Source organism: Coturnix japonica, unplaced genomic scaffold (assembly GCF_054131305.1).
Source record: "Coturnix japonica strain WE unplaced genomic scaffold, WE-NBRP24 Scf061, whole genome shotgun sequence".
NCBI classification, from domain to species: domain Eukaryota; kingdom Metazoa; phylum Chordata; class Aves; order Galliformes; family Phasianidae; genus Coturnix; species Coturnix japonica.
The window spans coordinates 644,129-704,290 of record NW_028188964.1 but is presented as its reverse complement, the minus strand read 5'-3'; the positions used below and the strand labels follow the sequence as shown (position 1 = coordinate 704,290).

General features: G+C 52.1%; 4 protein-coding genes, 3 long non-coding RNA genes and 2 pseudogenes across 9 annotated transcripts; 4 read left to right on the top strand and 5 right to left on the bottom strand.

Moving 5' to 3' along the window:
- The first annotated feature begins 2,159 nt into the window (after window positions 1–2,159).
- On the top strand, window positions 2,160–4,558 carry LOC146751845 (uncharacterized; annotated as a pseudogene).
- Window positions 4,559–7,267: 2,709 nt separating this feature from the next.
- On the top strand, window positions 7,268–9,666 carry LOC146751844 (uncharacterized; annotated as a pseudogene).
- A 6,665-nt stretch (window positions 9,667–16,331) lies between these two features.
- LOC146751843 (SUN domain-containing protein 2-like) lies at window positions 16,332–22,079 on the top strand. 3 transcript variants are annotated; one of them, XM_085533540.1, is made up of 9 exons: window positions 16,332–17,131; window positions 17,240–17,622; window positions 18,073–18,113; window positions 18,368–18,491; window positions 19,026–19,110; window positions 19,651–19,751; window positions 20,412–20,579; window positions 21,289–21,375; window positions 21,932–22,079. In XM_085533540.1, the coding sequence occupies exons 4-9, from the start codon at window positions 18,375–18,377 to the stop codon at window positions 22,037–22,039; spliced, it is 666 nt and encodes a 221-aa protein (XP_085389666.1). In that variant the 5' UTR covers window positions 16,332–17,131; window positions 17,240–17,622; window positions 18,073–18,113; window positions 18,368–18,374; the 3' UTR covers window positions 22,040–22,079. The 3 variants fall into 3 exon arrangements, with proteins under 3 accessions (XP_085389666.1, XP_085389667.1, XP_085389665.1); XM_085533541.1 differs by lacking the exon at window positions 16,332–17,131 and having other exon boundaries at window positions 17,145–17,622; XM_085533539.1 differs by lacking the exons at window positions 16,332–17,131; window positions 17,240–17,622 and having other exon boundaries at window positions 17,630–18,113.
- Window positions 22,080–22,790: 711 nt separating this feature from the next.
- Window positions 22,791–29,793, bottom strand: LOC146751842 (uncharacterized). The gene is made up of 5 exons (XM_085533553.1): window positions 29,570–29,793; window positions 26,643–26,752; window positions 25,356–25,469; window positions 25,123–25,272; window positions 22,791–24,359 (listed from the first exon to the last, which is right to left on the bottom strand). The coding sequence occupies exons 2-5, from the start codon at window positions 26,682–26,684 to the stop codon at window positions 24,249–24,251; spliced, it is 417 nt and encodes a 138-aa protein (XP_085389679.1). The 5' UTR covers window positions 26,685–26,752; window positions 29,570–29,793; the 3' UTR covers window positions 22,791–24,248.
- On the bottom strand, window positions 26,781–33,129 carry LOC146751841 (uncharacterized). Its single transcript, XM_085533584.1, has 5 exons — window positions 32,908–33,129; window positions 31,664–31,870; window positions 30,696–30,953; window positions 29,570–29,723; window positions 26,781–26,794 (listed from the first exon to the last, which is right to left on the bottom strand). Exons 1-5 carry the CDS (start codon window positions 33,112–33,114, stop codon window positions 26,781–26,783), a joined length of 840 nt encoding a protein of 279 aa, XP_085389710.1. The 5' UTR covers window positions 33,115–33,129.
- Window positions 33,130–42,780: 9,651 nt separating this feature from the next.
- On the bottom strand, window positions 42,781–46,732 carry LOC146751840 (zinc finger CCCH domain-containing protein 11A-like). The gene is made up of 7 exons (XM_085533583.1): window positions 46,713–46,732; window positions 46,385–46,458; window positions 45,403–45,864; window positions 44,770–44,843; window positions 43,998–44,142; window positions 43,147–43,319; window positions 42,781–42,978 (listed from the first exon to the last, which is right to left on the bottom strand). Exons 1-7 carry the CDS (start codon window positions 46,730–46,732, stop codon window positions 42,796–42,798), a joined length of 1,131 nt encoding a protein of 376 aa, XP_085389709.1. The 3' UTR covers window positions 42,781–42,795.
- A 6,261-nt stretch (window positions 46,733–52,993) lies between these two features.
- Window positions 52,994–53,700, bottom strand: LOC146751839 (uncharacterized). The gene is made up of 3 exons (XR_014941166.1): window positions 53,610–53,700; window positions 53,447–53,518; window positions 52,994–53,083 (listed from the first exon to the last, which is right to left on the bottom strand). It is a non-coding gene; the product is annotated as an uncharacterized LOC146751839 (long non-coding RNA).
- A 284-nt stretch (window positions 53,701–53,984) lies between these two features.
- Window positions 53,985–55,392, bottom strand: LOC146751838 (uncharacterized). Its single transcript, XR_014941165.1, has 3 exons — window positions 55,223–55,392; window positions 54,996–55,080; window positions 53,985–54,902 (listed from the first exon to the last, which is right to left on the bottom strand). It is a non-coding gene; the product is annotated as an uncharacterized LOC146751838 (long non-coding RNA).
- A 1,570-nt stretch (window positions 55,393–56,962) lies between these two features.
- On the top strand, window positions 56,963–59,258 carry LOC107313725 (uncharacterized). Its single transcript, XR_001555154.3, has 2 exons — window positions 56,963–57,250; window positions 58,909–59,258. It is a non-coding gene; the product is annotated as an uncharacterized LOC107313725 (long non-coding RNA).
- Window positions 59,259–60,162: the final 904 nt, after the last annotated feature.

Sequence of the window (60,162 nt, the reverse complement as noted above, 5' to 3'; positions counted from 1 at the left end):
GGGCTGCTGCAGAGCACGGCATCCTGCCTGAGGGCACCAAATCCCTCGGCTGGTTCCATGTCTCCAAAGGCCTCTGCTGCTCTTTGTGGCCGAGCAGCTGGGAGCAATTGCTTCACGTGCCCTGACTCAGGTTCACCCTCCGTTGTGCTCCAATCCTACCAGAGCACAGGGAGGGTTGGAAGGGCTCCCACCTTTGGCCTCAGTGTGTTCTTTATGGCACGGCCTGCCTAAGTGTGACCTCCATCATCTCTTGTCTTTGAGGGAGTGGATGAGGACGAAAGGGAAACTCCTGGGACTGTATGTTTATGACGTGGGTGGAGATATTGCGCAGACCTTCCATGTTCAGGTATGGCAAGTGCAAGGGGGGAGGCTGGGCTGCCTGCAAGTCATGGGAAGAAAGAGCTTTCCTGCCCACCCTCTGCTCTCCAACATGGCCGACTCCCGTGGGGTCCCTTTTGCAAGCCTTTGGAAGCACTTGTTGTGCCGGGGCTCTTCCCATGCCCATAACAAAGCCTCTCCTCTGCTACTGCTTCACTTGTATACTGAGACCTTGAAATAACTACAAACTACTTCACTTATATAATGAGACCTTGAAAGAAAAGATTCTTCTCTTGTTCTAAAGGCACAAACAACATTTGATTCCCACACTGATAAGATCAGTGATAACAAGAGAGGGGTCTGCATGCTAAACAACTATTGAATATGGATCAGAATTCCAGGAAATCATTGACTGTGTATTAGGTTTACCCATATCTATGGGGTGAACAGTGGGAGCTATGGGGCACTATGAGATCTATGGGATGCTTTGGGATCTATGGGGAGAACAGTGGGAGCTATGGGGCACTATGGGGCACTGGTCCCCCTCTGGCCCATAACGAAGCCTCTCCTCTTTGCATTGGCAGAAGAAGCCCCTTCAGTCCTACAAAAGGATTAAAATGGATGTACGCAGCAACTGGGGGAACGCGGAATACACCTGCGTGTACCGATTCGAAATCCACGGCAACCCCTAAAAACACCTAGAAACCCCTAAAAATCCCTAATAAACCCTAAAAACCCCTTAAAAAACCTAAAAACCATAAAAAACCCTAATAAGCCCTAAAAACCCCTAAACTCTGATGTCTACCAGAGGGTTTTAATTAGGGATTGATCATTCAATGAAGAGATGTCGATGACTTTCTGCCCGCCTCGAGGCTGGTTGGGGGGAGGGAGGAGCTGCGGGGATGAGTTGGGTGGGTGTTTGGGGGGGGGACTGGGGTGGGGACCAGGGCTAAGCCACAGGACAAGCAGGCCAACTTGGCCAAGTTCCCCAGGGCACAGCACATGCTGGATGAGGCAGAGGAACGTGCTGACACGGCTGAGTCCCAGGTAACAAGCTGCAGGCACGGAGCTGTGACATCAGCATCAAGGTGGGTTCCTACCCCACATCCCTGCCCTCCATCTTCTCACCTCCCTCCATCTCCTTTCCCAATAGAAAGGACTCAGTGAGGAACGAAAGCTGCAGATGCTCTGCCTTCCAGCCCCAACCTCTGATCTCACAACCCCTTTGGATCTCTCAACTCTCCTGCTTTCAGCCAATAAGAATTGTTGAGCGGCAGCAGCTGCATTTGTGGGACAGGGCTTAGTGTGGGTGGTGCTGTGGGGTTGGTGTGGGAGCCACGGGAGATGGAGGGTGGCCAAGAGTGTGAGTTGGCCGCTCAGGCCATCCCACAGTGCCGTGAACCTTGATCCATGGTGACTGAACATCATCGTAACTGGCTGTGGGGCACAGTTGGTTGCTACAGGACAGTATGTTCCCCTATGCACTTCTATGGGTCCCTGCAGGTACATGTGTGAGTGTGTCAGTATAGCTTCTCGGAGTCGGGTTGCTTGGGAATGCAGCCCAAAGCGGGTGGTAAACTCCATCTAAGGCTAAATACCGGCATGAGACCGATAGCCAACAAGTACCGTAGGGGAAATTTGAAAAGAACTTTGAAGAGAGAGTTCAAGAGGGCGTGAAACCGTTAAGAGGGCGACCTCAGGTCCCATATGGGTCTGTATTTGTTCCCCTTGGCTCCCCGTGGGTCTCTATTGCTCCCTGTCGTTCTTATGTGGCTCTATGACTCTCTATGATGTTCTTTTGGTTCTCTATGGTTCCTGTGGGTTACTGCCCCTGACAGACGGTGGGAGGGGCCGGGTGATAAGAAGGGCAGAAACAGCCCCATTTCTGTCCCTGGCTGTGTTGTGTAGAGCCCCATGGGGAACTGTGCAGCACTGCAGTCCCGCGAGGAGTGCAGAGCAGGCAAGTGGAGAGGTGCTTGTGTTCCTGGGAGGAGAGCAAGCCGTTCTCTGTGTCTGTGCGAGGAGTGAAGGAGCCAAAATGCCAGCCCAGCTGGGCAGGTGGGTGCAGCAGGCCCAGAATGTGGGGAGGGGAAGCCAGAATCACTGTGTGCTGCCGGGCTTTCTCCAGCCAGGCAGCCAAACTCCCTTTCCGTGGGCACAGCCCTGTTCCTGCTCTCGGGAGGGCCAGAACGGGGCCAGGCCGCTGCCCACCTTAGCACAGCAGAGCCCCTCACTCTCATGCGTCCCATGGGTGCTGTGGCACTGGCCAGCTCTTGCTAAAGGGCCCCCTGGGACTCACAACTCTGCTGGGCAGAGGAACCCGGTGGCAGCTGTCTGCTAAAAGGATCCCAGGAGACCGTGTCCCCACGCTGGGCTGTGATAACCACCATCTGATCTCTCCCTTAGGCAACGTGTCGCTCAAGAGAGGGGAAGAGGGACTCCCGTCCTGCTTCTAGCGGTCCTTTCTGGTGAGTGTTCCCCACCCAAAGCCATCCCAGCACAGCCAAGGAGCGGGACTGTCCCACACAGCATGTCCCCACTGGGTTGGGAGGAGGGAAATGGGCTGCAGGGCTCCGAGCACTCTGGCAAACTAATGGTCTCTCCTGACTGATATCTCCCACAGCTGGAGCCTTCCTCTGGATATTGGGAGCCTGGGGAAATGTCCTGCAGGTCAGTGCCACAGCGTGCGACAGAAGACAAAGCTCTGCCCTTGAGCCTCCATGGGGACAGGAGGAGTTTGGCCATGGGCCCATCGCTGCTGAGACTCTGTGGGCTCCTGAGCCAGGCTGGGGGCTGCCTTGGCAGCAGGACGGGCTTTGGTGTGGCAGCATCTTCCCAGTGCCCAGCACGGAGCTCAGGCTGAAGGCAACAGCACATGGGAAGAAGGAGCCTTTGGCTCGTCCGTGACACTGTGGCGTCTGGAGGGATGGGAAAGCAAGCGGAGAAGCAGCAGATGCTCTGCAGCACGTGGAGGGCTGAAGGGCCCAACTTTGGGCAGCGGTCCTCTGCAAAGTGCTGGGAAGCAGCAGGAAATTCTGCCAGCGGCTCCCTGGGAAGCTCCTTTGGAAGCTCTGGCCGTGCTCCTGGTGCTTCCTCCCATCAAATGCTTTTCTCTTCCAGGTGGTGTCAGCAGGACCTGTGCATGAGCTCCTGTCTCTGGGGTAAGAACACTTCCTTGCCATGCACCTGGCTCTGTAGCTTGGCCTCGGCTGGCTGTGTGCTCCATGCACGCCTTCACCTTGTGCCCAGGGCTCCAGCCTTTCCCATCTATATGGTGAAGGCAGCCCTTGGCAAAGCAAAGGAACAAAAGGGGCCGGGGGATAAGGAAGGGCACAACCCCCCGGAATCCTTCACCTCGTGGCACTGAAACTCTGACCTGCGGGGTGGACATTGCTGAACAAGACTTGCTTTGCTTTGCCTTCAGGAACTCACTGGTCTGGCCAGAACCAAACCTGAAAAGTACTCAGCTGTCAGTCAGGAAGGAGCTCATTGTAGAATCATTGTTTGATGTCCTGGAGGAGAATGGGATCTACGGTCTGAAGAGAGAGGTAATGATAATGCTCCCTCCTGTTTCCTTCCAGCCCTTTACAGGGACACCTCTGTGCTCTGGCCGCCTGCCCCACACCTGGCTCTCAGGCTCAGCCTCCCCTGTGTCTTGGAGCTACTTTGCTCCCCACACTGAGAGCTGATGCTGGTGCTGGCTGCACGGTAAAGCTGGGATCAGGGTGCTCTGTGCAGAGCCATGAATTCCCCCTGGCTGGGCCCCAGCCAGAAGCCTACTGGGCTTGGCTTGGAGGCTGGATGCGGCCCCTGCCAAGAGACTTGTGCTTCAGACTTCTTAGCTGGAAGGGCCATTCTCCAGACCAGCTGCAACTGGAGCTCTGCAGAGCCTGGCTGGCTCAGGGCACGATCTGACTGCCTGTCAAGGCTGTTCTACAGCAGACACAGGGCTGGCAATACTGGGATCAGGCAGAGCCCAAAGTCCATCTTTGCTGTGTCTCTGGAGTGCAGTTCTTGGGTAGGACTCCCTGCTCACACCCATCTCCTGTCTTTGTGCTCACTGTGCTCAACTTGGCCATTGCACAACTGCAAGCTCCTTGCCCAGCATCCAGCTCTGGCGACTCTTTGCCTCACCGCTGATGGACGCATCTCTCTCATTTCAGCCTGATATTTCTGTTGGAAACTGCTGGGCATTCCAAAGTTCGCAGGGCCATGTTGTCATCCAGCTGCCGGAGAACATCTGGCCCACAGCCTGTGGCCCTGTGGCACGTCTCCAAGGCGGTGTCTCCCTCTGGGGGTGTCAGCAGTGCCCCCGAGACTTTGCCATCTTGGTAAGTCTCTGCCTGCTGCTGCTTCTGGAGGCCCCCGAGGAAAAAGCTTTGCCATAGAGCCCCATAAGAGCCCATTGAAATCCTATAGAGCCCCAGAGACAACCAACAGAACACCATAACCAAAACATAAGACCCCATAGACCACCACAGACACCCCAAAAAGCCCTATAGAGCCCCCACAGACACCCCAGAGAGCCCCATAATGCTCCATAAGACCCCATAGAGCTGCACAAGAAGCTCATAGAGATCCAAAGAGCCTCATGGCGCATCATAGACACCCAACAGGGCCCCATAAGGGCCCTACAGACACCCAACAGAGCCCCATAACTGCCACATAGAGCCCTGTAAGACCCCATAGAGCCACACAAGAGCTCATAGAGCACCATAGAGCCACATGGTAGACACCCAACAGAGCCCCATACAACCCCATACAGTTGGGAGCTCCCAAATTTCAGTGGTGGGCTGCTGCAGAGCACGGCATCCTGCCTGAGGGCACCAAATCCCTCGGCTGGTTCCATGTCTCCAAAGGCCTCTGCTGCTCTTTGTGGCCGAGCAGCTGGGAGCAATTGCTTCACGTGCCCTGACTCAGGTTCACCCTCCGTTGTGCTCCAATCCTACCAGAGCACAGGGAGGGTTGGAAGGGCTCCCACCTTTGGCCTCAGTGTGTTCTTTATGGCACGGCCTGCCTAAGTGTGACCTCCATCATCTCTTGTCTTTGAGGGAGTGGATGAGGACGAAAGGGAAACTCCTGGGACTGTATGTTTATGACGTGGGTGGAGATATTGCGCAGACCTTCCATGTTCAGGTATGGCAAGTGCAAGGGGGGAGGCTGGGCTGCCTGCAAGTCATGGGAAGAAAGAGCTTTCCTGCCCACCCTCTGCTCTCCAACATGGCCGACTCCCGTGGGGTCCCTTTTGCAAGCCTTTGGAAGCACTTGTTGTGCCGGGGCTCTTCCCATGCCCATAACAAAGCCTCTCCTCTGCTACTGCTTCACTTGTATACTGAGACCTTGAAATAACTACAAACTACTTCACTTATATAATGAGACCTTGAAAGAAAAGATTCTTCTCTTGTTCTAAAGGCACAAACAACATTTGATTCCCACACTGATAAGATCAGTGATAACAAGAGAGGGGTCTGCATGCTAAACAACTATTGAATATGGATCAGAATTCCAGGAAATCATTGACTGTGTATTAGGTTTACCCATATCTATGGGGTGAACAGTGGGAGCTATGGGGCACTATGAGATCTATGGGATGCTTTGGGATCTATGGGGAGAACAGTGGGAGCTATGGGGCACTATGGGGCACTGGTCCCCCTCTGGCCCATAACGAAGCCTCTCCTCTTTGCATTGGCAGAAGAAGCCCCTTCAGTCCTACAAAAGGATTAAAATGGATGTACGCAGCAACTGGGGGAACGCGGAATACACCTGCGTGTACCGATTCGAAATCCACGGCAACCCCTAAAAACACCTAGAAACCCCTAAAAATCCCTAATAAACCCTAAAAACCCCTTAAAAAACCTAAAAACCATAAAAAACCCTAATAAGCCCTAAAAACCCCTAAACTCTGATGTCTACCAGAGGGTTTTAATTAGGGATTGATCATTCAATGAAGAGATGTCGATGACTTTCTGCCCGCCTCGAGGCTGGTTGGGGGGAGGGAGGAGCTGCGGGGATGAGTTGGGTGGGTGTTTGGGGGGGGGACTGGGGTGGGGACCAGGGCTAAGCCACAGGACAAGCAGGCCAACTTGGCCAAGTTCCCCAGGGCACAGCACATGCTGGATGAGGCAGAGGAACGTGCTGACACGGCTGAGTCCCAGGTAACAAGCTGCAGGCACGGAGCTGTGACATCAGCATCAAGGTGGGTTCCTACCCCACATCCCTGCCCTCCATCTTCTCACCTCCCTCCATCTCCTTTCCCAATAGAAAGGACTCAGTGAGGAACGAAAGCTGCAGATGCTCTGCCTTCCAGCCCCAACCTCTGATCTCACAACCCCTTTGGATCTCTCAACTCTCCTGCTTTCAGCCAATAAGAATTGTTGAGCGGCAGCAGCTGCATTTGTGGGACAGGGCTTAGTGTGGGTGGTGCTGTGGGGTTGGTGTGGGAGCCACGGGAGATGGAGGGTGGCCAAGAGTGTGAGTTGGCCGCTCAGGCCATCCCACAGTGCCGTGAACCTTGATCCATGGTGACTGAACATCATCGTAACTGGCTGTGGGGCACAGTTGGTTGCTACAGGACAGTATGTTCCCCTATGCACTTCTATGGGTCCCTGCAGGTACATGTGTGAGTGTGTCAGTATAGCTTCTCGGAGTCGGGTTGCTTGGGAATGCAGCCCAAAGCGGGTGGTAAACTCCATCTAAGGCTAAATACCGGCATGAGACCGATAGCCAACAAGTACCGTAGGGGAAATTTGAAAAGAACTTTGAAGAGAGAGTTCAAGAGGGCGTGAAACCGTTAAGAGGGCGACCTCAGGTCCCATATGGGTCTGTATTTGTTCCCCTTGGCTCCCCGTGGGTCTCTATTGCTCCCTGTCGTTCTTATGTGGCTCTATGACTCTCTATGATGTTCTTTTGGTTCTCTATGGTTCCTGTGGGTTACTGCCCCTGACAGACGGTGGGAGGGGCCGGGTGATAAGAAGGGCAGAAACAGCCCCATTTCTGTCCCTGGCTGTGTTGTGTAGAGCCCCATGGGGAACTGTGCAGCACTGCAGTCCCGCGAGGAGTGCAGAGCAGGCAAGTGGAGAGGTGCTTGTGTTCCTGGGAGGAGAGCAAGCCGTTCTCTGTGTCTGTGCGAGGAGTGAAGGAGCCAAAATGCCAGCCCAGCTGGGCAGGTGGGTGCAGCAGGCCCAGAATGTGGGGAGGGGAAGCCAGAATCACTGTGTGCTGCCGGGCTTTCTCCAGCCAGGCAGCCAAACTCCCTTTCCGTGGGCACAGCCCTGTTCCTGCTCTCGGGAGGGCCAGAACGGGGCCAGGCCGCTGCCCACCTTAGCACAGCAGAGCCCCTCACTCTCATGCGTCCCATGGGTGCTGTGGCACTGGCCAGCTCTTGCTAAAGGGCCCCCTGGGACTCACAACTCTGCTGGGCAGAGGAACCCGGTGGCAGCTGTCTGCTAAAAGGATCCCAGGAGACCGTGTCCCCACGCTGGGCTGTGATAACCACCATCTGATCTCTCCCTTAGGCAACGTGTCGCTCAAGAGAGGGGAAGAGGGACTCCCGTCCTGCTTCTAGCGGTCCTTTCTGGTGAGTGTTCCCCACCCAAAGCCATCCCAGCACAGCCAAGGAGCGGGACTGTCCCACACAGCATGTCCCCACTGGGTTGGGAGGAGGGAAATGGGCTGCAGGGCTCCGAGCACTCTGGCAAACTAATGGTCTCTCCTGACTGATATCTCCCACAGCTGGAGCCTTCCTCTGGATATTGGGAGCCTGGGGAAATGTCCTGCAGGTCAGTGCCACAGCGTGCGACAGAAGACAAAGCTCTGCCCTTGAGCCTCCATGGGGACAGGAGGAGTTTGGCCATGGGCCCATCGCTGCTGAGACTCTGTGGGCTCCTGAGCCAGGCTGGGGGCTGCCTTGGCAGCAGGACGGGCTTTGGTGTGGCAGCATCTTCCCAGTGCCCAGCACGGAGCTCAGGCTGAAGGCAACAGCACATGGGAAGAAGGAGCCTTTGGCTCGTCCGTGACACTGTGGCGTCTGGAGGGATGGGAAAGCAAGCGGAGAAGCAGCAGATGCTCTGCAGCACGTGGAGGGCTGAAGGGCCCAACTTTGGGCAGCGGTCCTCTGCAAAGTGCTGGGAAGCAGCAGGAAATTCTGCCAGCGGCTCCCTGGGAAGCTCCTTTGGAAGCTCTGGCCGTGCTCCTGGTGCTTCCTCCCATCAAATGCTTTTCTCTTCCAGGTGGTGTCAGCAGGACCTGTGCATGAGCTCCTGTCTCTGGGGTAAGAACACTTCCTTGCCATGCACCTGGCTCTGTAGCTTGGCCTCGGCTGGCTGTGTGCTCCATGCACGCCTTCACCTTGTGCCCAGGGCTCCAGCCTTTCCCATCTATATGGTGAAGGCAGCCCTTGGCAAAGCAAAGGAACAAAAGGGGCCGGGGGATAAGGAAGGGCACAACCCCCCGGAATCCTTCACCTCGTGGCACTGAAACTCTGACCTGCGGGGTGGACATTGCTGAACAAGACTTGCTTTGCTTTGCCTTCAGGAACTCACTGGTCTGGCCAGAACCAAACCTGAAAAGTACTCAGCTGTCAGTCAGGAAGGAGCTCATTGTAGAATCATTGTTTGATGTCCTGGAGGAGAATGGGATCTACGGTCTGAAGAGAGAGGTAATGATAATGCTCCCTCCTGTTTCCTTCCAGCCCTTTACAGGGACACCTCTGTGCTCTGGCCGCCTGCCCCACACCTGGCTCTCAGGCTCAGCCTCCCCTGTGTCTTGGAGCTACTTTGCTCCCCACACTGAGAGCTGATGCTGGTGCTGGCTGCACGGTAAAGCTGGGATCAGGGTGCTCTGTGCAGAGCCATGAATTCCCCCTGGCTGGGCCCCAGCCAGAAGCCTACTGGGCTTGGCTTGGAGGCTGGATGCGGCCCCTGCCAAGAGACTTGTGCTTCAGACTTCTTAGCTGGAAGGGCCATTCTCCAGACCAGCTGCAACTGGAGCTCTGCAGAGCCTGGCTGGCTCAGGGCACGATCTGACTGCCTGTCAAGGCTGTTCTACAGCAGACACAGGGCTGGCAATACTGGGATCAGGCAGAGCCCAAAGTCCATCTTTGCTGTGTCTCTGGAGTGCAGTTCTTGGGTAGGACTCCCTGCTCACACCCATCTCCTGTCTTTGTGCTCACTGTGCTCAACTTGGCCATTGCACAACTGCAAGCTCCTTGCCCAGCATCCAGCTCTGGCGACTCTTTGCCTCACCGCTGATGGACGCATCTCTCTCATTTCAGCCTGATATTTCTGTTGGAAACTGCTGGGCATTCCAAAGTTCGCAGGGCCATGTTGTCATCCAGCTGCCGGAGAACATCTGGCCCACAGCCTGTGGCCCTGTGGCACGTCTCCAAGGCGGTGTCTCCCTCTGGGGGTGTCAGCAGTGCCCCCGAGACTTTGCCATCTTGGTAAGTCTCTGCCTGCTGCTGCTTCTGGAGGCCCCCGAGGAAAAAGCTTTGCCATAGAGCCCCATAAGAGCCCATTGAAATCCTATAGAGCCCCAGAGACAACCAACAGAACACCATAACCAAAACATAAGACCCCATAGACCACCACAGACACCCCAAAAAGCCCTATAGAGCCCCCACAGACACCCCAGAGAGCCCCATAATGCTCCATAAGACCCCATAGAGCTGCACAAGAAGCTCATAGAGATCCAAAGAGCCTCATGGCGCATCATAGACACCCAACAGGGCCCCATAAGGGCCCTACAGACACCCAACAGAGCCCCATAACTGCCACATAGAGCCCTGTAAGACCCCATAGAGCCACACAAGAGCTCATAGAGCACCATAGAGCCACATGGTAGACACCCAACAGAGCCCCATACAACCCCATACAGTTGGGAGCTCCCAAATTTCAGTGGTGGGCTGCTGCAGAGCACGGCATCCTGCCTGAGGGCACCAAATCCCTCGGCTGGTTCCATGTCTCCAAAGGCCTCTGCTGCTCTTTGTGGCCGAGCAGCTGGGAGCAATTGCTTCACGTGCCCTGACTCAGGTTCACCCTCCGTTGTGCTCCAATCCTACCAGAGCACAGGGAGGGTTGGAAGGGCTCCCACCTTTGGCCTCAGTGTGTTCTTTATGGCACGGCCTGCCTAAGTGTGACCTCCATCATCTCTTGTCTTTGAGGGAGTGGATGAGGACGAAAGGGAAACTCCTGGGACTGTATGTTTATGACGTGGGTGGAGATATTGCGCAGACCTTCCATGTTCAGGTATGGCAAGTGCAAGGGGGGAGGCTGGGCTGCCTGCAAGTCATGGGAAGAAAGAGCTTTCCTGCCCACCCTCTGCTCTCCAACATGGCCGACTCCCGTGGGGTCCCTTTTGCAAGCCTTTGGAAGCACTTGTTGTGCCGGGGCTCTTCCCATGCCCATAACAAAGCCTCTCCTCTGCTACTGCTTCACTTGTATACTGAGACCTTGAAATAACTACAAACTACTTCACTTATATAATGAGACCTTGAAAGAAAAGATTCTTCTCTTGTTCTAAAGGCACAAACAACATTTGATTCCCACACTGATAAGATCAGTGATAACAAGAGAGGGGTCTGCATGCTAAACAACTATTGAATATGGATCAGAATTCCAGGAAATCATTGACTGTGTATTAGGTTTACCCATATCTATGGGGTGAACAGTGGGAGCTATGGGGCACTATGAGATCTATGGGATGCTTTGGGATCTATGGGGAGAACAGTGGGAGCTATGGGGCACTATGGGGCACTGGTCCCCCTCTGGCCCATAACGAAGCCTCTCCTCTTTGCATTGGCAGAAGAAGCCCCTTCAGTCCTACAAAAGGATTAAAATGGATGTACGCAGCAACTGGGGGAACGCGGAATACACCTGCGTGTACCGATTCGAAATCCACGGCAACCCCTAAAAACACCTAGAAACCCCTAAAAATCCCTAATAAACCCTAAAAACCCCTTAAAAAACCTAAAAACCATAAAAAACCCTAATAAGCCCTAAAAACCCCTAAACTCTGATGTCTACCAGAGGGTTTTAATTAGGGATTGATCATTCAATGAAGAGATGTCGATGACTTTCTGCCCGCCTCGAGGCTGGTTGGGGGGAGGGAGGAGCTGCGGGGATGAGTTGGGTGGGTGTTTGGGGGGGGGACTGGGGTGGGGACCAGGGCTAAGCCACAGGACAAGCAGGCCAACTTGGCCAAGTTCCCCAGGGCACAGCACATGCTGGATGAGGCAGAGGAACGTGCTGACACGGCTGAGTCCCAGGTAACAAGCTGCAGGCACGGAGCTGTGACATCAGCATCAAGGTGGGTTCCTACCCCACATCCCTGCCCTCCATCTTCTCACCTCCCTCCATCTCCTTTCCCAATAGAAAGGACTCAGTGAGGAACGAAAGCTGCAGATGCTCTGCCTTCCAGCCCCAACCTCTGATCTCACAACCCCTTTGGATCTCTCAACTCTCCTGCTTTCAGCCAATAAGAATTGTTGAGCGGCAGCAGCTGCATTTGTGGGACAGGGCTTAGTGTGGGTGGTGCTGTGGGGTTGGTGTGGGAGCCACGGGAGATGGAGGGTGGCCAAGAGTGTGAGTTGGCCGCTCAGGCCATCCCACAGTGCCGTGAACCTTGATCCATGGTGACTGAACATCATCGTAACTGGCTGTGGGGCACAGTTGGTTGCTACAGGACAGTATGTTCCCCTATGCACTTCTATGGGTCCCTGCAGGTACATGTGTGAGTGTGTCAGTATAGCTTCTCGGAGTCGGGTTGCTTGGGAATGCAGCCCAAAGCGGGTGGTAAACTCCATCTAAGGCTAAATACCGGCATGAGACCGATAGCCAACAAGTACCGTAGGGGAAATTTGAAAAGAACTTTGAAGAGAGAGTTCAAGAGGGCGTGAAACCGTTAAGAGGGCGACCTCAGGTCCCATATGGGTCTGTATTTGTTCCCCTTGGCTCCCCGTGGGTCTCTATTGCTCCCTGTCGTTCTTATGTGGCTCTATGACTCTCTATGATGTTCTTTTGGTTCTCTATGGTTCCTGTGGGTTACTGCCCCTGACAGACGGTGGGAGGGGCCGGGTGATAAGAAGGGCAGAAACAGCCCCATTTCTGTCCCTGGCTGTGTTGTGTAGAGCCCCATGGGGAACTGTGCAGCACTGCAGTCCCGCGAGGAGTGCAGAGCAGGCAAGTGGAGAGGTGCTTGTGTTCCTGGGAGGAGAGCAAGCCGTTCTCTGTGTCTGTGCGAGGAGTGAAGGAGCCAAAATGCCAGCCCAGCTGGGCAGGTGGGTGCAGCAGGCCCAGAATGTGGGGAGGGGAAGCCAGAATCACTGTGTGCTGCCGGGCTTTCTCCAGCCAGGCAGCCAAACTCCCTTTCCGTGGGCACAGCCCTGTTCCTGCTCTCGGGAGGGCCAGAACGGGGCCAGGCCGCTGCCCACCTTAGCACAGCAGAGCCCCTCACTCTCATGCGTCCCATGGGTGCTGTGGCACTGGCCAGCTCTTGCTAAAGGGCCCCCTGGGACTCACAACTCTGCTGGGCAGAGGAACCCGGTGGCAGCTGTCTGCTAAAAGGATCCCAGGAGACCGTGTCCCCACGCTGGGCTGTGATAACCACCATCTGATCTCTCCCTTAGGCAACGTGTCGCTCAAGAGAGGGGAAGAGGGACTCCCGTCCTGCTTCTAGCGGTCCTTTCTGGTGAGTGTTCCCCACCCAAAGCCATCCCAGCACAGCCAAGGAGCGGGACTGTCCCACACAGCATGTCCCCACTGGGTTGGGAGGAGGGAAATGGGCTGCAGGGCTCCGAGCACTCTGGCAAACTAATGGTCTCTCCTGACTGATATCTTCCACAGCTGGAGCCTTCCTCTGGATATTGGGAGCCTGGGGAAATGTCCTGCAGGTCAGTGCCACAGCGTGCGACAGAAGACAAAGCTCTGCCCTTGAGCCTCCATGGGGACAGGAGGAGTTTGGCCATGGGCCCATCGCTGCTGAGACTCTGTGGGCTCCTGAGCCAGGCTGGGGGCTGCCTTGGCAGCAGGACGGGCTTTGGTGTGGCAGCATCTTCCCAGTGCCCAGCACGGAGCTCAGGCTGAAGGCAACAGCACATGGGAAGAAGGAGCCTTTGGCTCGTCCGTGACACTGTGGCGTCTGGAGGGATGGGAAAGCAAGCGGAGAAGCAGCAGATGCTCTGCAGCACGTGGAGGGCTGAAGGGCCCAACTTTGGGCAGCGGTCCTCTGCAAAGTGCTGGGAAGCAGCAGGAAATTCTGCCAGCGGCTCCCTGGGAAGCTCCTTTGGAAGCTCTGGCCGTGCTCCTGGTGCTTCCTCCCATCAAATGCTTTTCTCTTCCAGGTGGTGTCAGCAGGACCTGTGCATGAGCTCCTGTCTCTGGGGTAAGAACACTTCCTTGCCATGCACCTGGCTCTGTAGCTTGGCCTCGGCTGGCTGTGTGCTCCATGCACGCCTTCACCTTGTGCCCAGGGCTCCAGCCTTTCCCATCTATATGGTGAAGGCAGCCCTTGGCAAAGCAAAGGAACAAAAGGGGCCGGGGGATAAGGAAGGGCACAACCCCCCGGAATCCTTCACCTCGTGGCACTGAAACTCTGACCTGCGGGGTGGACATTGCTGAACAAGACTTGCTTTGCTTTGCCTTCAGGAACTCACTGGTCTGGCCAGAACCAAACCTGAAAAGTACTCAGCTGTCAGTACGGAAGGAGCTCATTGTAGAATCATTGTTTGATGTCCTGGAGGAGAATGGGATCCACGGTCTGAAGAGAGAGGTAATGATAATGCTCCCTCCTGTTTCCTTCCAGCCCTTTACAGGGACACCTCTGTGCTCTGGCCGCCTGCCCCACACCTGGCTCTCAGGCTCAGCCTCCCCTGTGTCTTGGAGCTACTTTGCTCCCCACACTGAGAGCTGCTGCTGGTGCTGGCTGCACGGTAAAGCTGGGATCAGGGTGCTCTGTGCAGAGCCATGAGTTCCCCCTGGCTGGTCCTGATGAGCCCATGGAGGTGGATCCACCTCCTGATGAACCCATGGAGGTGGATCCGCCCGCAGCATAGCTGGCCTGGCACCACACCACCGTGCCAGGCCCTGCAGCAGTAACATCTCAGCTCCACCATTGCTGGTCCAGGCGCTGGGCTCCTTACCATCCGTGTGGCCCCCGCCCCCGGCATTAGTGCACTGTGCAGAGCCATGAGTTCCCCCTGGCTGGGCCACACCCATCTCCTGTCTTTGTGCTCACTGCTGTCTCTCCATTCCCTGTTTGTTGCCAGGAAATTCTGCAGCTGACACAGCATGCAATTGAGAAAGTCGTGGAAAACAGCTACTGGATGCCCAACTGGGTTCTGAAATCCCTGGGTATGTAGACAGCTTCACTACCCTCAGCTTTGCGCCTGGCACTCAGCTCAGTAACCCCTCCCAGCTCGGGGCTGCGTGCTGGGATAGGGGACAGGGCTCTGTCCCCACGGAAGGGGCCTCTCCTGTGCTCCTGCCTCCAGGCACAGCAGTGGGGCCGCCATTTGGGGTGGTTTACACGGGTTATGGGATGGAGTCGGGGGAGGGGGCGCTCACAGGGAATGTGAGCAGTGCCCCTCCCCTTATAACTCCCATCCCCAACTTTTCCTCACAGAGCGCAGCAGACACAGCGAAGGGGCTGCAGCAACATCAACTGCCGCAGCAGGGAGAGCGCGGGAAGCAAGCCAAGGAAATGGCAGCAGAAACATCTCATGGCGAGAGCAGCCTTTCCGAGGAGTCCTCCCACAACACATCTGGATCGCTGCCACCCAGAAGGGAAAAAGCGGGGTCTCCCACTGACAAGATGGCGGCAGCAGCATCTCGTGTGGAGCCCAGCGTGCCCGAGGAGCCGCCTGTCCTCACATCCACATCGCTGCCACCCAGCGACGAAGGAACGGGGTCTCCCACTGAGGAGATGGCAGCAGCAGGGGCTAACGGATCGTTGGTCAGCTGCTCATCCCGCCCGTGCCGGCCTCTCATTGGTCAGCGGGTGCGCCGCCGACGCGTGTCGCCGTCTCATTGGTCAGCGGCAGCGCCGCCGGCTCCGATTGGCTGAGGCTCCGCGCGCGGGAGCGGCCGCCATCTTGTGTGTCGGGGCCTCCCGGCTCTCCCTTCGTTGGGCTGAAGCCGCTGCCGCAGCCCGGGCCGCCCCGCACGGCAGCGCCGCTGCAGCCGCTGCGCGCCGGAGCTGTCCGGGCAGCACCGAGACGGAACCGCGGCACGACGGGAGCGGTGCTGAGGACGGCGGCGCCGGAGGTGTGCGGGAGAACGGGGCCGGGCCGGGGCCGGGGAGAGGAAGCTGAGGTGGGCTGTGGGTGTAGGGGGCAGTGGGGGAGGAGTGGGGGGGATGGGGGAGTTGAGGGGGCTGTGGGGTAACGTGTGGCCGTGGGGGGGCTGTAGGTCCTATGGGGCTGTAGGGAGGGCCTAGGGTAATGTGGGGCTGTGGGGGGCAGTGGGATGGATGTAGGGGTGAACAGTGGGGGAGATGGGGTTGTAGTGGGCTGTGTGGGGATCCCGAGGGATAGGAGGAAATGGGTGGCTGTGAGGGAATGTGGGGGGCACAGGGTTGGAGGGTGGACACGGAGTGGGGTCAAGGGACTCATCTGGCAGCCTCATTTCGGGGGGGGGCGCCCCCAGCACCCGCTGCCTCAAAGAGGCGCCCAGAGCCCCCTGCCCCCCCCGTGGCCTCTAAGATCTGGGGGGCGAAATGGGGGCAGCGCAGCAGCAAAGAGGTGGCGGCTGCGACCAACTCGACGGGGGGGGTCCCGCTGCCCCCCAAGTGTTTAGATAAGGCCACCAGAGCCCGGCAGAAAACACCGCGAGGAGCCCCCCAAGCTGCCAACCCCACCACAAAAGCCCGGAGCCAACAGCTGCCCCGCTGCCCTTCCTCCCCTCCCCCGGCCGCCAGCTCTAAGTGGGGCAGGAGAAGCTCGGGGGGTTGGAGAACGTGGGGAAGAGGCTCGCGGCCAAATGGGGGGTTAAGTGGGGCGAGGGGGGGGGCCCGAGGCAGAGGAGGAAGAAGAGGGGCAGGGAGGGGGGCAGAGCTGGGTGCTGGGCTAAGGAAGCCAAGCAGTGTCGGAAGGAGGCAGGGATGGGACAAAGACCCCCCCGGGACCCCCAGAGGGCGGCGTGGAGCAACGCCGGCTCCGCAGTGGACAGCAGTTGGGCTTCTCAGAGCCCCCCAGCACCCACAGCAGCTGGGCCTGGGCTGCAGGGCTCAGGAGGAAGGAGTGGGCAAGGAGGTGGTGTGGAAGGGGAGGGATGGGATCCAGCGAAGGGCTGCTATGGGGGTCCCCCCTGGGATCCTGAGGTGCTCCATCATTGGGAGCCCTGGAGGTGGTGCCATGGGGGTGATCCTTGTGATCTGGATCCCACAGTGCTGTGCCAAGGGGACCCTTGGGATCCAGCAGTGCGATGTGGAGCGGATCCCCAGCATGCAGTGATGTGACAACACTGGGACCCCCGGGGTCTCTAAGGGCTGCATGGAAGGGAGGTGCATTAGAAGGGGAAGGGGTGCACTGGAATCCAGAGGAGCTCAGCCCCGCGGTGACACGAGGCTGCCCAGGGCTGTTGGGACCCAGTGGATCATAGTGTGAGGCTGGGCCGGGATCTGGCAGCAGGTTGTGGAAGGAGCCACCTGCAGACATAGGAGATGCTCCAGGATCTGGTCCAGCAGCACGGCAGGATTCAACAGGATCTGATGAGAAAGAAAAGAGATGGGGGGTGAGATCCTCCATCCATACAAAGATCCCCTGGATTTCCCACCCACCAGCCCTCCATAAATCATTGGGACCTGATGGGGCGAAATCAAGGTAGACTACATCTACTGCTCTCCCCCCGTCCACCCAACCCTGGCTGGGCCACACCCATCTCCTGTCTTTGTGCTCACTGCTGTCTCTCCATTCCCTGTTTGTTGCCAGGAAATTCTGCAGCTGACACTGCATGCAATTGAGAGAGTCGTGGAAAACAGCTAAAAGGATCCCAGGAGACCGTGTCCCCACGCTGGGCTGTGATAACCACCATCTGATCTCTGCCTTAGGCAATGTGTCACGCAAGAGAGGGGAAGGGGGACTCCCGTCCTGCTTCTAGCGGTCCTTTCTTTTGAGTGTTCCCCACCCAAAGCCATCCCAGCACAGCCAAGGAGCGGGACTGTCCCACACGGCATGTCCCCACTGGGTTGGGAGGAGGGAAATGGGCTGCAGGGCTCCGAGCACTCTGGCAAACTAATGGTCTCTCCTGACTGATATCTCCCACAGCTGGAGCCTTCCTCTGGATATTGGGAGCCTGGGGAAATGTTCTGCAGGTCAGTGCCACAGCGTGCGGCAGAAGACAAAGCTCTGCCCTTCAGCCTCCGTGGGGACAGGAGGAGTTTGGCCACGGGCCCATCGCTGCTGAGACTCTGTGGGCTCCTGAGCCAGGCTGGGGGCTGCCTTGGCAGCAGGACGGGCTTTGGTGTGGCAGCATCTTCCCAGTGCCCAGCACGGAGCTCAGGCTGAAGGCAACAGCACATGGGAAGAAGGGGCCTTTGGCCCGTCCGTGACACTCTGGAGTCTGGAGGGATGGGAAAGCAAGCGGAGAAGCAGCAGATGCTCTGCAGCACGTGGAGGGCTGAAGGGCCCAACTTTGGGCAGCAGTCCTCTGCAAAGTGCTGGGAAGCAGCAGGAAATTCTGCCAGCTGCTCCCTGGGAAGCTCCTTTGGAAGCTCTGGCCGTGCTCCTGGTGCTTCCTCCCATCAAATGCTTTTCTCTTCCAGGTGGTGTCAGCAGGACCTGTGCATGAGCTCCTGTCTCTGGGGTAAGAACACTTCCTTGCCATGCACCTGGCTCTGTAGCTTGGCCTCGGCTGGCTGTGTGCTCCATGCACGCCTTCACTTTGTGCCCAGGGCTCCAGCCTTTCCCATCTATATGGTGAAGGCAGCCCTTGGCAAAGCAAAGGAACAAAAGGGGCTGGGGGATAAGGAAGGGCACAACCCCCTGGAATCCTTCACCTCGTGGCACTGAAACTCTGACCTGCGTTGCTGAACAAGACTTGCTTTGCTTTGCCTTCAGGAACTCAATGGTTGGGCCAGAATTACACCTGATAAGTTATGAGCTGTCAATCAGGAAGCATCTCATTGCACAATCAGTGTATGATGTCCTGGAGGAGAATGGGATCGACGAACTGACGAGACAGGTAATGGTACTGCTCCCTTCCAGCCCTTTACAGGGACAGCTGTGTGCTCTGGCCGCCTGCCCCACACCTGGCTCTGAGGCTCAGCCTCCCCTGTGTCTTGGAGCTACTTTGCTCCCCACACTGAGAGCTGCTGTTGGTGCTGGCTGCACGGTAAACCTGGGATCAGGGTGCTCTGTGCAGAGCCATGAATTCCCCCTGGCTGGGCCCCAGCCAGAAGCCTGCTGGGCTTGGCTTGGAGGCTGGATGCGGCCCCTGCCAAGAGACTTGTGCTTCAGACTTCTTAGCTGGAAGGGCCATTCTCCAGACCAGCTGCAACTGGAGCTCTGCAGAGCCTGGCTGGCTCAGGGCACGATCTGACTGCCTGTCAAGGCTGTTCTACAGCAGACACGGGGCTGGCAACACTGGGATCAGGCAGAGCCCAAAGTCCATCTTTGCTGTGTCTCTGGAGTGCAGTTCTTGGGTAGGACTCCCTGCTCACACCCATCTCCTGTCTTTGTGCTCACTGCTGTCTCTCCATTCCCTGTTTGTTGCCAGAAAATTTTTCTGTTGACACGGATTGAAATTGACAGCATCGTGCAAAACAGCTACTTGATGCCCAACTGGGCTCTGAAATCCCTGGGTATGTAGACAGCTTCACTACCCTCAGCTTTGCGCCTGGCACTCCCCAAAACCTGCCCAGCTCTGCTTCCTGTCACACTTATCTCCTAGAGCTTTAGGATGGCTGAGGTCTGAAGGGACCTTAAGACCATCCCAGTCCAACTCCCTGCCACTGACAGGACTGCCACCCTTTGCATCAAGGTGCTCAGGGCCCCATCCAACCTGGTCTCCAACGCCTCCGGGAATGGGGCATCCATGGCTCCTCTGGGCAGCACAATGCAGGGCCTCACCGCCCACTGGGGGTCAAGAATTTCCTCCTCACATCCCGTCTAAAGCCCCGATCTCTGAGAATTTAAAAACTCTTCAACTCTGCTCCCAGGGCTGACCGGCTCATTTCCCCAGGTGCTCAATCAGCGCATCAGGCCGGGACTCAGCAGTTCCCATACACAGCGGGACGGATTCTGCACCCCAGAGCCCCGCCAAGAGCTTTGGGGAATGAGCATTCACTCCTTCAGCTTGTCTCTGGGCTGTCCCAGTGCACGTCTGTCCATCTTTATTTCAGGTGCCACTGTTGATGCGGAGAGGACAACCAAGAGTTACGGTGGGAAAGGCCGGCTTTCTCCCCTCTTTTCCTCTGCAAAGTCCCCTGAGACCCTCTTGCAGGTATGGCAGGAGAAGTGCTGACAGTGGGCTTCCCGCCTTGCTTTCACCCCCCTCCCCCCGCAGACACCCCACAGAGCCCCATAAGGGCTCCCCCTCCATCCCCCAGCCCTTCCTTCCCAGGATCCGTCCCCCTACATCCTTTCCCCCTCCCCATCCTTTCCCCCTCCTCAACCTTCCTTCCATCCTTCTCCCCCCCATCCTTCTCCCCCCTTTCTTCCACATCCTTCCCCCCCATCCTCCCCATTCCTCCCTCCATCCTACCCCCCATCCTTCTCCCAGTCTTTCCTACCCCCAACACTTCCCCCCCATTCTCCCTCCCCACATCCTCACCCCATTCTGGCTGCACATCCATTTCCTTTGGCCCAGCTACTCTGCTCAGCCCACACTCTTCCCCACATCACTGACACCAGGGTTGGGAGGGTGCTGGGCTGACAGATGCTGGGGAGGGCTGCCGCGCCGGCTCTGGGCAAGCAGAGAAAGGCGGTTGACTCCAGAGCTGTTGTCCAAACCTTTGCATATTCCCCTCCTGTCCCTTGAGTAGCATTCCATTACGGGGAGCACGGCAGCCCACACAGAAGACAAATTCTGTGCTCCTTGCCCAGCATCCAGCTCTGGCGACTCTTTGCCTCACCGCTGATAGACGCATCTCTCTCATTTCAGCCTGATATTTCTGTTGGCAACTGCTGGGCTTTCCAAGGTTCGCAGGGCCACGTTGTCATCCAGCTGCCTCAGAACATCTGGCCCACAGCTTTCACCCTGTGGCATGTCTCCAAGGCGGTGTCTCCCTCTGGGGATGTCAGCAGTGCCCCCAGAGACTTTGCCATCTTGGTAAGTCTCTGCCTGCTGCTGCTTCTGGAGGCCCCCGAGGAAAAAGCTTTGCCATAGAGCCCCATAAGAGCCCATTGAACCCCTATAGAGCCACAGAGACAACCAACAGAACACCATAACCACAACATAAGACCCCATAGACCCCCAAAGAGCCCTATAGAGCCCCCACAGACACCCCATAGAGCCCCATAATGCTCCATAAGACCCCATAGAGCTGCACAAGAAGCTCATAGAGAACCAAAGAGCCTCATGGTGCCCCACAGACACCCAACAGGGCCCCATAAGGGCCCTACAGACACCCAACAGAGCCCCATAACTGCCACATAGAGCCCTGTAAGACCCCATAGAGCCACACAAGAGCTCATAGAGCACCATAGAGCCACACGGTAGACACCCAACAGAGCCCCATACGACCCCATACTGTTGGGAGCTCCCAAATTTCAGTGGTGGGCTGCTGCAGAGCACGGCATCCTGCCTGAGGGCACCAAATCCCTCGGCTGGTTCCATGTCTCCAAAGGCCTCTGCTGCTCTTTGTGGCCGAGCAGCTGGGAGCAATTGCTCCACGTGCCCTGACTCAGGTTCACCCTCCGTTGTGCTCCAATCCTACCAGAGCACAGGGAGGGTTGGAAGGGCTCCCACCTTTGGCCTCAGTGTGTTCTTTATGGCACGGCCTGCCTAAGTGTGACCGCCATCATCTCTTGTCTTTGAGGGAGTGGATGAGGACGAAAGGGAAACTCTCCTGGGACTGTATGTTTATGACGTGGGTGGAGATATTGCGCAGACCTTCCACGTTCAGGTATGGCAAGTGCAAGGGGGGAGGCCGGGCTGCCTGCAAGTCATGGGAAGAAAGAGCTTTCCTGCCCACCCTCTGCTCTCCAACATGGCCGACTCCCGTGGGGTCCCTTTTGCAAGCCTTTGGAAGCACTTGTTGTGCCGGGGCTCTTCCCATGCCCATAACAAAGCCTCTCCTCTGCTACTGCTTCACTTGTATACTGAGACCTTGAAATAACTACAAACTACTTCACTTATATAATGAGACCTTGAAAGAAAAGATTCTTCTCTTGTTCTAAAGGCACAAACAACATTTGATTCCCACACTGATAAGATCAGTGATAACAAGAGAGGGGTCTGCATGCTAAACAACTATTGAATATGGATCAGAATTCCAAGAAATCATTGACTGTGTATTAGTTTTACCCATATCTATGGGGTGAACAGTGGGAGCTATGGGGCACTATGAGATCTATGGGATGCTTTGGGATCTATGGGGAGAACAGTGGGAGCTATGGGGCACTATGGGGCACTGGTCCCCCTCCGGCCCATAACAAAGCCTTTCCTCTTTGCATTGGCAGGAGAAGCCCCTTCAGTCCTACAAAAGGATTAAAATGGATGTACGCAGCAACTGGGGGAACGCGGAATACACCTGCGTGTACCAATTGGAAATCCACGGCAACCCCTAAAAACACCTAAAAACCCTAATAAACCCTAAAAACCCCTAAACTCTGATGTCTACCAGAGGGTTTTAATTAGGGATTGATCATTCAATGAAGAGATGTCGATAACTTTCTGCCCGCCTCGAGGCTGGTTGGGGGGAGGGAGGAGCTGCGGGGATGAGTTGGGTGGGTGTTTGGTGGGGGGAACGGGGGAACCGGGGTGGGGACCGGGGCTAAGCCACAGGACAAGCAGGCCAACTTGGCCAAGTTCCCCAGGGCACAGCACATGCTGGATGAGGCAGAGGAACGTGCTGACACGGCTGAGTCCCAGGTAACAAGCTGCAGGCACGGAGCCGTGACATCAGCATCAAGGTGGGTTCCTACCCCACATCCCTGCCCTCCATCTTCTCACCTCCCTCCATCTCCTTTCCCAATAGAAAGGACTCAGTGAGGAACGAAAGCTGCAGATGCTCTGCCTTCCAGCCCCAACCTCTGATCTCACAACCCCTTTGGATCTCTCAACTCTCCTGCTTTCAGCCAATAAGAATTGTTGAGCGGCAGCAGCTGCATTTGTGGGACAGGGCTTAGTGTGGGTGGTGCTGTGGGGTTGGTGTGGGAGCCACGGGAGATGGAGGGTGGCCAAGAGTGTGAGTTGGCCACTCAGGCCATCCCACAGTGCCATGAACTGTGGTACTAAAGGGCTGGACTGGAAGCACTGAGGTTTTGAGGGCCTGATGCACAGAGGGAGGCCAAAAAAGAGACCACGTGTCCATGAGCATTTATGGCACAAAGGAAGGCTTAGAGCTGTAATGGAGAACACACCTGAAGGCACAGATGCCTGCAAGCTGTCCTAGAGGCATAGGGGGAGGCCTAAAGGCTTAGAGGTTGCCCAGGAGGCTTAGAGGCCTTAAGGTAAAACAGCCTGGAGGGAGGCCCAGAGCCTGGCCAAGAGGCCTTGCAGCTTAGTAGTCTTGAGGCCAAAGTGAGGCGTGGACTTCTTCCTTCTTCCACCCGGGCGGTAACGCCGGACAATCCACCCGCCCTTGTTTCTCCATCCCCGGTACCGGAACTGAAAAGAGCCGAAAACAGCCGAAAAAAGCCGAAAAATGCCGAAGTTCGGCTGGTGTTCGGAGCCGGTTCGGCTGCCGGAGGAGCCTTCTGAAGGGTATTCCGGCTTACTTCCGGGTTGGTCTGGCGACTTCCGGTCCGGTTCTGCTCTCTTCGGATGTATTCGGAAGCGCTCGGGTCGTTCTGAAGCGACTTCCGGTTTACTTTCGGTTTGCTCCGAGATCCACTTCGTCTCCGTTCGGAAGCGCTCGGGTCTTTTCGGAGCGAGTTCCGGTTTACTTCCGGGTTCCTTCGATTTCACCTTCGGAATTATTCGGAACCGCTCGGGTCGGGTTCGGAACCGCTCCCAGCGACTTCCGGTTGACTTCCGGGTTGCTACAGGCGGCTTCCGGTCGGGTTCGGAGCTGTTCGGAACCTTTCGGAAACGCTCGGGTCCATTTCGGGATCGCTACGAGCGATTTCCGGGTTTTTCGGGCTTCGGTTCCGTTCGGAAGCGCTCGGGTCAACTTCGGAAACATTCAGAAACTTTCGGGTCCAGTTCGGAGCCGTTCGGAGCCGTTCGGGGTCGCTACGAGCGACTTCCGGGTTTCTTCAGGCTTCGGAACCATTCGGATCCTTTCGGAAGCTCTCGGGTTCACTTCGGAGGAGCTCGGAAACGCTCGGAGCCCTTCGGGTCCACTTCGGAGCCATTCGGGATCGCTACGAGCAATTTCCGTGTCTCTTCGGGCTTCGGACCCTTTCGGAACCATTCGGAACCGTTCGGAAGCGCTCCGGTCGACTTCGGAGACGCTCGGAAACACTCGGGTCCAGTTCGGAGCCATTCGGGGTCGCTACGATCGACTTTAGTGTTTCTTCAGTCTTCGGAACCGTTCGGAACCTTTCGGAAGCGCTCGGATCGACTTCAGAACCACTCGGGTGCACTCGGATGCGCTCGGAGCCCCTCGGGTCAAGTTCGGAGCCGCTCCGCTCGACTTCCGGGTTTCTTCGGGCTTCGGAAACCTTCGGAGCCGTTCGGAAGCGTTCGGAACCCGGAAGTCCCTTTATGCCTCTCTAAACCCGGAAGTCTCTTCTACCCCGTCCAACTCTATGGCCCTGGAGGACCGTCTCAATACAATCAATGCGTTGCCATCTGTTTAATGAGTTACAAGCGTTAATTAATGAGCTTTAATTAATCCCGGAGCAACATCCGGGTCTTTTCTAGATCCGTACTGAAGAGGCGAGCCAAGATGGCGGCCGGGAGAGACCGGAAGTAGCGATTGAGGCGCTGGGTTTGGAGTTCCTATAGGTGCCAAATAGTGAGCTATTAAAATGAATGGAGGCTCTGAGCTGCCAAACAGTCTTCCATAGGAATGAATGGAGGCCCATAGGTGCCAAATAGGGATCCATTCGAATGAATGGAGGGCCAGGGATGCCAAATAGTTACCCCATAGAGCCCCATAGAGACCCCATAAACCCCATAGAGACCCCATAGCACACCATAGAGCCCTATAGCCCCCCATAGACCCCCATAGAGACCCATAGACCCCTACAGACCCCCCATAGAGCCCCACAGACCCCAAAAGACCCCCATAGAGCTCCATAGAACACCATAGAACCCCATAGAGCCCCATAGACCCCCATAGAACGCCATAGAGCCCCATAGACACCCCATAAACCCCCACAGACCCCCATAGGACCCCATAGAGCCCCACAGAGCCCCATATAGACCCCATAGAGCCCCATAGAGACCCATAGACCCCCATAGACCCCCATAGACACCATAGCTGCCAAATAGTGACCCATAGACCCCTATAGACCCCCCATAGAGCCCCATAGACCCCCATAGACCCCTATAGACCCCATAAGGCTCCATAGAGCCCCATAGAACCCAATAGGACCCCATAGAGCCCCCATAGGACCCCATAGAACCCCATAGGACCCAATTGGATCCAATAGGACCCCATATAGACCCCATAGCCCCCCGTAGAGCCCCACAGAGCCCCATAGACCCCTATAGACCCCATAGCCCCCCATAGAACCCCATATAGACCCCATAGACCCACCATATTCCCGGTGCTATAACCCAGCACCAATAGGATCCCTTCGGGGCACCCGCTCTTCAAGTAATGCTGGCTCCCCATAGGGAAGAATAGGACGTCCCCCACTTCCACCTCGAAGCTCAGGCTCTCCCCATTCTCCAACACCAGGCCGGCCTGCGTTTGCATATTCATGATCTCATTAAGCCTCATTTGCATCCCACCCCCCTATATCCCCTATATACAATATAGGGCCTTACCTTGCCACAGCCTTGGAGGACGTAAGCCAGCTCGTTAGCGTTAAGATGATAATGGGGTTGGCCAAGTTCGTTAGGGAAGATCCTTAGGGTGGCTATGGTGAGAGGATCGGGGTGCTGCAATGGGTTATATATAGGATCACATAGGGTTATATAGGTTTATATGGGGGTCTATGGGGGGTCTATGGGGTCCTATGGGGGTCTATGGGGCTCTATGGGGCTCTATGGGAATCTATGGGGTGGCTATGGGGTCCTATGGGGCTCTATAGGAGTCAATGGATCACTATTTGGCAGCTATGGAGCTCTATGGGGTTCTATGGGGCTCTATGGGGCTCTATGGGGGTCCTATGGGGGGTCTATGGGGGTCGTAGGGGTCCTATGGGGTCCAATGGATCACTATTTGGCAGCTATGGGGGCTAATGGATCACTATTTGACAGCTATGGGGCTCTATGGGGTTCTATGGGGGGTTATGGGGTCTATGGGGCTCTATGGGGTCCTATGGGGCTCTATGGGGTCTAATGGGTCTGTATTTGGCAGGTATGGGGCCGTATGGGATCCTATGACGGTTCTATGGGGTTCTATGGGGGGTTATGGGGTCCTATGGGACTCTATGGGGTCCTATGGGGCTCTATGGGGTCTAATGGGTGTGTATTTGGCAGCTATGGGGCTCTATGGGGTCCAGTGGAGGGTTATGGGGTCCTATGGGGCTCTATAGGGTCCTATGGGGTGGCTATGGGGGTCTATGGGGTCCTATGGGGCTCCATGGGTCACTATTTGGCAGCTATGGGGCTCTATGGGGGTCCTATGGGGGGTCTATGGGGTCTAATGGATCCCTATGGGGCTCTATGGGGCTCTATGGGGGTCTATAGGGTCCTATGCGGTGGCTATGGGACTCTATGGGGTCCTATGGGGGGTTATGGGGCTCTATGGGGTTCTATGGGGTTCTATGGGGCTCTATGGGGGTCTATGGGGCTCTATGGAGGTCTAAGGATGACTATTTGGCAGCTATGGGGCTCTATGTAATCCAATGAATCACTATTTGGCAACTACGCTTTCCAATATAACTTAAAGACTCACTATTTGGCAACTCTGGTTTCCTATGTAATCTAATGGATCACTATTTGGCAAGTATGGTTTCCTATGTCTTTTAACGGCTCACTATTTGGCAACGATGGGCTCCTATGTATGCCAATGGCTCCTTATTTGGCAACACCGGTTTCCTATGTAATGTTATGGCACACTATTTGGCAACCGACCCCTCCAAGGTCCTGGCAGCTTAAAGGCGTTACCTGAAGGAGCGACTGGATGTAAATGAGATTCATTGTTTCCATCCAGGTCCTGGCAGGTCGATACGGAGCCCAATGGAAAACTCCGCCATTAAATGGTGCCGGAGGGGAACCTAAGGGGGATAGAAAGGTCCTGGAAGGTTAAAGGAAAGGTCCTGGAAAAGGAATATGGGATTATACGGGGGTATTTAGGTCCTGGAAGGGGAAGAATGGGGTCTAATGGGGTCTTATGGCGTCTATGGGGTCTTATGGGGTCTATTAAGGTCCTGGAAGGGTAATAATGGGGTTCTATGGGGTCTTTAATGTCCTGGAAGGGTAATAGTGGGGTTTAATGGGGTCTTATGGGGTCTATGGGGTCTTACGGGGTCTATTAAGGTCCTGGAAGGGTAATAATGGGGTCTTATGGGGTTATTAAGGTACTGGAAGGGGAATAATGGGGTCTATGGGGTCTTATGGGGTCTATTAAGGTCCTAAAAGGGAGATAAAGGGGGTCAATGGGGTCTAATGGGGTCTATGGGGTCTTATGGGGTCTTTAAGGTCCTGGAAGGGTAATAATGGGGTCTATGGGGTCTTATGGGGTTTATAGGATCTTATAGGGTCCTATGGGGTCTTATGGGGTCTATTAAGGTCCTGGAAGGGTAATAATCGGGTCAATGGGGTCTTATGGGGTCTATTAAGGTCCTGGAAGGGTAAAATGGGGGTTAATGGGGGTTATTAAGGTCCTGGAAGGGTAATTATGGGGTCTTATGGGGTCTTTAAGGTCCTGGAAGGGTAATAATGGGGGTTAATGGGGGTCATTAACCTTAATGGATCACAATTTGGCACCTATCTATCCCGATGGATCACTATTTGTCAGCTATATATTCCAATGGCTCCTATAGCTTCCAATTGCTCACTATTTGGCAACCCCGACGGTTCCCTATTGAGCCCCTATGTCTTCGAATAGATCACTATTTGGCAACCCATCTATTCCAATAGTTAATGGGGTCTTATGGGGTCTAATGGGATCTAATGGGGTCTATGGGGTCATATGGGGTCTATTAAGGTCCTGAAAGGGGAATAATGGGGTCTAAAGGGGTCTTATGGGGTCTATGGGGTCTTATGGGGTTGAGAAGGTCCTGGAAGGGGAATAATTGGGTCTAATGGGATCTAATGGGGTCTATGGGGTCTTATGGGGTCTATTAAGGTCCTGGAAGGGGAATAATGGGGTCTATGGGGTCTATGGGTCTTATGGGGTCTATAAGGTCCTAGAAGGGGAATAATGGGGGTCAATGGGGTCTTATGGGGTCTATGGGGTCTTATGGGGTTGAGAAGGTCCTAGAAGGGGAATAATGGGGTCTATGTGGTCTTATGGGGTCTTATGGGGTTGAGAAGGTCCTGGAAGGGGAATAATGGGGTCTAATGGGATCTAATGGGGTCTAATGGGGTCTTATGGAGTCTATTAACGTCCTGGAAGGGGAATAATGGGGTCTAATGGGGTCTAATGGGATCTAATGAGGTCTAATGGGGTCTTATGAGGTCTATTAAGGTCCTGGAAGGGTAATAATGGGGTCTAATGGGGTCTTATGGGGTCTTATGGGTCCTGGAAGGGGAATAATGGGGTCTAATGGGGTCTAATGGGATCTAATGGGGTCTTATGGGGTCTTTAAGGTCCTGGAAGGGGAGTAATGGGGTCTATGGGGTCTTATGGGGTCTTATGGGGTTGAGAAGATTCTGGAAGGGGAACAATGGGATCTATGGGGTCTTATGGGGTCTTTAAGGTCCTGGAAGGGGAATAATGGGTCTAATGGGATCTAATGGGGTCTAAGGGGTCTTATGTGGTCTATGGGGTCTTATGGGGTTGAGAAGGTCCTAAAAGGGGAATAATGGGGTCTATGTGGTCTTATGGGGTCTATGGGGTCTTATGGGGTTGAGAAGGTCCTGGAAGGGGAATAATGGGGTCTAATGGGGTCTAATGGGATCTAATGGGGTCTTATGGGGTCTTTAAGGTCCTGGAAGGGGAGTAATGGGGTCTATGGGGTCTTATGGGGTCTTATGGGGTTGAGAAGGTTCTGGAAGAGGAGTAATGGGATCTATGGGGTCTTATGGGGTCTTTAAGGTCCTGGAAGGGGAATAATGGGGTCTTATGGGGTTATTAAGATCCTGGAAGGGTAATAATGGGGTCTATGGCTCTTATGGGGTCTTTAAGGTCCTGGAAGGGGAATAATGGGGTTTAATGGGGTCTATGGGGTCTTATTGGGTCTTTAAGGTCCTGGAAGGGTAATAATGGGGTCTATGGGGTCTTATGGGGTCTATGGGGTCATATGGGGTCTTATGGGTTCTATGGGGTCTTATGGGGTCTATGGGGTCTTATGGGGTCTATGGGGTCTTATGGGGTCTAATGGGTTCTATGGGGTCTTATGGGGTCTATGGGGTCTATGGGGTCTATGGGGTCTTATGGGGTCTATGGGGTCTATGGGGTCTTATGGGGTCTATGGGGTCTTATGGGGTCTTATGGGGTCTTATGGGGTCTTATGGGGTCTTATGGGGTCTTATGGGGTCTATGGGGTGTTATGGGGTCTAATGGGGTCTATGGGGTCTTATGGGGTCTAATGGGTTCTATGGGGTCTTATGGGGTCTACGGGGTCTATGGGGTCGATGGGGTCTTATGGGGTCTTATGGGGTCTGTTGGGTCTTATGGGGTCTATGGGGTCTTATGGGGTCTAATGGGGTCTATGGGGTCTTATGGGGTCTAATGGGGTCTATGGGGTCTTATGGGGTCTTATGGGGTCTATGGGGTCTATGTGGTCTTATGGGGTCTATGGGGTCTTATGGGGTCTTATAGGGTCTATTGGGTCTTATGGGGTCTTATGGGGTCTTATGGGGTCTAATGGGGTCTATTGGGTCTTATGGGGTCTTATAGGGTCCTATGGGGTCTATGAGGTCCTTACCTTTGAGGTCATATAAATACCGCCATATTTGCTCGTTATCTGCCTGGGTGTAATTAACATCCCGCACTAATTGACTTAAATTAATGGGGTGGTTCAAGCTTTGTAGGATCGGGACCTTCTGGAAGCTTCCAATCCAATCCTGAACGCTACGAAGCTGCCAGGACCCAAAAAAACCCTGTTATTAACCTTCCAGGACCCAAATCCCCCATAGAACCCAATGGGACGACCCTATTACCTCCCTTTTCCTCTTTCAGGACCCAAAACCCCATAGAACCCAATGGGAAGACCCTATTACTTCCCTTTTACCCTTCCAGGACCCAAATCCCCCATAGAACCCAATGGGATGACCCTATTACTTCCCTTTTACCCTTCCAGGACCCAAATGCCCCATAGAACCCAATGGGAAGACCCTATTACCAACTTTTACCCTTCCAGGACCCAAAACCCCATAGAACCCAATGGGACGACCCTATTACCTCCCTTTTCCCCTTCCAGGACCCAAATCCCCATAGAACCCAATGGGAAGACCCTATTACCTCCCTTTTCCCCTTCCAGGATCCAAATCCCATATAAAACCCTATATCTCCTCAACAGAACCCCATAGAAACACCCAACCACCTCCATTTTAACCTTCCAGGACCCAAGTTCCTTCTTATTCCCCTTCCAGAACCCAAATCCCCCATAGAACCCAATGGGACGACCCCAAATCCCCATTATTAACCTTCCAGGACCCAAATCCCATATAAAACCCTATATCTCCCCCATAGAATCCAATGGGAAGACCCAAAATCCCCATTATTAACCTTCCAGGACCCAAGTTCCTTCTTATCCCCCTTCCAGGACCCAAATCCCCCATAGAACCCAATGGGACAACCCCAAATCCCCATTATTAACCTTCCAGGACCCAAATCCCATATAAAACCCTATATCTCCTCAATGGAACCTCATAGAAACACCCAACCATCCCATATAAAACCCTATATCTCCTCAAAGGAACGTGATAGAGAGACGCAACCACCACCATTTTAACCGGCCGGGTCCCCTCTTTCACCTCAATCCCTTCAATCCCTTCTAGGACCTTCCAAAAAACCCCCAAAAAACCCATTTTCCACCCCCCACCCCATACCTGTAAAGCCTCAATTAAGACCTCATTTGGGGTCCCATTAACGGCCTCATCCACCTCCAATGTCTTCAGCTCCTCGTGGGTCCCATAAAAGAGAACGAGGACAAGTTCTTTTGGGGTCCGGCTTTTATTTCCTTCCCCCCCGTCCTCCGTGTTTTGGATCCAATGAAGAACGTTCCGGGGGAAGAAAAGGACCTGGCCGACTTCGGCTCGGTAGGTGGTGACGTTGGTTGGGGTGACGATGCCGATCCAGGCCGTGCCCTATAGATTATAGGGGAAATCCTATTAGATTTAGAGTAGACCCGCGAGGTTAAGGGGTTATAAGGTGGGGAAAGAAGGGATGGATAAGGCGAAAGAGGAATCGAAAGTATAGGGTCAAAAGCGGAAGAGAGAAAGAGGAAGTGGGAGGAAAAGCAAGATCCATGTTGTGCCCTATAGAATATAGGGTAAATCCTATAGGATTTTAGGGTAGACCCATGAGGTAAAGGGTTATAAGGTGGGGGAGGAAGGACTGGATGAAGCCAAGGAGGAAGAAGTATAGGATTAAAGGTGGAAGAGAGAAAGAGGAAGTGGAAGTAAAACCAAAGGCCACCCCCAATTAACATGGGCCGCCCCTATATATAACATGGCCAAATTCTATAGGATTTTAGGGTAGACCCGCGAGGTAAGGGGATTATAATATGGGGGAAGAACGTTTGGATGAGGCCAAGGATGAAGAGGAAGTATAGGATTAAAGGTGGAAAAGAGAAAGAGGAAGTGGAAGTAAAACCAAAGGCTACCCCCAATTAACATGGGCCGCTCCTATATAACATGGCCAAATCCTATAGGGTTTTAGGGTAGACCCGCGAGGTAAATGGATTACAAGGTAGGGGAATAAGGGTTAAATGAAGCCATAGAGGAAAAGGATGTATATTCTTAAAGATGGAAGAGAGAAAGAGGAAGTGGAAGCAAAACCAAAGGCTGCGGCCTACCTGCACCACGTAGCCATGGACGTTGGCATTAAAATGCCAGTGGGGGACCCGGAGCGCTCCAGGTTTGATCCTGATTAAAGCCAGGCTCATTTTGGCTTGATGCTCGTGGAGGCTTTGAGCGAAGACGCGAGCTTCTCGATCCGGATAACGCTTGGGATCCAGCCGGTACGTCGCCCATTGGATTTCACCTCCGGGGTAGCGTTGTGGCTGGAAAGCAAATGGGCTTATTCCTTTTCCTCTTCCCCCTCCCCTTCCCCTTCCCATAGGAAAGGAAGAAGGTACCCCATAGGACCCTATAGGACCCCATAAGCCCCATAGGACCCCATAAGACCCCATAGGACCCCATAAACCCCATAGGAATCAATAGGAAGCAATAGGACCCCATAAGACTCCTTAGGACCCCATAGAATCCCATAAGACCCCAGAAGACACCATAGCATGCCATAAGACCCCATAGGACCCCATAGGAACCAATAGGACACCATAGCACACCGTAAGACCCCATAAGACCCCATAGGACCCTGTAGGACCCCATAAGCCCATAAGTCCATTTCCTCTCCCCTCCCGCTTCCTCTTCCCCTTCCATTTCCTCTCCCCTCTATACCCCCCCCACTTCCTCTTCCCCTCCCCTTCCTCCCTTCCCCCTCTTACTTCCTCTCCTCTCCCCTCCCACTTCTTCCCCACTTACTCCCCACTTCCCCCCCCCACTTCCTTTTCCCTCCCACTTTGTCTTTTCCTTCCTCTTCCTCTTCCTCTTCCTTCTTCCCTTCCCCCTCTTATTCCCCTCCCTCTTCCCATTCCCTTCCTCTTCCTCCCCACTTCCTCTTCCCCTTCCCCTCCCACTTCCTTTTCCTCCCTCCCTTCCTCTTCCTCCTTACCACTTCCACTTCCTCCTCCCTTCTTCCCCCACTTCCTCTCCCCCCTATATCCCCCCTACTTCCTCTTCCCCCCTTATTTCCTCCCTGTATCCCCCCCACTTCCTTTTCCCCCCTTATTTCCCCCCTGTATCCCCCCTACTTCCTCTTCCTTCCTTATTTCCCCCCTATATCCCTCCACTTCCTCTTCCCCCCTTATTTCCCCCCTATATCCCCTCCTACTTCCTCTTCCCCCCCTTATTTCCCCTCTATATCCCCCCCACTTCCTCTTCCCCCCCTATCTCCCCCCTATATCCCCCCTACTTCCTCTTCCCCCCTTATTTCCCCCCCACTTCCTCCCCCCACCCCATATCCCCCCCATCCACTTACCTCCGACATCCCCATCCTATACACGAACCAGAGCCGTCCTTCGTCCCCCTCCACCTCATTAACCACCTCGTTTACACGCAGCTTGTTAATCGCCTTCCTATAGATGACGCTCAAGCTTCCCAGCCCCACGGCGGTTGTAATGGAGCCGGCCAACAGGCAGAGGCCGAACAGCTTCCATAGGGATCTCCTGCCCCACTCGGGCGCCATCTTGGATATGGGGGGGAGGGGAGAAAGGGGGGGTTACATAGGCCGAACCGGGCCAAAGTGGGCCAAGTTAGGCCTAGTTAGGCCTAATTGGGCCTAGTTAGGCCTAGTTAGGCCCTGCTAGGCCAAGGTAGGCCATGCTAGGCCTAGTTAGGCCTAGTTAGGCCAAGGTAAGCAAAGGTAGGCCATGCTAGGCCTAGTTAGGCCGAGTTAGGCCTAGTTAGGCCAAGCTAGGCCAAGGTAGGCCATGCTAGGCCCAAGATGGCCGTGCTAGGCCAATCCAATCCAATCCAATCCAATCCAATCCAATCCAATCCAATCCAATCCAATCCAGGCCAATCCAGGCCTAGGTAGGCCATGATAGGCCCAAGATGGCCGTGCTAGGCCAATCCAATCCAATCCAATCCAGGCCTAGGTAGGCCAAGGTAGGCCCAAGATGGCCGTGCTAGGCCAATCCAATCCAATCCAGGCCAAGGTAGGCCAAGTTAGGCCCAAGATGGCCGTGCTAGGCCAATCCAATCCAATCCAATCCAATCCAATCCAATCCAATTCAGGCCAAGGTAGGCCAAGTTAGGCCCAAGATGGCCGTGCTAGGCCAATCCAATCCAATCCAATCCAATCCAATCCAATCCAATCCAATTCAGGCCAAGGTAGGCCAAGTTAGGCCCAAGATGGCTGTGCTAGGCCAATCCAATCCAATCCAATCCAATCCAATCCAGGCCAAGGTTGGCCCAAGATGGCCGTGCTAGGCCAATCCAATCCAATCCAAGCCAAGGTTGGCCATGACAGGCCTAGGTAGGCCTAGGTAGGCCTCGCTAGGATTCACTAGGCCTTACTAGGTCTCACTAGTAAGACCCCATAGAAACCCATATGACCTCATAGAACCCATAAGTCCCTATAAGACCCCATAGGACCCCATAAGACCCCATAGGATCCCATAAGACCCCATAAGAACCCATAGGACCCCATAGGACCCCATGGAGACCCCATAGGACCCAATAGACCCCATAAGACCCCATAGGACCCCATAGAACCCCATAGGACCCTGTAGACCCCATAAGACCCCATAGAGACCCCATAAGACCCCATAGGACCCCATAGGAACCCATAAGAACCCTTAGTATCTAATGAGACCCCATAGAACCCCATAGGAATCAATAGGACCCCATAGAGACCCCATAGAGACCCCATAAGACCCAATAGGAATCAATAGGACCCCTTTAGAAACCATAAGACCCCATAGAACCCACTAGGACCCCATAGAACCCCATAAGATCCCATAGGACCCCATTGACCCCATAGAGACCCCATAGAGACCCCATAAGACCCTATAGAACCCCATAGGACCCCATAAGACCCTATAGAACTCCGTAGGACCCCATAAAACCCTATTAGACCCCATAAACCCCATATGACCCCATAGAACCCCATAGAGGTTCTATGGGGTCTCTATGGGGAGATTCCATAGAGACCCCATAGACCCCATAGGACCCCATAAGTCCCCATAGAGACCCCATAGGACCCCATAGGAACTCTATAGAGTTGTCACTAGGCCTCACTAGGCCTCGCTAGGCCTCACCCCAATCCTTACCTCTTTATGGCGTCCATCTTTTCTCTTCCGGGACCCGACGGGTTCCTCGGGTCCCATCTCGAAGGCTTCATTGTCCATCTTAGCTCTAATGAGGTTAATTAGGGCTTAATTGGGTTAATTAAGGGTTTAATTGGGTTAATTAAGGGCTGAATGGGGGTGTTAGAGGCCTAGTTAAGCTATGGGGCTTGGAGGAGGCTCCTATCCCCCCTTCCCATTCAACTCTATGGCCTTGGAGGACTTAATATCCCCTCAGCCTACAACTCTATGATACTGGAGGAGCCTCCTATCCCCCCCGGCCCTCCAACTCTATGGCCTTGGAGGACCACGTAAGACCCCATAGGAAACAATAGGACCCCATAGGAATTAATAGGACCCCATAGGACCCTATAGGACACCATAAGACCCCATAAGACCCCATAGAGACCACATAGGACCCCATAGGAACCAATACGACTCCATAAGACCCCATTGAGAGCCCATAAGACCCCATAGGACCCCATTAGACCCTATAGGAAGCAATAAGACCCCTTAAGACCCCATGGGACCCCATAGGACCCCATAAGACCCCATAAACCCCATAAGACCCCATAGGACCCCATAGGAACCAATACGACCCCATAGGACCCCATAAGACCCCATAAGGCCCCATAAGACCCATAGACCCCATAAGACCCCATAAGACCCCATAAGACCCCATAAGACCCCATAAGACCCCATAAAACCCCATAGGAAGCAATATGACCCCATAGGAATCAATAGGAAGCAATAGGACCCCATAAGACCCCATAAGACCCCATAAGACCCCATAAAACCCCATAGGAAGCAATATGACCCCATAGGAATCAATAGGAAGCAATAGGACCCCATAAGACCCCATAAGACCCCATAGACCCCATAGAACCTATAAGACCCTGTAAGACCCCATAAGACCCCATAGCACCCCATAGAACCCCATATGACCCCATAGAACCCATAGGACCCCATAAGACCCCATTGACCCCATAAGACCCCATACAGACCCCATAAGACCCCATAGGACCCCATAGGATCGTATAAGACTCCATAGGAATCAATACAACTCCATAAGACCCCATAGATTCTATAGAACCTCATAAGACCCCATAAGACCCTATAGACCCCATAAGACCCCATAGAGACCCCATAAGACCCCATAGGACCCCATAGGAACCAATATGACCCCATAGAGACCATAGACACCATAGACCCCATAGAGACCACATAGGAATCAATAGGACCCCATAGAAATCAATAGGAACCATTAGGACCCCATAAGATGCTATAGGACCCCATAGGACCCCATAAGACCCCATAGAGACCCCATAAGACCCCATAGGACCCCATAAGACCCCATAGACCCCATAAAACCCCATAAGACCCCATAACACCCCATAGACCCCATAGGACCCCATAAGACCCCACAGACCCCATAGACTCCATAGACCCCATAGACCCCATAAAACCCCATAGGAACCCATAGGACCCCATAAGACCCCATAAGACCCCATAGGACCCCATAGAGACCCTATAAGACCCCATAGGAACCAATTGGAATCTATAGGATCTCATAGGAACCAATGAGACCCCATAGGCACCATAAGACCCCATAGAACCCCATAGACCCCATAAGAACCCATAGAGACCCCATAGGACCCCATAGAGACCCCATAAGACCCCATAGGACTTCATAGAGACCCCATAGGACCCCATAAGACCCCATAGACCCCATGAAACACCATAGGATCCCCTAGGACCCCATAAGACCCCATAAGACCCCATAGAACCCCATAAGTCCCCATAGAGACCCCATAAGACCCCATAGGACCCCATAAGACCCCATAGACCCCATAAAACCCCATAAGACCCCATAACACCCCATAGACCCCATAGGACCCCATAAGACCCCACAGACCCCATAGACTCCATAGACCCCATAGACCCCATAAAACCCCATAGGAACCCATAGGACCCCATAAGACCCCATAAGACCCCATAGGACCCCATAGAGACCCTATAAGACCCCATAGGAACCAATTGGAATCTGTAGGATCTCATAGGAACCAATGAGACCCCATAGGCACCATAAGACCCCATGAACCCCATAGACCCCATAAGAACCCATAGAGACCCCATAGGACCCCATAGAGACCCCATAAGACCCCATAGGACTTCATAGAGACCCCATAGGACCCCATAAGACCCCATAGACCCCATGAAACACCATAGGATCCCCTAGGACCCCATAAGACCCCATAAGACCCCATAGAACCCCATAAGTCCCCATAGAGACCCCATAAGACCCCATAGGACACCATAAGACCCCATAAGACCCCATAGGACCCCATAGAGACCCCTTAAGACCACATAGGAACCAATAGGAATCTATAGGATCTCATAGGAACCAATGAGACCCCATAGACACCATAAGACTCCATAGGACCCCATAGGACACCATAAAACCCCATAAGACCCCATAGAGACCCCATAAGACCCCATAGAGACCCCATAGACCCCATAAGACCCCATAGGACCCCATAGGACCCTATAAGACCCCATAGGACCCCATAGGAACCATAAGACCACGTAGGACCCCATAGGAATTAATAAGACCCCATAGAACCCCATAAGACCCTATAGGACCCCATAGAAACCCATAAGACCCCATAGAGAGCCCATAGAGACCCCATAAGACCCCATAGGACCCCATAAGACCCCATACACCCCATAAAACCCTATAAGACCCCATAGACCCCATAGTCTCACCCTATATCCTCCTATAGGATGAAGCCGTTAGTGCTGTGTAACTATTGCCTCAGCCGTATGCAAATGAGGGCTGGAGGAGAGCTCTGATTGGTTGAAAGACCAGGAAAAGCTTCGTTTGATTGGTTAATAAGGGGAATTTGGGGCTCCTTCCTTCCCCTTATGGGGTTCTATGGGGTCCTATGGGATCTTATGGGGTCCTATGGGGTCTTATAGGGTCCTATGGGGTCATATGGGGTTTATGGGGTCTAATGGGGTCCTATGGGGTTTATATGGGGTCCTATGGGGTATTATGGGGTCCTATGGGGTTCTATGGGGTCCTATGGGGTTCTATGGGGTCTTATAGGGTCCTATTCATTCCTATGGGGTCTTATAGGGTCCTATGGGGTTGTATGGGGACTTATGAGGTTCTATGGGATCTTATGGGGTTCTATGGGGTCTTATGGTGTCTAATAGGGTTCTATTGATTCCTATGGGGTCCTATGGGGTCTTATGGGGTTCTATGGGGTTCTATGGTGTCTTATGGGGTCTTATGGGGTCCTATGGGATCTTATGGGGTTCTATGGGGTCTTATAGGGACTTATGGGTTCTATGGGGTCCTATGGGGTTTATGGGGTTTTTGGGGGTCCTATTGATTCCTATGGGGTCCTATGGGGTCTATGGAGTCCTATGGGGTCTTATGGCATCCTATTGGGTTTATTGGGATCCCATTGGGTTCTGTTGGGGTCTTATGGGGTCCTATTGGTTCCTATGGGGTTCTATTGGGTTCTATTGGGTTCTATGGGATCCTCTTGAATCCTATGGGGTCCTATGGGGTCTTATGGGGTCTTATTGGTTCCTATTGGGTCTTATAGGGTTCTATGGGGTTCTACGGATTCCTATGGGTTCTATGGGGTCTTATGGGGTCTCTTATGGGGTTCTATGGGGTCCTATTGATTCCTATGGGGTCTTATGGGATCCTATGGGTTTCTATGGGGTCTTATGGGGTCTTATGAGGTCCTATTGGTTCTTATGGGGTCTTATGGTTTCTAATTATCCTATTGATTTCTATGGGGTTTATGGAGTCCTATGGGGTCTTATGGAGTTCTATTGGGTTCTATGGGGTCCTATTGGTTCCTATGGGGTCTCTGGTGTCTTATGGGGTCCTATTGATTCCTTTGGGGTCCTATGGGATCTTATGGGGTCTTATGGGGTCAATGGAGTCTTATAGGGTCTTTTTGATTCCTATGGAGTCCTATTGGTTTCTATGGGGTCTTATGAGGTCTTACGGGTTCTTATGGGGTCTTATGGCTTCTAATGGGGTCCTATTGATTCCTATGGGGTCTTATGGGGTCCTATTTGTTCCTATGGGGTCTTATAGGGTCTTATGGGGTCTGTGGGGTCCTATGGATCCTATGGGGTCCTATGGGGTATTATAGGGACTTATGGGGTCTTATGGGGTTTTACGGGATCTTATTGGGTTCTATGGGGTCCTATTGATTCCTATGGGGTCTTATGGGGTCCTATTGTTTCCTATGGGGTCCTATGGGGTCTTGTAGGGACTTATGGTTTCTATGGGGTTTATGGGGTCCTATTCATTCCTATAGGGTCTTTTAGGGTCCTATGGGGTTCTATGGGGACTTATGAGGTTCTATGGGGTCCTATGGGGTCTCTATGGGGTTCTATGGGGTCTTACGGGGTCTTATAGGGACTTATGGGTTCTATGGGGTATCATGGAGTCTTATAGGGTCTTATTGGTTCCTATGGGATTCTATGGGGTCGTATTGATTCCTATGGGGTTCTATGGGGTCTTATGGGGTCCTATTGGTTTCTATGGGGTTCTATGGGGTCCTATTGATTCCTATGGGGTCTTGTGGGGTCCTATTGGTTCCTATGGGGTCTTATAGGGTCTTATGGGGTCTGTGGGGTCCTATGGAGTCTATGGGGTCCTATGGGGTCTTATAGGGACTTATGAGTTCTGTGGAGTCCTATGTGATTCTTATGGGGTCCTATTGATTTTTATGGGGTCCTATGGGGTCTATAGGGTCTTATAGGCTCCATCCCCCCCATATACCCCATACCCCCCCCAATAACACCAGACCCTGTCGCTCTTCCGCCATCTTTATTCTCATCCAACCGCATCCATCATCTCCCCCTCCCCCCCACCCCCGGCCACACATCGACCCTCGTTAATCCCATAATTAACCCCTTAATTAACCTCTTAATTAATGCCTTAATTAACCCCCCCCCACCCCCCCATATTAACCCCATCGGAACGAAGGAAGAACAAGACGCCGACCAATCGGGCACCAGCTTCGTTAACGTGTGCGCATTAATTATTTATGCAAGTGAAGGGGGTGTGGCTTTGTCAAACCCCACCACGCCCAATCAACTAACATTGAGACCTCATTAGCATATGATTATATATTCATGAGCCATTGGCCTGATTTGCATAGCCCCGCCCCCTTTCCAGGTCCCTGTTATTAAGTGGTAATGAGGCCTCGATTAATGGATTAATTAATTAATGGCAGGTCATTAATTAATTAATCATCAATTAACTAATTAGGGGGGGGCGGAAGTCGCTCCGTCGTCGATATGGACCTGGAAAGAGAAAAGATGGAGTTAATTAGGGTTAATTAGCCTAATAATTAATAATCGATTAATAATTAATTAATCATCCTAATCAATAGCCGGAATAATTAATTAATAGACTGAATAATTAATAGCCCTAATGATGGCATTAATAGCCCTAATAATTAATAGCCCTAATAATGGCATTAATAGCTCTAATAATTAATTAATAGCCCTCATAATTAATTAATAGTCCTCATAATGGTATTAATAGCCCTAATAATGGCATTAATAGCCCTAATAATTAATTAATTAATAGCCCTAATAATTAATAGCTCTAATAATTATTAGCCCTAATAATCCCTATTAATCCCTATTAATTCTATTAATCCATATTAATCCATATTAATCCCCTAATAAACCCTATTAATCCCTTATAATCCCCATTAATCCCCCATTAAACCCCATTAAACCCTCATTAAACCCCATTAACCCCCATTAAACCCTATTAACCTCATTAACCCCATTAACCCCATTAAATCCCATTAACCCCCATTAAACCCCATTAAACTCCCATTAAACCACATTAACGTCCATTAACCCCCATTAACCCCCATCAATCCCCATTAACCCCCTAAGAAACCCTATTAATCCCTATTAACTCCTATTAATCCACATTAAACCCCTATTAAACGTTATTAATCCCTATTAATCCCCTATTAATCCCTATTAATCCTCTATTAATCCTCTAATAATCCTATTAAATTACTAATAAATCCCTATTAATCCACATTACACCCCTATTAATTCCGTTTAATTCCTATTAATCCCCATTAAACCCCTATTAAACCTTATTAATCCTTATTAATCCCTATTAATCCCCTATTGATCCCTATTAATCCTCTATTAATCCTCTAATAATCCTATTAAATTACTAATAAATCCCTATTAATCCACATTAAACCCCTATTAATCCCTATTAATTCTTATTAAATCCCTAATAAACCCCCTTATACCCGCATTAAACCTCATTAATCTCCAATAAATCCCCTATTAATCCCAAATAAATCCCTATTAATCCCCATTACAACCTATTAATCCCCTATTAATCCCTATTAATCCCTAATAAATCTCTATTAATCCCCATTAACCTCTATTAATTCCCTATTAATCCCTATTATTCCCTATTAATTTTCTATTAATCCCCATAAAACCCCTATTAATCCCTATTAATCTCTAATAAATCCTTATTAATCTCCATTAAAACCCCATTAACCCCTATTAATCCCATGTTAACTCACTTATAACCCCTATTGACGCCTATTAATCCCTATTAATCCCTAATAAATCCCTATTAAACTCGTATTAAGCCCCATTAATCCCCTATTAACCCACTAATAACCCTTAATAACCCCTATTAATTCCCATTAAACCCCCATTAACCTCCATTAAACCCCATTAAACCCCCATTAATTCCTAATAAATTACTATTAAACCCCTATTAATCCCTATTAATCTCTAATAAATTCCCATTACACCCCTAATAATCCCTATTAAACCCCTATTAATCCCTATTAACCTCTATTAACCCCTATTAATCCCTATTAACTGCTATTGATCCCTAATAAATCCCTATTAATCCCTAGTAAACCCAATTAAACCCCATTAACTCACCTTTAATCACCCCCCAAGCCCCCATATTAAGGGGGGAGGTCACATCTGCCCCAGATGAGCCCCCCCGTCCCCCATGGCCGAATGGGACCCAACGCAGCCACCCCTGGTGGTACACGCTTTGTCTTGCAGGAGAAGCAGCTCATTGCCCAGCTGGAAGAGCAGCTGAAGACAGAGGAGATCGAGGTAGTGTGGTGGGTTGAGGGAAGGGGTGGGGGGCTGCCCACCCCCATGTTGTGGACCTGGAGCTCATGTTTTTGTCTTCCAGGTGCTGCACAGGGAGAAACAGCGCCTGCGAGAGGAGCGGGAGGAGCTGGAGCTGGAGGGTGCCTGGTGAGTGGGACCCACCCATGGGACCCTGCACCCCACGCCTGCACACGGGGGTCTCTGACACACCTGGGGCAGCAATGGGACTGCAGTGCTGCTGGAGATGGGGCTCTGTTTACTGCACAGTGTGGCAGAGCAGCCCCATCCCAGCCCCGGGGGGTGGGCACACAGTGCTGGGGAGCCCCCCGTGGTGATAGACTCCAACCAAGCCTTGTTCAACACAGGCAACAGCATCAGATGGAGCTGGAGGTGGAGTGTGAGCCTGGGGCTGTGCTGCCGGAGCTGGTGGAGGCACAGCTGGTAAGGGGCAGAACACACAGCACCCTCACCCCATCCAACAGGGGTCTCCCCATCCAACAGTGGTCTCCCCATGCAATGGGGTCTCCTTGAGGACAGGGCTCCTTCCAGCACTGTTGTGCTGCTGGGCTCCCGAGTCCTGCATGATCCCCCTGCTGTGCAGCAGACCCTGACCTCCATCTCTGCCCCATCTTCACCTACAGAAGAAGGAGCGGGCGAGGAGACGTGGGTTCTCCTTCTGGATGGACGTCCTTCTGGGCTGTCACAGAACTGCTTTGTCCTCTTGCTGCTGAAAGGAGCCAACCAGGAGCAGGGAATGGATGCACAGGACCTCAACTCTGACCCGCAGGAAAACTCAGGACAATGGAATGCAGTCTGCCAATCTTTTACCAGTTCAGCTGTGCTTTAAGACTCATTATTGTGAAGCCTTTTAAAATATTTATTTTTATATATATATATATACTATAAGACTACTCCGTTATACTGTCAATCATCTCGGAAAGTTCAAGATGGAGTTCATCCACATCCTTCTCCAGCTCCAAGTCATATTGTCCTTCCATTTCCTCTAAGAATTCCGAGATGAACATTTCAAGGTCATCTTCTTCTACAGCCTTGGTGAGCAGGCTGACCTCCGGCAGGGCTGGAGCAGCAGTCTGGAAAGAAGGAAGACAAAGTCAATGATTGCTCAGGAGATCCTTCCTCTGCAGCACTTCTCCTTCAGCACTGCTGACCCTTAACCCAACATGGGGGCCAAGAGGCTCCTATAGGAAGTTAACAGTAAGCCTGACCAGGACAGCACTGACACTTCCTCCCCTCCTTACCAAAGCTGCTATTTTAGCCTTTTTAGCTGGAGGCTCCTCTTCTTCAGTGCTTCTCCGAGGATTCACAGCTGCCACAGCAGAGGGAGAGATCTCAGCAGCCTTCCGCTTCCTTGCTCGCTTCGTGGGGCTGCTGGCTTTGCCATCCCAAGGCTTCACACAAACGTTGCCCTTGGCTACAGGAAGAAGAGAGAGCTGGTACAATTGTGCCTTGAGAGGAGTCCAGGTTGTCCTGTCATTCCCACAGCTCTTCTCCACAGTTAAATACATCCGGCCAGCAAAATTACATTGCTCTTTCCACAAATCTCAGCAATATCTTCCACAGTAAGTGCTGCATACCAACAGTCCGACCAAAGGAACAAAGAAACTGCACAGCTACACCATATTATAACCCAGACAAGGGAAACAGCCATACAGCAGGAGAAAGCAATACATGGTCCCTCTAGAGAAAGGAAAAAGCAGGAGCTACAGACAAGAGTGTGCAACCAGACGCTGTGCAAGCCACAACAGACCCACAACATACATCCAGGGGTTTATCACACAGGTGAGTCTGCAGCTCAGTGCCACTGTCTGTCCCTCGTTCTCAAGCTGAAGTCTGGCTGGAAGGAACACAAGTGAACTAAGAAAATAAGCATTTCCCTAGGCACGCACCCACCATGAGCACTCAGGTCCCTTTACTTCCGAGGACCACCTCACACTCAACACTCATTCATAGTTCTCTGCTCCTGAGGTTGGGCTGATGGTTTCCCTGGCAATGCTGGTGCCCACCGTGCTGAGATTTCACTTAGGCCTTTGCAAGCTGATAAGCTGACCATGAAGGGTGGATTCAGGACTGCTAAGCTCTGCACTTTTACCTTGGACTGTTTCTTTAGCAGCAGCCGGCACAGCAGCCACTTCCTTCTTCAGCTTCTCCGGTTGTCTCAGCTGCAGCTTCTCCTTTATTGTCCCCTCAAGGCTCTTTGCTTGAGCTCTAGAATTTGGTGTACTCTGATCCCAGGGCTAAAAAGAAATAAAGTAAGTGCAAAATCAGAACAAACACCAGGGGGAGTGTATGAAGGAAATCAGATTGGAGATATTGCAAAAACGGCTGCACCTGGAACAGTACATTCCTGTCACTTGGGTCACTGACCCTTTCATAAATGCCTGCATATAACAAGATCCATGCTTTGCTGTGAAAACACTGTTTCAAATGTGTGCAATTAACAAAGCAAGGTCGTTTAAATCAGCGCAGTACTGGAGTTGTTACCTACCACATTCTATCTGAGCAACAGAAAGTCATTCCTGTTCCCCTACACAACATCCACCCACAGTCTGATTTCCCTGAACACGAAGCCGTCGTGGCCTTTTTGTATCCAGTGCCCCCCACGTTAACCTCACAAGTTGTACCTGGTGCCAGCAGGGTTACTGCCTCACTGCCAGATACAATCAGATCAATTCTGAGTTTGAGGAGTGCAAAGCTGTCTGGGAAAGCCATTGAAAGTATCAGGATTGTGAAACATGGCTGCAGCTCTTCACCAAAGGCAGGAAGGTAGGAATGCACTCATGATGGTGGCACATGGTGAGCAGTGAGACATGAGAACATGTGAAGAAATTGTGTCAATGTGTCCATCTTCAGAAGGGACTCACCTCTGCGGGTGCAGAGACAGCTTTGGGAGCAGCCCTGCTCCATTCCGCAGTCTTTTCCTCTTCTCTTCCAGGTGCTTTAAAACAAGGAAAATGAAAATCATTTGGTCAACAGCAAGCATAGAAAGAAACCTGAGTGCCAGTGTTTCCTCCATGTGCTTATTTCCTCACATTCAATAACAAAGCACAGACAGAGGCGACATCACGCAGTCCATACAGTATCCAAGCTCTTCCCTCCTTCACATGCTGTCTCATCACAAAGCCTTTCACCTCCCCAATGAATAACTCACCCCCCCTGACCTTTCTGACAGAGGTTGGCCCCCATGTTGAGGAGTCAATCCTTGCTTTACAAACACATTTACATATCGAACTAAGCAACACACGCCAAAGATGAAGGCAACCTTGGCATCAACACACAGAACATGCCACACCAAAAACATGGCAGAAAGAAAATACAGGAGAAACTGAATTACAAAACCTCACAGCGAATGAATTTTCCAGAATGAAGCAGGCAGACACCACGGATTCAATGGAAAAACACATGGATGGACATCCTGGCACTTCCTGCCTTTGCATGTTGTAAGAAACAGCCCAGGCAATTCTAAGCAAACTCCATTTGCTTGACAGGGGAAGCACTTCGGCAGAGCAGACAGTGAAGCACCTCCTTACCTGCTGGCTTTGCGATCTGCTGCATCCGCAGGGCTTTCTCCTGCTTGATTTCTTCCAAGGTTTTAATATGAACTTCTTCCAATCGCTTGATTTTACGCCGTGGCTCTTCCAGTTTCACTTTACCCGGCCCAGGTGGAGGGAAAATTCTCTTGTTCTTGCATTTACCCTCAGCTCTCTTGTCAGTAAGAAGCTCTTCTACTTTTTGCTTCTCTTCCTCCAGTCCTTTGTGTTTCCTTTCAGCCAGGGCTTCCGAGTAGCTTTTGATGTGAACTGCAGGGGAAGGCCTCACCCTGGAGCTGGGATCCTCCACCTTACAGCACCCTTCTGCCTGGGGGGCAGCTGGGGTTTCTCCTCGCTGATTCGCTCTCTCAAGACGGATCTCTTCCAGAGTTTTGACATGGATCTCCCCTGCTGGCTTGGCACCCTTCTCTGCCATCATCAAGAAAGGAGAAGCATAATGATTAAATGAGAGTCCAACGAGAGCTTAAGTTTGCAGATTTGTCATAATATTACAGAATATGAGTGTTCCCAACAGCGCATCACAGGACAGCTTCACTCTGCAGTTTTCTCTCCAAAGCCACCTGTCCTATATTTTGAAAACCAGTCCGATTTTTCCCTTTCAAATTAACATTTAGGGCTCTGTGGAAGTGGTCTAAATTCATGAGAAGGAAAAAGGGGAAAGCAGGTGTAATACCTAGTTATTATCTATCTGAGCACAAGTATGTCCCTGTCTCTCCTTCAGAGACTTCATGCCTTGAACTACAGAACGGAACAAACCAGGGATGCTGCATAAATGCCAGCTCTGTGCTCACGTTTCAAAACGGGGCAGGGAAAGGAACTTCAAATCCCAGTGATGAAGACTTCAGCAAGCACGCAAAGAGAACGCTCCCAGGAAAGAACAAGCAGAAAGCCTAGAGAATCTGTGCAGCAAACACCAATGACCATTTACCTCTCCTTGGTGCTCTGTCAATCTTGATCTTCTTCCCCAGCCTTTCTGCAAGGCTGCGTTTCAGCGGAAGGCCACTGACATCAGCTACAGAGAGAAAACAACAACATTCCTAAGATAATTCCTTTGGAGAAAGATTTTTACAACAGTCAACCACAAACTGTGGTTTCTCCAAGTGTATGTTCTCAAATTCACCTTTCAGCTGCTACACTTGTGTGCCACATGGAGTCATCACAGACCCACGACACACTTTCCTCCCTCCTGCTTCAGCAGCGCCCTCCCATTTGCGTGGAGGCAGCCAAACAGCAGCTCACAAGCAGCCCTTACCTACAGAGGATTCCTGTTTTCCATGTTTATCAGCAATATTCAATTGAATCACGGGCTTCTCCCCTAAAACAAAGAAAAACAAAGTGCTTATTTGACAGAAACCAACAGAATTACTGACCTGTGAGCCCATTTCCCACCCAAAACAAATACACCCAAAAGACACCACTTTGACAGCCCTGACAGAAAATAATATTGCAACTGTAATGCACTCAGGGTAAGTCCCAATTGTAATTTATCCATTCCACTTAGGAGCCACCAAATGGAAACAAAGGTACTCCTCATTACCCTGCTTTGCAGACAGCGTCACAGTTCTGACCAGTGTCCGCACATTCTCCTTCTTAGGCACAGGAACAGTCTGAGATTGGAGCAGATGAGCAGGAGCTCCTGAAGGCCCTTCTGATCCAAGTGAACAAACAGACAGTGTTTACAACAAGAAAAAGAAAAGCCACTGCCAACAACAAAAGCAAACCTGACAGAACCGTCACAAAGACCAAAGCGCATTTGTTACTCACTACTGTCCAATGTGCAACAACCACTGCACAGCTCTATTCCCCAACACAGTGCCAGCTATCTGACTATTATCAGAAGGATAACAAAGTAGGGCATATGAACTCACCACTTTGTTGTTTGGTTTTATCCTTTTGTTTCTTCAGTTTGATCTCTTCAAGTGTTTTTATTCCAAAATTCAGACTGTCATCTGGGAACACAGAGCAGTGAATGAGACTGAAGGACAGAGGCACACGCTGAAGACCACAGCTCTGCAAACTGCCTCCTGCTCAGAAGCATGCAGAACAAACCCTGTCAGCTCTCCCCACAGCTAAGAGCACCATGGACCTGATGTCTGTCTGCTGCCCTCCTTTCATCCTTCTGGATATTAAAAGTAGGCTTTATCCCTTACTTTATCCCATCCACATGACATTAGATTCCTCTATCAGCAAATGTGGCTTTCACCACTGGTTGGAAAGATGCACATACAGGCACTTAAACTCCATGCTGTGGCCTCGTCGTGCTCTAATGCTCTAAACAAAGGAGTTTACCTTCCTAATCTGAAAGGCACATGAAGTTACGAGGTAGGAACAAGATCATGGAAATAGCCGAGTCCATTCAGCAACCCTATGTTCTGTTGTGTTTGTACAATAAATTGCTTTGGAGTTAATTGGCAAGTGCTTCTGATTAATCCTGGAATACCTTGTTTGGTATCAGCATTAGATTTCCTAATGGAAATGATCCGCAATCCATGATGGTTTTCTTTAGCTGGTTGCTGGACAGGTGTTTTTATTTCTTCTCCCTCCTTAGAAAGCTGGTCTGTACAAGGAAAGAAAAAATCAGCCTCTTCAGGTACGCGGTAGGAATTCAATCAGATTTCCCACATTTATGTAGCTCATACAATGACACTTCGGCCCACAGTTAATATTCTTAAGTACAAATGTAAGTGACTACAGATGGGTTCTTTATTTAAACTGCTACACTTACCTGGTAAACCCATAGAAGCAGCCTAAGTGAATAGAGTAACTACTAGAGAACCGGGAAATCAACCACACTCACCATCACCTTTGTCATCATCTGCAGAATTGATGACAACGGGAGGATGTGTCGGGCTTGGGACATTCTCTGAGTTTTCCACTTCCATCACTTCCACCGACTGTGGAGAGGGATCGGACTGCACGGAAAGCTTGCTCTGCTGCACTGTTATCTGAGCTGCCCTCGGATCGTCACCTGCAGACTCTGGTGGACTTGGCAGCGTAGCTACAGGAAGAAAAGGATCAATTTAAAACTTTGATCCTAACCTTACAACCACTGCACAAAGATGGCAGGCAAGGCTGAAAACCCACACAGACAAATGCTGAGTCACCAGTTGCCCATCCAACTGGCTACTGGGTGAACAAGGAAATCCCCCCCTACACAACATTCACCCAGTAAAAGCTTAAATTCAGGAAAACAATCTGCAAGGCAAAGGCCACAGGAGCAAAAAGAAGCTGAGCATGCAAGAAAAAACTGAAATATCAGAAGCACACAAAGTTAAGCTGTGCTCCTATCTATCATCTTCCCAGCTTTCTTCTCTTCATTCTATCAGTCTCTCAGGAGCAGTTGTTTCAAAACATTGCCCTCCTCAACACTGGTCAAACTCTAGTAACATCACCCTGACTCAGCACGGAGCCCCTGGGCTGCACGGCTGCAAGCCCTCCAATGGAGCCCCTCCTTCAACACCACGAGTGACAGCAGTGAGTAACCCCAACACATTTGTCTGACCGCTGCAGGTCTTCAAGCTCACCCACCTGGACAACCTCAGCAAAGACAGCGATCTTCCAAGCCTTGCAGTTCACTTCTCCTGTAGGCCGAACCAACACTGAATCTGTCAATTAAGAATAACGGGGTAGGAAGAATTTTCCTCCTCACTTTGCCAATGTCAAATTCTGTAAGTTGGAATTTCTGGTCTTCAAGGTTTCTTCACCTATGAAGAAAACACTAAAACCTTCCCCTGTCTTTGTTACCTGGACAGCAAAAGCATGCCAGTGCGTATCAATACACAAATCCACACACATGTGCCTGAATACGGTAACTCAGCACTGCATGGAGCTGCAGCACGTTCTGCTCAGCCACAACAAGGGTTTGGGTTGTTGTTTTTTTTTCTTTTCTGATGTAAAAATCAAATATTTTGGTATTTTAGGTTTGTTTTGTTGGTTTTGGTTTTTCTTAAGGTATCAAATGCAGTAAAACCTACAACCAGGACAGACAGAAGATCAAATTCAAGTGATTCGGAACTCTTTCATTAAAGTGCTGCACTTTTCTGTGCTAAGCATTTCCTACAGTCAGTAAGGAAAGGCTGGAACCTTTTACTCACACAAACACTAGTGAATTTTCCAAAAAAAAATGTTTTTTTTCAGGGAATTTTCCCAAATCTAAACTAAAGAGAGGAGAAGTCGGGCTCTCAAGTTAGTTGCTGGACTGACTGCATGACAAAGGGAACAAAAAGAGCAGTTAAGGACAAAGTTTCCTTCCCTCCTCCAATACTGATAGAAATGCTGCCTTTTTACCTTTAGTACCTTCACAACAGATTGGCAGATTCCTACGATCCTAAAGACCTCAATGCTGCTCAGCACAGACACCGGGCACCAACTGTCACTGGACTCTGCACCGTGGAACACGCACACAGCTCAGCACTTCTGTTCTCCTCACAATTGGAAGGGTTCTAGAATCGGGAGCATGAAGCGGACTAGAAATACCTCACATCCCTCTGCTCCTTACGAGCCCTTCCATTTTAAAACAAGATAACCCCAGACACATCTGTTAGCACAGCAGCCCAAATGCTAACCAGAGCACACAGTGTGTAACGCCGAAAGTACCAGTTTAATGCCATGCCACAAACCCTATTTAATGGTGCAGGTGACCGCCCCTATCAGATACCCGTGACCTCCCTGACTCCAGCCCTGGTGCACGCAGGCACCACCTGCCCAATACCCAACATCTCCCCCCTCTTTATCATCTCCAGCCCCTGTAAAGGTTCCCCCACGTACTCCCTGTTACTCCAAAGGTGATTCGCACATTTAAGGCTATTCCGCAAATGAATCAAACATTAAACATATGCAAAAAACAATTAAGCTGTCATAATAACAGACCAAAGTGATGCAGCTGTAGTGCCTACAATCCTGAAAGCACACAACAGCAATCTGCCTAACAATTGTGAAATGCTGTATGGCAACACTTAGTCAACTTGTAGAGAACAGTGCATTCAAGTTCAAGATAACAGCACAGTACACAATGGAGTTACAACTTTTCCAAGTTCAATGTAACACTATTGTACAGAATCTTCGTGGCAATCCAGTTCTGTCCAGTGTGCATTATAATGTCACACTCCATAACCAGATAAGAAGACAAAACCATACTGGCTGTGCAGAATCGTTCTGAATGTCCACCACTGGGGGATTACCCAGGAACCCGGCAGCCCGCTCGACCCCGCTCCCGCACAGCCCCCACCCCCAGCAACATCCCCCCAAACACTGACAAACTGTGACACCCCACACAATGAACAAACGTTTACAAACTTCTTACAATGGGACCCCAAAGGGGCCCATCAGCCCCCGCCGGGCCCCCCCCGTGCCCCCATGAGGTGCCCCCCACCCAACGCTCCCCCGGTGCCAGCCCCACCCCACAGCAGCACCACCGACCCCACACGGCAGCAGCCCCAGACGCCGCCGCCCCACAGGGCAGACGAGGCGGCTCCAATGGGGGGGATAAAGGGGGGGGTCGGGGGATAAAGGAGGTGGGGGACGGGGCTGGGGGGGGGAATGGAGCACGGACGGCAACGGGAGCACGGCCCTATAGGGGAGCACGGCCCTATAGGGGCGCATGGACGGCTGTGGGAGCATGGCCCTATAAGGGATCACAGCCCTATATGGGATCAGGGCCCTATATGGGATCAGGGCCCTATAGAGGAGCACGGCCCCATAAGGGAGCATGGCCCTATAGGGGAGCACGGCCCTATATGGGATCAGAGCCCCCTATGGGATCAGGGCCCTATAAGGGATCACGGCCCTATATGGGAGCCGTGGTGCGACTCCATGGGGCTGCCGGCCCTGCTGAGGGCTCTGCTGCGGGAACGGAACCATAGGACCGGACTGAACGGAACGGACCGATCCGGGACGGGACAGAACGGAACGGACCAAACTGGGACAGGACAGAACGGAACGGACCGAGCCGGGACGGGACAGAACCGAGCGGACCAAACCGGGACGGCAGGTATGGGAATGGGGGGGGAGGGGGGGCAACGGCAGGGGGGGGCAATGTGACCGGGGGGTCACCTGGGGTCAGTGTCACTGGGGTCGCCATCATGGGGGTGTCACCATATTGGGGGGGTTCACCATTACTGGGGTCACTGTCATGGGGGGGGGTCAACATAATGGGGGTCACCTGGGGTCATTGCCACTGGGGTCATCATATTAGGGGGGTGTCCCCATCCCTGGTCGCCATTTGCCATGTTCCACCATGTCTGTGTGTGTCCCCAGGTGTGTCGGTGTCACCACGGCTCAGCACAGCGTCAGCAGGACCTCCCTTATCAGCAGGACCCCCCCCCATGCCCCCATCCCCCCTTATCACCATGTCCCCCCCTACCACCACCAAGGCCCTCCTTCTCACTATCACGACCCACTATCGCACCACCACAGCGCCCCCTGTCGGCCCGCCCCCCCTTATCAGCCCGCCCCCGTTTCCCGTCCCCGTTCTGCCCGTTCTGCCGCCGTAACGGGGAGTCCCGCGCGGTGTGGAGCAGCCACGCTCTGAAGGACGCGCGTGGCCGCGTGCTGTGCCCCATCCTGCGGCGCTACGTGTGTCCGCAGTGCGGCGCCACGCGGGACAACGCGCACACCAGGAGGTTCTGCCCGCTCACCCCGGCGTCATATCGCTCTGTGTATGCACCGAGAGCACGGGGACACGGGGACGGCGGTGACTGATAGCAGGTAATGGGGTATGGGGTTATAGGGGCTATTAGGTGATGGGCTTGTGGGTTATCGGGTTATTTATGGGGTTGTGGGGGTTATGGGGTTATTTACGGGGTTATGGGGTTGGCTATGGGGTTATGGGGTTATAGGGGTATGGGGTTATTGGGGTTTGGGGTTGTGGGGTTATAAGGGGTTATGGGCTATAGGGGTTATGGGGTTGGCCCCCACATATTGTACTGTGTGTGTCGGGGCAGTTGTGGTGGTGATGATGTTAATTAAGGCCGTAATTACTAATTACTATTACTAATAACGCACTCTGTGTCATCCCCAGGCTGTGCTGAGCGCAACGTGGGACAGAAGGCAGCAGCTGGGCACCAACTGTGCACCATCATTAGTGCACTATCACTTGTGCACCATCATTTGTACACCATCAGCTTTGCACCACCACTTGTGCACCATCATCTTTACACCATCACTTTACACCTTCAGTTGTGCATCATCACTTGTGCACCATACCTTTGCACCATCACTTTGCACCACTACTTTGTACCATCATTTGTACACCATCACTTGTGCACCATCACTTTGCAGCATCCCTTTGCACCTTCAGTTGTGCACCACCACTTTGCACCATCATTTGTGCACCGTCAGCTTTACACCACCACTTTGCACCAGGAGCAGAGCTCAGCAGCCGTTCCCTGTTGTGTTGTTGTGTTATTGTGTAGTTGTGTTGTTCCAGCCCTGCTCACACTCGTGTGTTTATTGCACCATTATGGGCTTTTTTCCCCCAATAAAGCCCCACTCACAGCTGCAGCTTCATCCTGGCTCGTCCCCCTCCATCTTCCTCCTCCTCCTCCTGCTGTTGTTCACCCCCCGGCTCCGCTCATGACGCAGCCGCAGCAGCGACTCCAGGGCACGATGGGCGCTCATCACACGGCGGCTGTAGGATAATGGGACCCCATAGGGGATAATGAGACCCCATAGAGACCAATGAGACCCCATAGGGGGCAATGAGAGTCCCCATAAGGGACAGTGAGACCCCATAGGGGATAGTGAGACCCCTATAGGGCACGATGGGCGCTCATCACACGGCGGCTGCAGGGACAATGAGACCCCATAGGGGACAGTGAGACCCCATAGAGACCAATGAGACCCCATAGGGGATAATGAGAGCCCATAGGGGATAGTGAGACCCCACAGGGGACAGTGAGACCCCACAGGGGACAGTGAGACCCCATAGGGGACAGTGAGACCCCATAAGTGCCAATGGGACCCTAACCCTAACCCCCCCCCCAGCACTCACTTGAGGTTGGACAGCTCGAGGATCAGCCCCCCCAGCACCGCAGACGCATCCTCACGTGGTGCCACCTCATTCCTGGGGGTCAAAGGGGGTGAAAATGGCACCAATCCGGGGCTTTTTAAGCCCAAAATGAGCTCTGGGTTCTAGTGGGGGGAGGGGGTTTGACCTGGGGGTGCAGCTGGGTGAGGCCAGGTGCCCATCGGCGTCCACAGGGCACAGAGGGGCTGCAGGCTGGGAGGGGGTGGGGGGCTGGGGGAAAAATGGGGTGAAATGGGGGCAACTGGGGCAACAGGGGATGAACTGGGGGGAACTGGGATGAACTGGGGTGAATGGGGGTGAATGGGGGGGGATTGGGGGATATGAGAGTGACTTGGGGGGGGGACTGGAGTGATGTGGGGTGAATTGGGGTGAATGGGGGAGAATTGGGGGGATTGGGGGGGTCTGAGAGTGACTGGGGGGGAACTGGGATGAATTAGGGTGAATGGGAGAGAACAGGGGGGGGTTGGGGGGTTCTGAGGGTGACTTGGGGGGAACTGAGATGATTTGGGGTGAATGGGGGCAAATTGAGGGGGACTGGGGGATATGAGAGTGACTTGGGGGGGGACTGGGATGAATTGGGGTGAATGGGGGGAAACTGGGGAGGATTGGGGGATCTGAGGGTGACTTGGGGTGGGACTGGGATGAATTTGGGTGATTTGGGGGTGAATTGGGGGGGATTGGGGGGATCTAAGAGTGACTTGGGGGGGGAATTGGTGTGATTTGGGATGATTTGGGGGTGAATGGGGGGAACTGGGGTGAACTGGGGCACCAAGGGCTGAACTGGGGGGAACTGGGATGAAATGGGGTGAACTGGGGGGATCTGAGGGTGACTTGGGGGGGGAACTGGGATGATGTGGGGTGAAATGGGGGTGAATGGGGGGGGACTGGGGGATATGAGAGTGACCTGAGGGGGAACTGGGATGAATTTGTGTGATTTGGGGGTGAATGGCGGAGAACTGGGGTTAACTGGGGTAAGTTGGAGTGATTTGGGGTGAACTGGGGTAAATTGGGGCAATCTAGAGTGGAATGGGGGGTAAACTGGGGTGAACTGGAGCTCTATGGGGTGAAGTGGGACAATGTGGGGTGCAGTGGGGTGCTATGGGGCTGTTCCCTATTGGTTCTCATAGTACTCTGGCATTACCTGCAGCAGCTCGGTGTCCCCCCCTGGCACCCCACTGTGCTCCGGTGCTGAGATGTGGGGCAGCCCCACAGTGCCAGCCCCATAGCGCTCCTCATGCTCTGCCCCACAAGTGGGCTCCGCTTTGGCTGCCCACTCCCCCTCCAATGGCTCTTTGGTGGCCTCAATGCATTCTGTGCCCCCATCGGTGTCACTATGGGGCTGTGGGGTGCTATGGGGCTGTAGGTCCCCCATCTCAGGGCTGTTCTGGTCCTCCTGCTGCTCGCAGCCATCCATCCCATCCTGGAACAAACCCCCCCATAACCTGTGTGCTCCCTGCCCCATAGCCATGGGGAGCTGTGAGGTGACGCTGGGGGGGCAGAGGCCCTGTCCTACCTGTGCCAATGGGGCTGCTGTGGGGCTGAGCTCCTCCATCACGCTGAGCTGTGGGGCGGCTGCTGGGCCTCCGTTATCAGAGCGGCTGTAACCAAACAGACCCCAAACCCCATCAGCTGGGGGGCACCGGGACCCATTGCTGGCCCCAGGCCCCATTCCTACCCCCAAGCCCCATTTCCACCTCCAGCCCCCCCTCTGCCCCCCACCCTCCCATTTCCCCCCATTACCTCTCTGTTCCATCTCCATGCACTGAGTCCATCCCTCCGCCATTGTCCAGAGCGTCGCCTCCAATCATGGCCCCCATACTGATGTCCTCCATATTGGTGTCCCCCCCATTTATGTCTCCCCCATTGCTGTCCCCCATATTGCTGTCTCCCCCCTTGGTGTCCCCCATATTAGTGTCCCCTCCACTTACATACCCCTCATTGCTGCCCCCTCTATTGGTGTCCCCCCCATTTCTGTCCCTCTCCTTGATGTCCCCTCCATTGATGTCCCCCTCATTGGTGTCCCCCATATTGCTGCCTTCTCCATTGGTCTCCTCTTCCTCGGTGCCCCTCATATTAGTATCCCCCCCCTTGGTGTCCCCTCTATTGATGTCCTCCCCCTTGGTATCCACTCCATTAGTGTCTGCCATATTGGTGTCCACCATACTGGTGTCCCCTCCCTTGCTGTCCCTCCCCTTGGTGTCCCTGTCCCCTCCATTTTTGTCCCCTCCATTGGTGTCCACCATATTGGTGTCCGCCATATTGGTGTTTGCCATATTGGTGTCCCCCCCCTTGGTGTCCCCTCTATTGTTGTCCTCCCCATTGGTGCCCCATCCAATCATGTCCCCCCCCTTGCTGTCCGCCATATTGGTGTCCCCTCCATTGTTTCCCCCCTCATTGGTGTCCCCTCTATTAGTGTACCCTCCATTGATGTCCCCCCCCTTGCTGTCCACCATATTGTTGTCCCCACTATAGTCGTCCCCCCCCTTGTTGTCTCCCCTCAGTCCTGCCCTGACTTTGACATTGGGGCCATCATGGTGGTCAACACCTGCAAGAGGAACAGCAGCTGCTTGGACGCCATTTTGTGGCCATTTTGAGGCCCTTTGGAAACCATTTTGTGACCATTTGGTGGCCATTTTGAGGCCATTTTGCGGCTGCTTGGAGGCCATTTGGTGGCCATTTTGAGACCGCTTGGAGGCCCATTGGAGGACATTTTGAGACCATTTTAAGGCCATTTTTTGGCCATTTTGAGGCCATTTTAAGTCATTACCTGTCACCTGGCTGCTCCTCCTTTTGCCCATGGCGCCGCTCACCTGAGGGGAACACACGCCCATTGAGCATTATTTCCTCACTATTTCCCCTCAAATCCCCCCTGGCCGCCCGGTCTCTCTCACTCCACGTCCCAGAATAACACCGTTATCCCGCTATAACGAGGCCCAATGGCGCCCATCCCGCCCCAAGGCCCTTCCCGGCCCCGCCGCCATTTTGCTTCACCTCAGCTCCCGCCCGACGCCTTCCCGCCTTTTTCACACCGCGCGCTATGCGCCTGAGCCGCGCGGGGGACGCTGGGAGTTGCAGTCCCCGGAGAGACGTAACGCGGCGCAGCGCGGGGGACACTGGGACTTGCAGTTCGCGGCGCGCCGTAAAGCACAGCGGGGTGCGGCGCTTTTGCGACAGCGTCGCCGTAAAGTGCGGAGGTGTTGGTAGCCCCGTAGGAGGAAGCGGTGAGTGGGGACGGACCGGGACCGGGGGGGTCCGATGGGGGGGGATCGAACGGCGGGGTTCAATAGGGGGGGGATAGACCGGGGGGGGTCCAATGGGGGGGATCTAATGGGGTGGGGGTCCGATGGGGGGGGTTCAGTGGGGGAGGGGGGGGGTACAACGGGGGGATCCAATGGAGGGCGGGGGATTCAATGGGGGGGGGGTATACAATGGGGGGGGATCTAATGTGGGGGGGGGTCCGATGCGGGGTGTACAACCGGGGGGGTCTGTGCTCTGTCACAGGCATACAAGCCTGTTGGAAGGAGTGCATTGAGGCTGCAGCGCCCAGATGATAAACCTGAGTTAGCTGTCACCAGCAACCAAGCTTACGGTTAATTTCTGAAACAAGATTAGTGATAGTATTTCCAGGCAGCTGGCACAGAAGCTTCTTGGATTACAGTGCTGACAACACACATTCACCAGAGCCAGCAATTACAAAAAAATTCCCCACTCCCACCAGACCTTGAAGGACAGAGACCAATTTAGGTTTCTTCACTCTCACGAAGGGGAGTAAGTAAGAAGTTTCACTCAGTAATTCAACCTTACAGAGGCTACTTAGTAATTCTGTGAATTTAAGGAATTATAAAATGATGGATAAAAATCAGAAGTATTTTGTATTTAAATATATGTATACATTATACAGTTATTCTAATGCGACATCAAATGATTACCATTTTGCCCACAGATGTGAGAACTGTTAAGAGAAAATATACTTGCTTTTAACCACTGTAGATCACTCATGGCACATACCTAAGGACAACATAACAGCTGAAAGCAGTAACTGGGAGAAACACTGTACAAAGTATACAGATTGGGCTGCACATGCATCAAGTGATTTATTAACACAACGAGGTTGGGGGGGGGAAGAAGAATTAAGTTTGATACCTGTTGTCTTCGTTTCTCCTCTTCAATAACAGCTTTGGCTTCTTTTATCTGTCCAGACATACAAAGTGATAAGTAACTGTTGTAAAAGCAGGTAAAACTATTATCTTACAGAGCCATAATTTATAGAACAGTTCTCAGAAAAGCGAGCAAAACCTTCACCAAGTGAGCTATGAGCTTACTCAGATTCTAAAACATTCTGTGAAAAACCTCTATCAATTCATGTTTGAAAAACATGGAACATAAGAGACGCTACCATGTTATAAAACTAAACTTCTGACTAACTGGAAAATTCAAATGACAAATATAAAACCTGGGGAAAATATAAATATATATATTCATTAATACCAGGGAAAATTCCTTAATAAAGTCACTCTAAGCTTTCAGTAACTCAATCCTCAATTCAGCACACTGTACACTGATGGGTAAATCCTTATATATGTATGTAATTTACACTCACACACTTCATTCCAAGTAGTTAAATATGCCCTGACTGCTAGAGCAAAAGGAAATCTGCACTTTTGTACCAAATGACATATTGGATAATGCATACTCATATTGTTCTACTGCTCTTGTCGTAATGGAAACTGTCAATGCAATTACATTTGCTTCACCATCAGAAAGTTTTATGAAAAATAAAACCTGGAACTACAACTGATCACTCTACAGAACTGTTACATAGCATTCAAGGCAGCAAATTAAATGCCAGAAACTTAACCAGTTCATGCACCACTTCCTCATGTTTCCATAAAAGGCCTAGAAAAACAATGTGGATATTCTGTCTCTTTAGGTGAGATTATGCAGCAGTTTCTTTACTTCAAACAAAATTATTGGAGAGCATCCATGTTTACAATGGGCTGAAAAGCACATGCAGTTGCTGAAAGCTCTCTATAATTGTGGCAGTCACCTAATACTGTGTGACAGGAACACACAAGATAACACTTTGCTAACCTTCAAAGTAAAAGTAAGGCCTAAATGAAGTGCTTCTATAGCTCTCACTAGCAGTAATGATTTATTATCATTGATTAGCACTTCTTGGCTGAAGAGGAAATCTCCAGTTCCAATGTACATTAAAAATAAAGAGGTAATAGAGCATTACCTTAACACAGTGTTTCATCAAGTGAGTTGACACTATCTACAAGTAGTGCAATTCTCAGCAATAAGCCAGATTCAATAGTCCAAAAATTAAATGTGCAATTAAACTGTACGCTGAGTTACACTGCATTTCTTACTATTACTGTCTTGAAAAAATAGTGATCTGCCTGTTTTTTCCAACTTTTCTCAAGGCAATGAAGATAACATAACTAAAATAGATACACCACCTCAGACGCCTTCCGTTTCATTTCCTTGCATAACGCATCACACTCCAGGGAAACTTGGCCTTCTTGTATCTTGCTGCACTGTACTTCCTGTTAAGTATAAATTGAATTGTTTGTAATTCATTTCCCTATATAGAAATTTAATTATAACGTTCATTTTGTTGGGAAAATTGTAAAACAATTTTATTCGGTATATTTACAGAATGAAGCTAATAAATATTATTTGAAACTGTAACTGTATTCAAGCATCCTTTTCTATTTTCCTTCTCTCTGATAAGATAAACTGAATCAAGAATAAATCAAGTGGTTCAGTTTAATTTTTCTTGTCTTTTTTTTTTCACTTATTTATTTAAGACAAAGCAATATAACCTCGTGAACTCTGTTACAAAAGATACCATGCAAAGTAACTAATAAGTAACTCTTCTGAAACTTCGTATCAATTCTCTAAACTGGCTGAAACTACAGGGCAAGGTCTGGTCATGGGAAGATCTCCCCTACTTCCTTCTCCTTCCTCCCCCTTACATTGAAGGCCAAAACAAACAACAACAACAACAGAAAAAAAAACAAAAAAAAACACCACCAAAAACAAAACAGAATACCAGCACAGAGAGAAAGTTATAATCTATACTACTAGCCTATGAAGAATTTTGTCAGGAAAGCACAGTAACATAGCCAGAAGCTATTCTGGTTTTCATGCTTTCTGACAATATGCAGAACAATTTTCATAGCATACAGCAAAATCCAAAAACTAACTTCTTCAGAGCAATTCCAGCATGCTAAGATAAACCACCTGCCTAGATGGTTAAGAATATGGTCCACTACAAGTTGTGGGTTACAAATTCAAGTGGTTTATACGACCTTGCATGTTTACATGCATAGCCTCATGATGCAACAGTTAACTTCAACACCAGAAAAGGAAGAAAAAATCCTCCTGTTTTGCACTCAAATTATGAGCTCCTACATTTGATATTCGTTGTGATGGTTCAGATGAGGCATATTTACAGAGCAGCTTGGAATACGTGTCCTGTCAACTCCCAACTTCACCAGTAGTATACACAGACAGAAGACTGGTAGAGGAGAATTCAGCTGCAAATATTAGGTACTCAATTCTGTTTCTCCTTATCTTCAAGATTGCAGGCTGCAGGCACAGAAGACTAAATATACAGGTACACTGTCCTATCCAAGCTAAGAAAGAAGTGCACTATCTGCTGTAAGTATGCA

What these genes read in the sequence shown, in the direction of transcription:
- LOC146751843 (XM_085533540.1), top strand. Translation starts at nt 18,375, where the DNA reads ATGGTTGGGCCAGAATTACACCTGATAAGTTATGAGCTGTCAATCAGG. An exon ending in CCAGAGACTTTGCCATCTTG is followed by an intron (nt 20,580 to 21,288) that starts GTAAGTCTCTGC and finishes CTTGTCTTTGAG; the next exon opens with GGAGTGGATGAGGACGAAAG. An exon ending in CGCAGACCTTCCACGTTCAG is followed by an intron (nt 21,376 to 21,931) that starts GTATGGCAAGTG and finishes TTGCATTGGCAG; the next exon opens with GAGAAGCCCCTTCAGTCCTA.
- LOC146751841 (XM_085533584.1), bottom strand. Translation starts at nt 33,114, where the DNA reads ATGGCGCCCGAGTGGGGCAGGAGATCCCTATGGAAGCTGTTCGGCCTC. An exon ending in ATAGGATGGGGATGTCGGAG is followed by an intron (nt 31,871 to 32,907) that starts GTAAGTGGATGG and finishes TTTGCTTTCCAG; the next exon opens with CCACAACGCTACCCCGGAGG. An exon ending in TCCATGGCTACGTGGTGCAG is followed by an intron (nt 30,954 to 31,663) that starts GTAGGCCGCAGC and finishes TATAATCTATAG; the next exon opens with GGCACGGCCTGGATCGGCAT.
- LOC146751842 (XM_085533553.1), bottom strand. Translation starts at nt 26,684, where the DNA reads ATGGAAACAATGAATCTCATTTACATCCAGTCGCTCCTTCAG. An exon ending in ACATCCAGTCGCTCCTTCAG is followed by an intron (nt 25,470 to 26,642) that starts GTAACGCCTTTA and finishes AACCCATTGCAG; the next exon opens with CACCCCGATCCTCTCACCAT. An exon ending in GTTATAGCACCGGGAATATG is followed by an intron (nt 24,360 to 25,122) that starts GTGGGTCTATGG and finishes TGGCACCTATAG; the next exon opens with GAACTCCAAACCCAGCGCCT.
- LOC146751840 (XM_085533583.1), bottom strand. Translation starts at nt 46,732, where the DNA reads ATGGAAAACAGGAATCCTCT. An exon ending in CTGTCTCTGCACCCGCAGAG is followed by an intron (nt 44,143 to 44,769) that starts GTGAGTCCCTTC and finishes ATTTCTTTTTAG; the next exon opens with CCCTGGGATCAGAGTACACC. An exon ending in TGCTAAAGAAACAGTCCAAG is followed by an intron (nt 43,320 to 43,997) that starts GTAAAAGTGCAG and finishes TTCTTCCTGTAG; the next exon opens with CCAAGGGCAACGTTTGTGTG.